This window comes from Perognathus longimembris, chromosome 4 (assembly GCF_023159225.1).
Source record: "Perognathus longimembris pacificus isolate PPM17 chromosome 4, ASM2315922v1, whole genome shotgun sequence".
In the NCBI taxonomy this organism is placed as follows: domain Eukaryota; kingdom Metazoa; phylum Chordata; class Mammalia; order Rodentia; family Heteromyidae; genus Perognathus; species Perognathus longimembris.
Window position 1 is genome coordinate 6163924 of NC_063164.1, and position 59677 is coordinate 6223600.

Here is a 59677-nt window from a genome sequence, read left to right on the forward strand (position 1 = left end):
GCCTCGGTCTCCTGAGTAAGCTAAGATTACAGGCATGACCCTACGTTCCTGGACCTTCCTGATTAAAAAAAAAAAAAAAAAAAAGCCTCAGAATTTCCCTTACCAACAGTCACACAGAACTCAGGAATTCGGGGTCGAACCCAAGCAGTCATTTCCAGAACGCTTGCCTTTAAACGATCATATCATAGTGAATTTTTTTTTCTTTTAATGATGGCTAGGGGGTGGCACAGAAAAGGAGGGAGGATGAACAAACACAATCATGCTGTGAAGTGTACATTCTGCGGAACATGATCTGTTTAAACTTGTGGGCAGGTGGAAGGGGAGGAAACTCAGGGAAAGCAAAGGAAGGGGCAACACTATCGGAAAAAATGTACTCATTGCCTGGGCTTATGAAATTGTAACCCCTCTGTACAGCACCTTAATAACAATAAAATTAACATTTTGGGGGTTTTATTGCAAAGGTGATGTACAGAGTGGTGATAGTTACTTAAGTCATGTATTGAGTATATTTCTTTTTGAACAGTGTTAGCCCTCCCCCCTCATTTTCTATGAAATTCTTTTTTTATTTTTTTTGGCCAGTCCTGGGGCTTGAGAGCCAAGGTTCTCTAACGAGTGTTCTGGATGTCTCTTCCCACTTCCTTCCAGACGCCTCTGTGCCCCCCAATTGCTCGTCCCTGGCCGAAGAAGGCCTGAGCCCGGCGTTGGGCAATGGGCAGCGCGGACCCCCGAGGACTTGAACCTGACGGATGAGGCGCTGAGGACCGAGCACCGGGGCCCCGCTGGTCCACCCGCGGGGCCTCCACCGCGGTGCAGCCCACCACCACGGCTCATCGGCCGGCGGCTCGGGGCGGGAGAGGCCTGCGGCTGTTTCCAGCAGGCGGCCGGAGGGCAGGGGAGGGGGCCGCAGCCCGGTGCCCGCAGCTCCCGGGGCCAGGATGCTGGGTGAGTGCGACGGTGAAAAGCAGGGGCTGAAGCCCGTCCTCCTAGCTACTCGGCAGGCTTACGTCGGAGGATCACGGTTCGAAGCCAGCCTGGGGAAGGGAAGCCTGTGAGGCTCTCATCTCCAACGAACCACCGGCAGACTGGAAGTAGAGCCATGGCTCGAGGTGGTGGAGGGCTAAGCCTTGAGCAGAAGAGCTCAGGGACGGTGCCCAGGCCCTGCTTTCAAAGTTAAGTCAGGCCCAGAGGCAGAGACTCCAGGAAGGACATGGTGGTTAAGACCAGGGAAAGGAGGGAGGGAGGGAGGGAAGGAGGGAGGGAGGGAGGGGAAGGGAGGAGGGAGGGAGGGAGGGAGGGAGGGAGGAAAGGAAGGAAGGAAGGAAGGAAGGAAGGAAGGAAGGAAGGAAGGAAGGAAGGAGATGGGCGGCCTGGACGGCTTGTGCTGCTCTTTGCTGGGGTAAGGACAGGCAGGGCTGGCAGAGTCTCTGGAGAAGATGGCAGTGTGCATGTGTGTGCATGTGTGTGCATGTGTGTGCATGGCGGGGGTGTCTGACCTCTGTGACCTTGCCATCCACGGTTTCCTGCGCACCTGCCCTGCCCTGTTACGCACCCCCGGGGCTAGCCCCTCAGGGGTCCCCCAAATGTCACGGGGGACCGTCTGATTGGCCAGCTGTGGCTCACGTGTCCACATCTGCTTCCTTGGCTACGGCCCAGGGCAGAGCACACGTGCCCAGTCAGATGGCGCGGAAGCCTCCTCCAAAGGCACCAGCCCACGCCCATTTCCAGAGCCTTCTAGATGGGCGCTGGGGGCTTGGGCGGCTTATGGGCCAGGCAGAGTCTGAAGGCCGGGAAAGGCAGTTGAGGGGCTCTGGCTGCCCCCGCCTCCCTTCTTGTCCCTGCAGTGGTGCCGGTGCTGGTGTTTGGCATCTGCTGGGCTCCGTTCCACGTTCCATGTGGAGCTATCGTGTCCCACTGGTCGGAGGGTCTGCTCCTGTCCTTCCAGTACATCCACATCTTTCTGGAATCTTCTTCTACTTCAGCGCCGCTGCCAACTCCGTGCTCTACAGCCCTCATGTCCAGCCGCTTGCGGGAGACCTCCTGGGAAGCCCTGAGCTTCGGAGCCCGGTGCCCAGCTAGCTTCCCTGAGACCCCCCCCCCCCAAGCCCCAGCCCATCGGCACCGCCCCAGGTGCCCTCCGTGAGCTCCTGGCCCATTCTGTGTCTGTACCTGGGGCCGCGGGTGGCCTTCCTGCACCCCTAGTTCGGCTGGGGTGTGTGCCAGGTAGAGCTGCCGGGTGGCCGAGGTGCCCGGGGGTCCGGGCGATCTGCTTCTGATCCCAGCCCCGCTGTCTGCAGAGGGCAATCAGGCAAATCGCCCTGCGTTCCTGGGCACTGGCTTGCCAGGTGAAAGCACCTTGGCTCTCTCTCGTGTCCACGGGGTCACACTGTCACTAGCTGTGGTTTTTCTCTGTGTGCGTGCCTGATGCCATCGCTCAGGAGGCCCGCTGACGCCTCTAGATAAACACGACCGAAATGACTCTCCTTATCACTCCCAACCTGCTTCCTCCCGACCTCCACTACCGCCCTCCTCCCCCCCCCGCCCGCCCCCCCCCCCCAAGCTCTGCCAGGCAAGTACTTTGCATGTCCTGGAGCACAAGGGTTCGGCACAGGAGGCAGGGGACACCATGTGGGCAGAATGGATCCCATTGGGCAAAGATCTCAGGAGGAAGAAATGTGGGCCAATCAAAGGCCTAGGAGTGACCCAGTGGGGACCGTTCTCCTGACCTCAATGAAATTGAGATTCTGCCCTATCCTGAAGCTCCAGGAACAACTCAATAATACCCAGACAGGACTCTCTTGCCCTGCTGCAAGTCTCCTAAGTTCCGTCCTCCTGAGAAAAGCCTAGCATGGCTGGGCAACATGGTTCACGCCTGTAATCCCAGCTATTTGGGAGGCTGAGATATGAGGATCATAGTTCGAAGCCAGCTCAGGTAGGAAAGTGTATGAGACTCATCTCCAATAAGTAGATCAGTAAAAAGCTGTAAGTGGAGCGGTAGCCTAAGTGGCAGAATGCAAGTTTTTACCCTAAAAGCTCAGGGACGGGGTCCAGGCCCTGAGTGCAAGCCTCAGGACCAGCACTAAAGCGAAAAGCCCAGCATCTATGCTCACACTAGCTAGGTAACCTAGAGTCTGTCTATCTGTGTTCTCCTGCAGACAGACAGCTAGTTTAGCCCTGGGTCCCTGCTGGCAAGTGACAGAGAGGATGTTGTATTAGTCAGGTCTTATCTGAGAAATGTTTGAGAAAACAGCTGCTTAAAGGAGAGCGTGGGGCTGGGCATATGGCCTAGTGGCAAGAGTGCTTGCGTCCTATACATGAAGCCCTGGGTTCGATCCCCAGCACCACATATACAGAAAATGGCCAGAAGTGGCGCTGTGGCTCAAGTGCAGAGTGCTAGCCTTGAGCAAAAAGAAGCCAGGACAGTGCTCAGGCCCTGAGTCCAAGGCCCAGGACTGACCAAAACAAAAACAAAGGTGGAGAGCATTTGGTTCACAGCTTCAGAGGTTCCAGTCTGGGTTGTCTGGGTGTGCTGGTTCTGGGCTGGTGGTGAGGCAGAGCTTCATGGCAGAAAGGCGTAGCAGAGGCTAGCTGCTCATCTCATTAGCCAGGAAGGAGAGAGAGGAGGGATGGGGAGGAAGAGGCTGGAGACTCTCCAGTGATGCACTCCTCTCACGAGGCCTTACTTACTTCCTCCTCCTCCCAAGAATGCCATCAGATTATGGAGCCGTCACTGGACCAATCCACTGGTGGCGCTAGAATCCTCACCCAGTCACGTCCCCAAAGCCTCACCTCTTGCTAGTAACAGTTACAGGAACGTGGACTCAATCACACAACTAATAGGTGCTTGCTGCCGAAAGCTTGCAAAGTACATCTTACCAAGCACAAAAACAATTTTTTTTAAATTATCTATTTGTGGGGGCAAAGAGGAGATGCAGAAATGGAGGGAGGGAGGGTGAACAAACGCAGTCATGTTTCTCAGTAGACACTGTGTGGAAAATGAACTATGCAACTTGTGGGCAGGGATGGGAGAAACTGGAGGAGGAAGGGAGGGGTGCCACTGTCCCCAAAAGATATATGTTCATTACTGAAATGGTAACCCCTCTATATGACTCTCCTTCCCTCAAATTTTTTAAAAACCTGAGGGCTGGGGCTGGGTAAAATTATATTTTAAAAAATTAACTGGATGCTGGTGGTTCACACCTGTAATCCTGGCTACTCAAGAGGCTGAGACCTGAGGATCAAGAGGTTCAAAGCCAGCCCAGAAAGGAAACAAGATACTATTATCTCCTAACCACCAAAAATCCAGAAATGGAGCTGTGGCTCAAGAGGTAGAGCACTGGGGGACTGGGAATATGGCCTAGTGGCAAGACACAGTGGACACCGGTGGTTCACATCTGTAATCCTAGTGGTTCAAGAAGGTTGAGATCTGGGATCATGACTGAAAGCCAGCCAGCCAGGACAGGAAAGTCTGAGACTCTTATTTCTAGTTAACTAGCAAAAAGATGGAAGTGGAGCGATGGCTCAAGTGGTTGAGCTCCAGCTCCCAGTGCTAAAGCTAAAGGACCTCACCTGGACTCTGAGTTCAGCCCTCAGGACTGATGTGCACGCACACAACCTCTGTGCCTTTTTTTATTTCTTTTTATTTATTTATGTATTTATTTATTTAGGCCAGTCCTGGGCCTTGCACTCAGGGCCTGAGCACTGTCCCTGGCTTCTTCCCGCTCAAGGCTAGCACTCTGCCACTTGAGCCACAGCGCCACTTCTGGCCGTTTTCTGTATATGTGGTGCTGGGGAATCGAACCCAGGGCCTCATGTATAAGAGGCAAGCACTCTTGCCACTAGGCCATATCCCCAGCCCCTTCTGTGCCTTTTTGAGAGAGATGACTTGAAGCTCTGGGCTCAGCTTCCTTCAAAACAGAAGGTGACATTGACTTTGAACTTTAGTCTACATCCTTGACACATTACAAAACTAAATTTGCGGGGCTAGGGATATGGCCTAGTGGCAAGAGTGCTTGCCTCGTATACATGAGGCCCTGGGTTCAATTCCCCAGCACCACATATACAGAAAACGGGCAGAAGTGGCGCTGTGGCTCAAGTAGCAGAGTGCTAGTCTTGAGCAAAAAAAAAAAGAAGCCAGGGACAGTGCTCAGGCCCTGAGTCCAAGCCCAGGACTGGCCAAAAAAAAAAAACCCTAAATTTATTGAGCATACTTCTGAATGAGAAATGCAACATAAAAGTCACATCAGAATAGCTATTACAAAAGACTTTGCAGAGAACTCATTTGTTCACTTGAGGAAAAACAAAATACCCAACAGATGTGGTTTGAGGCATTATGAAAAAGCAACGACAACAGCTATTTCTCTCAGAAATGGGTAAATCCAGCCAGGGTAGAATGAACTGTTAGTTTCACACCCATGGACAAAGGGAGCCAGTAAGGTTCTTTGTTGGAAATGACTGGCCAACTTAACTAGGAGAAGTTATTGAAAAGCTCCCTGTAGCTTATCAATGGAGCTGCCACCTAGGAGACTTGGCTGAGAAAAAGAGCAGAACCCCCGGGGGACCAGACCTGAGGCTGCGGTCTGCACCCTGCCTCCTTTAGCGGACTGAGCCCAAGATATGCGCCACAGAGCAGACACGGCAAGGGAGTGCCCAGAGGGCTTCCGCGTTTCAGGAGGAGTCCGAGCCTGGGCTCCCAGCATCATTCAGGGAGGGGTCCTGCAGTAGGAAGATCAAACGCTAGGGAGATCCCCTTAAAAAAAGGCAGTTTCTGGGGCTGGGAATGTGGCCTAGTGGCAAGAGTGCTTGCCTCCTACACATGAAGCCCTGGGTTCGATTCCTCAGCACCACAAATATAGATAAAGCCGGAAATGGCGCTGTGGCTCAGGTGGCAGAGTGCTAGCCTTGAGCAGAAAGAAGCCAGGGACAGTGCTCAGGCCCTGAGTTCAAGCCCCAGGACTGGCAAAAAAAAACCAAAAAAGCAGTTTCTCTTTGCCAAAATTATGGCCAGCTGGATGGTAGTGGCCTGCACCTGTAATCCTAGCTGGCTGACCTCTGAGAATCAAATTATTATTTAAAAAAAAATTTATAGTGTTATTCTAATTGCAATGCACAGAGGAGTTAGAGTTACATTTAATTTTTATTTAATCCTGGAGCTTGAACTCAGGTCTTGTGCTTGCTAAACAAGTGCTTTACTATGTGAGCCTCACCTCCAGCCCTCTGAGAAGATTCTCGACAGAAAGAAGCAGCTGTTCGTTGATGATTCTCATCTTCTTAGTTTTTAAAATTTTTTAAAAAACCTGAGGGCTGGGATGTAACTGCTTCACTTTTTTTTCTTTTTTGCCAGTCCTGGGGCTTGGACTCAGGGCCTGAGCACTGTCCCTGGCTTCTTTTTCTTTTTGCTCAAGGCTAGCACTCTACCACTTGAGCCACAGCGCCATTTCTGGGTTTTTCTGTGTAGGTGGTGCTGAGGAATCGAACCTAGGGCTTCATGTATAGGAGGCCACTAGGCCACATTGCCAGCCCTCGGGCTGGGATGTAGTTCAGTGACAAAGCGCTTGCTTAGCAAGTGCAATAGCCTGGGTTCAATCTCCAGTTCCAAAAAAGACAAAAAAGAAAAAGAAATGAGCTTTTTTCCCACCCCTTTCCTTTTTCTTTTTTGTTGGTTGTGGGGCTTGAACTTGGGATCTGGGCTCTGTCCCTGGAGGTGGTTTGTTGGATTTTTTTTTGGCTAGCACTCTTATCACTTGAGCCACAGCGCCACTTCTGGTTTCCTGGTGGTTCATTGGAGATAAAAGTCTCACGCACTTTCCTGCCCAGGCTGGCTTTGAACCACCATCCTCAGACCTCTGCCTCTGGAGTAGCTAGGAGTATAGGCGGGATCCACCAGTGTGCCTGGCTTAAACCTTCGTCTTCTTGAGAAGGAAGGGATTCTGCCAGAAGACAGGAATGCTGGCAAAGCAGTCAGAGGAAATCTGCCTGTGGGGGTGGGGGGGGGCAGTGTCTGTGTGTGTGTGTGTGTGTGTGTGTGTCAGGGCAGGCAGGCTGGCTCCAGCTCTCCCCAGCAGGGGGCGACCTTCCCAGGAAAGGAGTGCTGCTGTAGCCTCATCACATGTGGGCCAGGGGTCCCACTGGCTTCTGAGTTTTGCCCAATAGAGGCCAGGGCATGAACGATGACAGTTTTACTAAACCTGCATCAGCGAGGGGAGAGACCCCCCCGGGGCCCCCAAAGGGAAAGAAGACTCACAGGAGGCAAAGTGGGCATTGGCCAAAGGAAACAAAAGCCACTTCCATACCAGTGCTCCGGACGTCCTTGGCTGCCCTTCCTGGAACTTTCCCTCCTGCCTCCTCCCTGTCTACCTCAGCTCTGTCAGACATGCATGGAGTTCTGTGTTCATTGCAAAAAAAATAAAGAGAAGTACCAGAAAAAAATTACTTTTATTCCCAACACTCATATGAATCACTGTTGTTGGCAATTTAATTCCAGATTCTTTTTCCTTCTTCCTCCTTTAACAAATAATAGATGATTTCTGATCACTTCCTTAGCAAAACAACACTGCCTCCAGGAGAGAAGGGGTGGGTATGATGGAGGGGTGGGCTGACAGCATCCAAACGGATGAATTTCAGCACCATGAAGTGGGACACCCAGACAGCAAATAAATATCCCAAAGGGATGAAACGAAATATACAGCAGCCAGCCCCCAAACACTGCGAAACACTGAATCTAACCAGGCCTCCAAATGAAAACACTTGTTTACAGGAACACTGGGGATGAAGGACTAGATTAAAGACCATAAGGTGACAGCTATGCCCAATGGAATAAGGACAAATTACCTAGCTTCTTCAGCAAATAAATGGCTTTCTGTTGTTGTTATGCTGGTCCGGGAGCTTGAACTCAGGGCCCAGGCATTGTCCCTGAGCTTTTGGGCTCAAGGATAGTGCTCTACCACTTTTGCCACAGCTCCACTTCCAGCTTTTTTCAAACCTTGATCCTCAGATCTTAGCCTCCTGAGTAGCTAGGATGACAGGTGTGAGCCACAAGTGCTTGACTCCTTTAGCTTTTTTCATCCAAAGCTGGAATTGTGAGACAGTATCTTGTTATATAATTCAGGCTAGCCTCAAACTCACTAATCTCGACTTATTCACAACCTTCCTGCTTCAGACTTCCAAATTTGGGATTACAGGTACACACCACCATAGCTGTCATAAAATGCTAAGAATTTTTTAAATCTACCAGATTAACAAAATAACATCAAACATGAGTTTTGGTTTTGTGGGGAACCAGTGAAAATGCAAACTGTCTTAAATACCTGGAGATTAATAGTTTGTTACAAATATTTCTTCCCAGTTTGTTCCATACAGTTTGGGTGTTTTTTTGAGATAGTTGCATCTTGAAATTTTATAGTCAAATTTAACATCATTTACAGATGTTGCTCCTTGTGTTTTAATATTCGAATTGATATTCCTATCCTAGAGCACCTGCTTTGCAAGCATGAAGCCTGATGTTCCAGCCCCAGTACTGCTGAAAACACAAACAAAACAAAACAAAACAAAAAAGCTAATTTTTGTTACCAAATGATTAGGTTTCATTTTCAGAGATAAATTTTATCAACTTAAAACAGTTTCCTTCTCCAAAACAATCTAGTGTTTGTCTTCCTTTAGTCTGTTACAGTTTCATAATAAGCACTGAGAGTTGCTTTTGCTTAAAAGATAAGGGGAGGAGGCCGATTCCTAACTTGGGCCCACAAGTTAACGAAAGCAGGGTGAAAGCCTGATATCCCTGCCTTCATTTTTGCTCCCATCACCTTTATCTTAAAGCTTTGAATCAGGTACCTGCTTAACTCTGCACATAGACATGTTAATCACTCTGGGAGTATATAAAGCTAGTGATACCTAAACTGTCCCATTCCCTGGGTGCTGGTGGCTCACGCCTGTCATCCTAGCTACTCAGGAGGCTGAGATCTGAGGATCACAGGTTAAAGTTAGTCTGGGTAGAAATGTCTTTGTAAGACTATTATTTCCAATTATCTACAAAAAGTCAGAAGTGGTAAAGGTATAGCTCAAGTGGTAGAGCACCAGCCTTGAGTAGAAAAGGCCAAATGAGAGTGCAATGCCCTGAGTTCAAGTCCCCCCCCCCCCCCCCCCCCCCCCCCCCCGACTCCTCTCCTGTGCTAAAGGCATGGGAGAGTTTTTCCGACCTGTCAAGGTCTTCTGTTTCAGGATACCTATGCTGCCTCCTATCTGCAGGAAGTAATTCTTGGAAATGACCTTCAGCCTTTTAAACTCTCATGGAAATGGGATGATGGCTGGAAGATGGGCACTGGCCTATCTGCTTGCCTTTTGCTCCTCTCTGCCTCTTTAGGCTTTTCCTCCTGTGTGTCCGGCAACCACTCTGCATCCTGGGAAAGCTAGGAGTGGATAAACATGTTTATGATAAGGGACCTAAACCAAATTTCCAAGCAACAGCAAACCTTGCAGAATCTATCACACACATACCTTCCTTATATCAAGACAATTGTGTATGACGAGGAGGTTGTACCCAGGAGAGAAAGGGGTGGGGGGTTCAGATTGCTCCCCTCAAGCACGTACAGCTGACAGCAATAACAACTTCTCTGGACCACCTGGCAGAACAGAACTGGGATTCTGACCAAGCAGACCACGTTTTCACTAACATGGCTTAGTTATCCCCGCCCCGGGCCCCCTGACTCAATTCTTCCTTCAGTTAAACGGAAGCTCATGTCAGTACCCTGAAGATGGACCGAAAGGCTTCTACTTCCTAGGATAGCTTTGTTGATTAAATCCTTTCCTTGCACTCGGGGCCTCAGCACTGTCCCTGGCTTCTTTTTGCTCAAGGCTAGCACTCTGCCACTTGAGCCACAGCGCCACTTCTGGCTTTTTCTGTGTATGTGGTGCTGAGGAATCGAACCCAGTTCTCCATGCATGCTAGGCAAGCACTCTACCACTAGGCCACATTCCCAGCCCTCCCCCCTATATATTCTCTTATAGAGCCCGCCACTCGTGTCAAGATCTAGAGTGCACTGGGGTGCAGGTGTGTGTACGCGAGTGCCCCGTGGCTTTTTCCACTCTCCGCTAGAGCTACCATTTGGGTCACACCTCCACTTCCGGCTTTGTGGTGGTTAATTGGAGACAAAGAGTCTCACAGACTTTCCTACCCAGGCTGGATTCGAACCGCGGGCCTCACGACCGCAGCGTCCCCGAGCAACCAGGGTGACCGGCGTGAGCCACCGGCACCCGGCTAACGGACGCTTTCCCACGACTCCACCATCGGGAAAGCGGCGTGGGACGGCGCGCCAGGTCCCCCAACGTGGCCGGCGACCTTGGGCCCTTCTCCACCGCTACGATCGCGGGAAACCCGCCCAGGACGAGCTCCGAGGAGCGGGCGCCTGAACCACACGGCCCAAGCGTCGCCCGCCAGCGCGGGCGCAGGCGCAGGCGCGGCACGGGCGCGGCACCTGCGCAGCGCGCCCGGCGCGGCTCGTGTCCCCGCCCCCAGGCCCGCGCACGGCCCGCCTCCCGGCGGTCGCGGCTCGGGATTGGTCCAGGGACGGCGCGGGCTCTGGTTGGCTGAGGTGGCGTGCGGGGCGGGGCGCCCCCTTCGGGGTCCGCTTCCGCCTGGGGCTGGGGGTGATGGGAGCTCGCCGCTCCCGCCGTGCGCTCTCTCTCCCCGTGTGGCGTAGCCGTGTCCGTGGTCCCGCGTGCCGGCCGCGGAGCGCGCGACCTCCTGTGGCTTGCGACTCCTTACTGTTGCTCTACGGGGTCGTCAAGGCTCCTGCTCGGGGAGGGCTGAGATCCAAGAACCTGGGTTCGAGGCCACCCCGGGCAGGAAAGGGAATGGGAGGAGAGGAAGGGAAGGGCTCAGTACTCCTTGCCTGTCCTTAATGTAGAAAACCCCTCTCATTTGCAGGCAGTTTCTCCACTGCTGGGCTTCTTGCCTGTAATAATGCCCAGAGGAAAGATGAGATTATTTTCCCCCCCCCAAGTAGTTTTGGTACACTGGAAAGTTACTGATCAATTATGAGCAAACCAATGGCATTAACATCCCAGCCAGTCTCCGGCCTAATTTGCTAGCATTTTGTTTGGAATCTTGGCAACATTTCCGATAGATACAGGTGATTTCCTTTCATTGCAACGGTCGTGCAGGTTTTTCTACTTATTTGGGCTTGCGAAGCTAGTTGGGAAATGTTCACAATACCGCTTTTGAGATTATATAATGCAGTTGTAATTGTTTCGGTCTGTATTTTTGTTTTTTGTGTCATTATGAGGTTTGAACCGGAGGCCTTGGGAATCTGGTTTGCTCAAGGCTGGTACTCTACCGCGTGGAGCCATGCATTCACTGTCAGCTTTTTGTTGTTTAGTTGGAGAAGAATCTATGGTGACAGGCGTGCATGGTCTGGATTTTGTGTGTATTTGTGGGGCTTGGATCTAGGATGTGGGCACTGTCCCTTAGCTTTTGTGCTCAAGGCTGGCCACTTGAGCTATAGCTCTACTTCCAGCCTTTTGGTTGTTAACCAAAGATAAGTCTCATGGAACTTTCCCCAGAGGCTGGCTTCAAACCTCAATACTCCTGAATATGTAGGATTACAAGTATGAACCACCAGTGCCTAGGTGCATGTCTGGATATTGACTGCTGACCTCAATTTTCTGCTCAACACTGTATATATAGTTTTCTCACTTCTAGAGCCACTGTCCTCATCTTCTTTTTTTTTTTTTTTTTTTTTTTTGCCAGTCCTGGTCCTTGGACTCAGGGCCTGAGCACTGTCCTTGGCTTCTTTTTGCTCAAGGCTAGCACTCTGTCACTTGAGCCACAAGGCCACTTCTGCCTGTTTTCTGTATATGTGGTGCTGGGGAAATCGAACCCAGGGCTTCATGTATACGAGGCAAGCACTCTTGCCACTAGGCCATATTTCCAGCCCGTCCTTATCTTCTGACATATTATCTTCCCCATCTTCTATTTCCCTTGGGGAAAGATTCATTTTCTTCAATTTACCTGGGCTTTGTCCTGCTTACAATGGACAAGACTGTTAGGCAAATCACAGCACACCGCTACACTGGTGATCAGAGGGGGTGAGGAAGAGAATGGGGAAGAAGGCCAGAATGATCCCCTAGGGGTGGCTGCTACCTGTAAGGAAGGCCCCAAGCTGTTGGAGTTATTTATGGATTTAAGGAACTTTCATTTCCTTCCTTAAAAAAATACTAAGCCGGGAGCCAGTGGCTCACGCCTGTAATCCTAGCCTACTCAGGAGGGTGAGATCTGAGGATTGTGGTTCAAAGCCAGCCCAGGCAGGAAACGCCATGAGACTCTTATCTCCAATTAACCACTTGAAAACCAGAAGTGACGCTGTAGCTCAAGTGGTAGAGTGCAAGCCTTGAACTGAAGAGCTCAGGGACAGAGCTTAGGCTCACATTTCAAGCTTCACAACAACAAAAACAAAAAACTAGAGCTTGGTGCCAGTGGCTTGCACCTGTAATCCTAGCTACTCAGGAGGCTGAGATCTGAGGATCACGGTTCAAAGCCAGCCCAGGCAGGAAAGTCTGTGAGACTCTTACCTCCAATAAGCTACTCAGAAAAAGCTTCAAGTGGTTCTGTGGCTCAAGTGGTAGAGTGCCAGCCTTGAGCAAAAGAAGCTTGGGGAGAGTGCCAAGGCCCTGAGTTCAAGCCCCAGGACTGGCAAAAAAAAGGAAAAGAAAAATGTTTCATGGACTTTCCTGCTTGGGCTGGCTTTGGACCACAATCCTCAGAAATTAGCCTCCTGAGTAGCTAGGATTACAGGCATGAGCCACCAGTGTCTGGCTTGAGCTCAGCTTTCTGAGTAACTAGGGCGATAGGTGTGAGCCACTGGGCCCTCTGACTTAAGAAGTGCTTTGAAGAGTACTCTGGCCAGACCTATCTCAGGAGCCTTATGAAGCACTGGCATAGCATAGGTGTGATGGTTGTGCACGAGGCGGAACTTCACTCACTGGTGGTACAGACAGATCATGATAAATGCACTGCGCACTACCTTGGTGAGAGGTGTGGTTGAGGTGGCAGAGAGTCGGCCAATGGGTGTAAGCAAGCATCAGATAGCAGGTTTGAATCCCAGTCTCGGAAGAAAAGAGAAAGAAAATGTGCTGTGTCAAGCTGGGCACTGGTGACTCATACCTGTAAGTCTAGCTATAGAGGAGGATGAGATATGAGGATCATAGCTGACAGCAACCCCAGGTAGAGAAGTCTCTTACCCACAGCTAACCAGCCAAAATCCAGAAGTAAGCCCGGGACCACTGGCTCACACCTGTAATCCTAGCTACTCCTGAAGCTGAGATCTTAGGATAGAGGTTCAAAGTCAGCCTGGGCAGGAAACTCCACGAAATTCCTATGTATATTCATCATCAAAAAGCCAGAAGTGGAGCTATAGCTCAAGTGGTAGAGCGCTAGCCATGAACAAAGAAAGCTCGGGAGAGTGCCAAGGCCCTGAGTTCAGGACCAGGACAAAAAAAAAAAAAGAAGACCTGAGTGGGGTCTGGGCCCAGTGAGAAGCCCGGTTTCCTCTTCTGAGCCTAGACCTTGGGTCTCCTGTCATGTACAGGCTGTCAGCCTGCTGTCCCAGCACAGACAGGAATGCTTGCAGTCTGAGCAGGTTCTGTGGGTCGGGGCTATGCTAGCGCTCCCTCTACCTCTAATTCGGAGTCTGCCTCCTCCCCAAGTCTGATCCCTCTTTCCCTATGTGGGGACCCCCTTTCCCAAGGCATCCCCAGAGGGAGCTGCTGAAGAGGTGTGATGGGGGAACCCCAGGCAACAAAGGGCAGCGCAGGTCTCAGAAGTGACAGTGACATGGGACCTCCGGGTACAAGTCTCGTCTCCAGTAATAGTAACTTCAGGGCCCTGGTGTGACATGGAGGTGCGGGGCTCCCAGACATCTCAAGATGGCGACAACAGATCATGAAAACTAAGGCTAGGGCCTAGCCCCTGGTCTGTGGCAAGCCCTTCCCTTCACAAAGTGTGCGGTGCCTCACTTCTACCACCTACTGGCCACCTCTGGACACTGCACCTGCCTGCCTTCAAAGAGAAGGACTGAATAGTTGGGGAAGCGATGGCAGTTGACAGTTGGCCCTGCTCCTCCTTCCTCCGAAGGAAAAACAGTCCCCTGGGGGGCGTTCTGCCAGGGGGCCACGGTGGCCTCAGCAGCCCGGTGCTGACCACGGCCTGTGGGTGTTGCTACAGTGGCTGTGGGGTGGCCTCCCGTGACCTTTCCTTCCCTCCAAGTACCCCCCCCCCATGGGTTGGCTCAGCGTGCTTCCGTGTAGCTCCCCCTCCCCCCGCATTGCTGACCCTGGCTAGGGGGCGGGGCGGGTAGCCAAGAACACACTGGCTTCTCCGTGGGTGTGTGGGCCTCGCGGTCCATGGGCAATGGCAGGGATGGCTTTATGGCTTGTGGCTTCTGGGGTGGGTATCTTCCAGCCCCCCTGTGGACTCCTAAGATGTGAGACAGGAAGTTTGATGTCTGTTCCACGTTAGCAAGGTGGGGGGGGGTCGGGGGGGGGCATTTTTGCCTCTATGAGGAAAGCAGGCCTGAGGTAAAGTGAAGAAGTGGGAGAAGAAAGGCAAAGGTAAGAAAACGCTACAGGATGATGATATGTGTGAGTTGCTGGATCAAGCCAGGCCTGAAGGGCTGGACTTTTGCACTGCTTTGAGCTAATAAATCCCATTCATTACTTCCTTTGAGTAGCAGCCTAATCAAAGCCCCCAAATAGGCCTAGGACTAAAGATATCAAAAAGCTGGGCTTCGGGGCTGGGGATATGGCCTAGTGGTAGAGTGCTTGCCTCATATACATGAAGCCCTTGGTTCCATTCCTCAGCACCACATATACAGAAAAAGCTGGAAGTGGCGCTGTGGCTCAAGTGGATGAGTGCTAGCCTTGAGCAGAAAAGAAGCCAGGGACAGTGCTCAGGCCCTGAGTCCAAGCTCTAGGACTGGTAAAAAAAAAAAACACACCCAAAAAACCCCAAACAAACAAAAAAACCAACAAAAAACCAAAAGGCTGGGCTGGGGATATGGCCTAGTGGCAAGAGTGCCTGCCTCATATACATGAGGCCCTGGGTTCGATTCCCCCGCACCACATATACAGAAAATGGCCAGAAGTGGCGCTGTGTCTCAGGTGGCAGAGTGCTAGCCTTGAGCAAAAAGAAGCCAGGGACAGTGCTCAGGCCCTGAGTCCAAGCCCCAGGACTGGCAAAAAAAAAAAAAAAGGCTGGGCTTCTAGCTGGGTGCAGGTGGCACACATCTGTAATTCTACCTAATCAGTAGGCTGAGACCTAAGGATCGTGGTTCAGAGCCAGCCCAGGGAGAAAAGTGTGTGAGACTCTCATCTAAAATTAATTACCAAAACACTGGAGGTGGAGCTGTGGCTCAAATGGTAAAATACTAGCCTTGAGTAAAAAAGTTAAGGGGCAGCTGCAAGGTCCAGCTCTAGTACCAGCACGCGCGCGCGCGCGCACGCGCGCACACACACACACACACACACACACACACAGCAGCTGGGCATTGGTGGCTCACACCTGTAATCTTAGGTACCTAGTAGGCTGAGATCTGCAGATCATGGTTCAAAGCCAGTCCTGGCAGAAAAGTCCTTGGGATTCTTATCTCCAGTTAACCGCCAAAAATTAACCTCAGTTTAATGCATAAAATCTGCCATCATGGTGTGAGAAAGTCTTTTCTACCAAACTAACGTGCTTCTGCCCTGAGTATTGATATTTTTGGTACTTGTATTTCCTGAAATTAGTTGCTTTTTGACTGAAATTGTAACTATTATCTGTGCTGCTTGTGACTAGTAGCAATGTGACGAATGTAAATCTTGTGTCAAAGGAGTTAATTACTATAATGGAGTCCCCCCAAGGGAGGGGATTCCCTGTCAGAAATGTAATGGAGTCCAAGGGGGGGAATCCCCCGTCCCTCCAAGAGTCCACCACTCAGTGACAGTCTCAAGTAAAAAGATGGGCTTATTGGGGAAGTAAAAAGTAAACTGACTGGCCAGGGTCACAGCCCAGACTCGGGAGCTGGGACAGCGCGCTCTGGGCCACGGTCAGGGTTGGGTTATAAAGGCAAACACCACCTGGTCAAGCTTGCCACACGCAGGTGGCCGATGAGGTTACAACACTTACAGAGCACGCCAGGTCACACGCAGGTGACCAATGGAGTTACAATCTGCCTCATAGCAATTGTTTGAAGTAACCTATCATTTTAGTTAGGCTTGGCGCACGGATTTGGCGGGGCTCACGTGATGCAGGCGGATTTGCCTACTCATGGGAGGGCACAGGTTTAACCTTGAACGTTCCACTACTCAGGAGTTCAAGCAGTTTACACAATCTTATCACAGCGAAGGGGAACTTCCCTGGATAGGGCGGGGGAGATCTTAGTGAAGATGGAGTTGGCTTCTGCTCTCTTTAATCTGAGATGGAGTGAACCTGACACCCCTCAACAGCCAGTGATGGCGCTGGCCAGATCTGACCTCCACATTACAGTTACCAAATGTGTTGCTTGTTAGGAGAAATCCTTATTGATGGAAGTAGTGAGACCCAACCCTGCTCCTAGACAGCTATGATGGAAATAACTGTAATAGTCCCCTTTCTAACCTTGGTAATCAATTCTACTTAGAACTTGAGCCTACTTTCCTTTTTTTTGGGGGGGGGGGGGCAGTCCTGGGGCTTGGACTCAGGGCCTGAGCACTGTCCCTGGCTTCTTTTTGCTCAAGGCTAGCACTCTGCCACTTGCACTTCTGGCTGCTTTCTGTATATGTGGTGCTGGGGAATTGAACCCAGGGCCTCATGTATATGAGGCAAGCACTCTTGCCACTAGGCCATATCCCCAGCCGAGCCTACTTTCTTGACAGGGAGGAAGGACAGTTTGGGTTGGGATAAAAATCTGACCAACTGCTTGGCTTCCCAGGGGCACTGTGGATGGAGTAACAGGAAATTGCCTTGAGGCAGGCTTCCGGCGCCCCAGGCCAAAGAGGAAAAAATGGGCAGTTTTCAACTCAAACCCCAAAGAAGCTCATCAGATTTGGGTGCCAGCCTTGAGCAAAAAAAGCTAAGAGACAGCACCCAGGTTCTGAGGTGCCCTATACTGGCACAAACAAAAATACCTCATGAATTTTACAGTTACAAAGGCTGAATACTATGGCCTATGATTTACATAGCAATAAAAATTCCACACTAAGCTGGGCAGCGGTGGCTCATGTCTTGAAATCCTAGCTACTCAGGAGGCTGAGGTCTGAGAGCAGTAGAACACTAGCCTTGAACAAAAGAGATTTGACCATAGCGCCCAGGCACCCAGTTTAAGCCCCAAGACCAAAAAGCAAAACAACATGAAACAAACCAACCCCCAAAGCATTTTACTGCCTGGATATGATGATCCACATTTGTAGTTCCAGCTACTTGGGAGACTAAACCAGGAGGAGTGTATGAGCCTAGGTCATGCAAGGTCAGCCTGGGCTACAGAGCAAGATCTCTCTCTACATAAATAATTGCCCTGAAGTATTATTTATTTTAATGATTGCAAGCACCATGCCCGCCTCCCCTTTTTGTATGGAAAGGTTTTCCTGGCCTACATATCCTGCTGTGTGTGTGTTGGGGTTTCTTTTGTATGTGTGTATGTGTGTGCCAGTCCTGGGGCTTAAATTCAGGGCCTGGGCACTGTCTTTGAGCTTTTTTGCTCAAGGCTACAGCCTATCACTTGAGCCCCAGCTCTACTTCTGTCTTTTTGGTGGTTAATTGGAGATAAGAGTCTCACAGACTTTCCTGCCCAGGATGGCTTTGAACTGATCCTCGTATCTCAGCCTCCTGAGTAGCTAGGATTACCGGCGTGAACCACCAGTACCCAGCTTTATCCTGCCATTTATGAGAAGTCATTGCAGCTATCAACTACAAGAATTTGGCTGTGGTAAAGTAGATTAGACTAGTTACAGAATTGCCTCATGAACCCAGGCGGGAAAGGGTGACGGCTTGAAGTAAAAGCAGTAGAAAAGTAGAGGTTTGTCTCCAAAGGTTTTTGTGCCTCAGAAAAGCTGGCTGTGGGAATAGGAAAATAGTCCAGTTAATGAGGGCTGTGGACTGAATGTTAATGCCCCCCACAACTCCTGTGCTGAAACATGAGCCCTATCAATAGTGCTAAGGGACGAGGCCATTAGGAGATGAGGGCCCTTTGTAGGAGAGGCTTGAGGTGGGCTGTTGGCTTCTTCCATCAGGTGAAGATGTATCACAAAGGTACCAACTCTGAGAACCGGCCCTCACAGACACCTTGACCTTGGCATTTCTAGGCCCTGGAATTTCCAGAACTGTGCACAATAAATTTCTGTTGTACCCAGTTTAGGTGCTTTGTCATAACAGTCTGAATGGACGAAGACCATCTCCTGGCTTTCAGCCAGGAAAGCCGATAGCTGTGTCTGTTATTAGAGCCCAAAAGGCCCTGTTCAAGGGTGGAGGAAGGCTCAAGCTATGATAGTCTGAATGAGGAAGAGGCTTGGCAGGCCTCTGGGAAAGACAGGAAGAAAGGACCTATAGGAAGCTATGATTTGGGTGCCATCACATGGCAGAGAAGTCACTGCAAAGGAGTTGCAGCTGCCCCTAAGGGGAGGGGCAACGGGCGGGGTATACCTAGATGTTATATACAGGTAGAAAGGGGTTATCCAGGGAGAGAACATGGAGGGAGGAGAAAGGAAGAAGTCAGGCCATGAGGAGGGAGGGTGAGGGAGAGAGAGGCCACAGAAGGGGACAGTGATAAGATCTACAAAGTGTCCTTTGGGGGTAGCGAGAAGAACCAAGAAGCAGCGGATGTCGGAGCTGACCGTGATGGTGCATGCCAGAACTCCTATGGGTGGCGACACAGTGACACGGTGAGCTCAAAGCTTCCTGGGCTGCAATACTTAAGACCCTGCAAAGTGACCCCGTGAGAAGATGGCAAAGGAATCAATCTCAAAACTGTTGACCAGTAAGGGGGGGGCACAGGAGGGTGAGGAAAGAGAAAGCGATGGGGAGGAGGGTTGTTCTGATCAAACTACAATATCTGCATGTCTGAAATACCGTAGTGAACCCCCCTTGGTAAAATGAGTGTACACTAAAAACAAAAGACAGGAAAGGAAAACAGATTCTGGAGTGGGGGCGGGGGAAGGCAGGAAAAACAGGTGGAAGATTATAAATGTGGCGGAATGGAAGTGGCTAGCGCCTGGGTGAGGCCCCCATGGGGCCGGCTGAGGGCCCACGGCCATCTTTGCTCAGCTACACCTGTGAACTAACATTTCCCGTCTCCCCACTTGCAGGCCAGCGCAGGTTCTGGTTTTCTTTTTTCTTTGTCAGTTGTAGGGCTTGAACTCATGGCCTGTGAGCTGCCCCTGAGCATTTTTGCTCAAGGCTAGCGCTCTACCACTTGAAGCCACAGCGCCACTTCTGGTTTTCTGGTGGTTAATTGGAGATAAAGAGTTTCACGGACTTTCCTGCCCAGGCTGCCTTTGAACCCAGATCCTCAGATCTCAGCTTCCTGAGTAGCTAGGACTATCCTTACTGAAAACTCTTTCCTTTGCTACCTACCGTGTCAACACTTCAGAGTTTAAGACTGTCCCTTATCTCTCTTCTGCCTCTCTGTGCCTACCAACCCCTACCTAGCCCTCCTCCCCTTCCTCTTGGAAAGACAGCCTGTTCTTCTAACCAGAAAGGATCTTCCTTAATTCTCCCACTCACACCCCACTCACGGACCAGGCATAATACCTGTTATGTGCCAGGAAAAGCCAGACTGAGAGAAGCCCTGCGCCCAAGAGCCCGTACTTACTTACACCATTACTTACAAATTATCCACTTGTTCTTGAATTAGTCCAGCCCAGGAGGTGGTCTGTGGCTCAGGAATCCTTTCCTCACTGAAGCTTGCCCTCCACCCTTCTTTCTTGCCTGGTCTCTTCTCTCCATTGTGCTTTTTGGTGAGCTGTAAGAATAGTTACTTCAAGCCAGGCTCTGTAATCCTAGCTACTCAAGAGGCTGAGATATAAGGATAGTGGTTGAAGTCAGCTTCGGGCAGAAAAGTCTTTGAGACTAGTACCTCCAATTAAGCACCAAACCCCACCAGCCAACCAACCAAACATACACGCCCTCAAAAAAGAAAAAAAAACCCAACCAAACCCTGGGAAGTAGAGTTGTGGCTCAAGTGGTAGAGAGCTAGCCTTGAGCACAAAACTCAGGGACAGCACCCAGGCCCTGAGTTCACACCCAAGGAACAGCACACACACACACACACACACACACACACACACACCTCAAGCTGTATATTGATGGTGCACACTTGTCATCCTAGCTAACGGTTTTGATGCTTTTAGAATTTCACTCACACATTTTCTTTAGGAGGCTTGCAAAATGTGGGTCTTTAAAGTACAGCTGATAAGATTCATCTTAAATGTATTTTCACTTTACACAATCATGTGAATAGTATAAACACTCCAAAGGCAGTCCATACATGCTCATTTCTGGAGACTAAAGGGTGCTGTCCCTTAGTTTTTGCACTCGAGGCTGGTACTCTTGAGCCAGAGCTCCACTTCTAGCTTTTTTTCTTCCAGTCCTGGGGCTTGAACCCAGGGCCTGGGCACTGTCCCTTAGTTCTTTTGCTCAAGGCTAGAGCTCTACCACTTTGAGCCACTTCGGGTTGGCTGGTGTTTATTTGGAGATGAGTCTAATGGCCTTTTCTGCCTAGGCTGGCTTTGAACCGTGATCCTCAGATCTCAGCTCTTCTAGCTTTCTTAAGAGATAAACTGGAGGTATGAATGTCACAAACTCTCCTGCCTGGGCTGGCTTTGAAACATTAGGGTCTTTCTCCACCCATCCTTGCTCCTGCCATTCTTCTTCCTCCACCCTCACTCAACCTAGAAGTATCCTTCAGGCTCCTAGAGGCAGCTGTGCTTTTCCTGTTCTCAAACTCTGTTGGTTTTTTTTGGCCAGTCCTGAGGCTTGGACTCAGGGCCTGAGCACTGCCCCTGGCTTCTTTTTGCTCAAGGCTAGCATTCTGCCACTTGAGCCACAGCGCCACTTCTGGCCATTTTCTGTATATGTGGTGCTGGGGAATCGAACCCAGGGCTTCATGTATACAAGGCAAGCATTCTTGCCACTAGGCCATATCCCCAGCCCCCCTGTTCTCAAACTCTGGTGTGCTGGTAAAAATCAAAAGATGATTGGAGCCAATTGTTCATGACTGTAATCCTAGCAACTCAGAAGGCTGAGATCTGAGGACTGAGGCATCCCAGGCAGAAAAGTCCTTGAGGCTCATACCCAATTAAACAGAACAAGCCAGAAGTGGAGGTGTGGCTCAAGTTGTAGAGCACCAGCCTTGCACAAGAAAGCAGGGGAGGGGGGGGGGGTATATGGCTCAGTGGTAGAAGCCCTGGGTTTGATTCCTCAATACCACATACACACACACACACAAAAAGCCAGAAGTGGCGCTGTGGCTCAAGTGGCAGAGTGTTAGCCTTGAGCCAAAGAAGCTCAGGGACACTGCCCTGGGCCCTGAGTTGAAGCCCCAGGACTGGCAAAAAAAAAAAAAAAAAAAAAAAGCTAAGGATAATGCCTGGGCCCTGAGTTTCGGTCCTATTGCCAGGACACACACGCAAAAATAACTTGATTGTTCTCAGAAAACAGAAAATCCTGGGACCCAACGGAATTGGAATGAAAAATCTCCAAGGGTGTTTGGTAACCTAGTGTTGTCTCAGCTGAGGGCATCCTGATTTTGTAGAAAGATATCAGATGTCCGGGAAATAGCCTAGGAATGGAAGCACACACACTCTGGTTTGCTTTAATACGGTACCAATAAAGCCCCTCATCCCCACCACCCCAACCACAGGCCCAAACACAATTACAAAGGCAATCTGTGTCGTTTCCCCCCCCCCCTCCATAGAGAGGCCTTTTCTTTAGGTTTGCTGTGTGTGTGTGTGTGTGTGTGTGTGTGCCCACCAGTCCTGGGGGCTTGAACTCACAAGGGGGCCTTTTTTTTCTATCCAGGCTGGCTTTGAACCACGGTCCTTAGATCTCAGCCTCTGGAGTAGCTAGGGTTACGGGCGTGAACCACCAAGCCCCTGGCTTCCTTGGGCTCTCTGGACGGGAGGACTGCCTAGTCCCACGCTCCCAGGAGGGCGGTGAGTGGCCAGAAGGCCCAGTACTTGTCCCCACCACGCCATCACCCCGGCACCGCCAGAAAGTCCCCCTCCCCAAGCCTGCCACCTGGGGAAGAGCGCCGACGCCGCGAGGCCACCCACCCGAGGGCAGTGGGCCGGCCGCGCACGGCTCACGAGTGAGCGGCCGCCTTCCCCTCGTGGCTCCCGCCCCGCACGGCCGGGGTGGGGGGGGGGTGGGGGTTCCCGGCCCCCGACACACCCGCAGGGCCTCGGGAAGGGCCAACGTGCGCAATGCGGTCTCCACTTCCGGCACCCCCGGGGGCCCTCCGGGAGGCCGCCGCGGAGGGGGGGGGGGCCTCCGGAGAACTCCAAGGCCACCGCTGGGTCTACACCACCATGCGGCACGCGGGGCCTAGAGACGGATCGCGCCGCCCCGACGCCCCCGCGCTCTGCACTCCAGCCGGCGCCAAACTCGTAGGTCCCCACCGCGCAGGCGCCGGCAGCACACGCAGCGCAGGAAAGCTCGGAGACCGGCGTGCCCGGGAACCAGTCAGCGCCGACTTCGCACAAAGCTGGTCCCGCCCCCAGGGCGCCGCCACCAGGCCCCTCCCCCTCCCCGCCACCCGAGCCCGCCCCGCTCAGCCTCGGGTTAGAGGCTGGCGATTGGCTCAAGGCACAGACGCGAGCTCTGACTGGCCGAGAGGGAGTCACGAGGGCGCCGTCGTCGCCTTTCCAGAGGCGATTACTGGGCAGGCTCAGTCTTTCGCCTCAGACGCGAGCGGTAGCTGGCAGTCAGTCCCTCGCGCTCCGGCTTCTCCATTATCCGTGGCGGCCATCAACGTCTCTCAGATCCTTCTTGGCTCGTCTGCACCCCTCGTCCCCGCACCCTCCGCGGTCGTAACCCGCCATCATGGTGAAGCTTGCAAAGGTAGGAGGCCTTGGGCGCGAGCACGAATCGTCGAGGCCTACTCTCTAAGGAAGGCGCGCGCGCGGTGCCGCGGGGAGGAGGGCCTGCGCGCCGTCCCGGGCGCGTTCCGAGGGCGCCATGCTGCAGGAAGTCTCGCGCGAGTAGCGGGAGATCTCGCGGCGTTTGGTTTACTTGAAGCCGAGGTGAAGAGCGGAGGCTCGTACGGGGAATGTGGAAGCGGGGGGGGGGGTTGGTGGTGGTTAGTGGGTGAAGGCGGAAGGGAACGGTTTCCGAGCGGAGCGTGGGGAGGGGACGCCGGGCCTCGGGGCGCGCGGTGGGAGGGGGGGGCGGGAGGGAGACGAGGCCAAACTCCGGCGAGCGGGGCGCCGCCTCCCGGCGCACGTGGTCGCGCGCGCGGGCAGCCACGTGGGCCGCGCCGCGCGGGTCGCGAGTCTCCGAGGGGCCGGTTGTCTGGGGAAGGGCAACAGTGGGGTTGGCTGGCCTCGCGGGTACGGGGAGGTCGGGGGACTGGGCGGGAAGGACCGGCACGTGGTGGGGGCCCCGGGCCGTGGCGAGCTGCGGGCACATGGTGGCTTCCCTGGTAAAACCCCACGTGGGCCCCTCGGGGGTTTGGGGGAGGCGGGGCGGTTCACCTGCCGGAGGAAAGCTTTGGGACGATCCTAGTCCCATTAAAGGAGAATTTGTTTTATATATATATATATATATATATATATTTAAGTTTCCGTTAAGGTAGTCCGGGCAAAAGTACAGAACACACCGAAGCACCCCAACTAATTAAGCTTTAAAGAGAATGTCCTTAAACTAAGGTTAAAAAAAGAGAGGTGATTTCTTTTAGGTGTCATTGAAGCAAATCTCTAGGTGGGTTTGGTTTTTTTTTTTTGGCAAAATCTGGTAGGAATAATGTAGTGCGCTGGCCGCAGGAGTTGTATTTGGCAGCAGGAAGTGAATTTTAAGAAAAGAGGTGACTTGCATTTCACTGTGGAGAACGATAACCCCAAGTGGATGGTCCGAAATGTGATGGAGGTGTGATGTTGTACATGTCCGTTCCTAGGCCGGTAAAAATCAAGGTGAATCCAAGAAAATGGCCCCTCCCCCGAAGGAGGTAGAAGAAGACAGTGAAGATGAAGAAATGTCAGATGACGAAGAAGATGAAAGCAGTGGAGAGGAGGTAATTTTATTCCACATACAGCAAAATTGTAGGAATTTGACGAGTACAAAAAGGTAGTTTTATCTGAAAATGGTTGCCAAAGTTTTTTGTTCTGGTATTAGACCTGTTGAAATAGTTCAGGGACACTTGACACATTGATAACCGTTTGTGTGAAGGTATATGAGAGACATATAAGATATAGTAGTGGTTGTACTTTACATGTGTATTACAGTTGGTGTGATACTTTCTAGTGACTCATTACACCAGGCCAGTTTTCCCGTGTTCATTTAGTCCTACTCAAAAATGTGGAGATATGGGGCTGGCAAGTGTACTTGCCTTGTGTACATGAAGCCCTCTGTTCGATTCCTCAGTACCACATATAAAGCCAGAAGTGACACTGGCTCAAGTGGTAGAGTGCTAGCCAGAAGAAAATGAAGCCAGGGACAGTGCTCGGGTCCTGAGTTCAGGCCCCAGGACTGGCAAAAAAAATGTGGACATCTGTATTGAGATGTGAGAATAAGCGAAGCATGCCAGATTCCCATTCTCCAGGCAAGAGTAATCATCTTTCAGGTAGTGATGGAGGTTTAACCCAGGGCCTTGTGCATGTTAGGCAAGTGTTCTACTGAGCTACATACCCTCCTCCCCATATATAATCTTAGTGAAACTGGTCAATTAATATCTCATGGGTGGGCTAAAGGTAGCCTTATTTGGCCTTGTTTAATGATTTTGCAGTACTTGAGTTTGAACTCAGCTTCCTGCTTGGGAGGAGGACACAGGCTAAAATCAGCCCACTCGTTCATATTTAACCCTATTCTTAAGAATTTGTTCCTTCAGTAATACTGATGAGCCCAATGTTATTACTTTTAGGAAAGCACTCTACTTCCTGAGCCACATCTTTTTTGGAGCCTTTCTTGGGGTTGAACTCGAGGCTGGTGCTCTGTCACTTGAGCCACAGGTCCACATTGCCATTTTGCTGGTAATTGTGGATAAGATTCTCAAGATTCCTTCTCTAGGCTGGCTTTGAGCCATAATCCTTAGATCTCAGCAGCTTGAATAGCTAGGATTACAGGTGTGACCCATCAGTGCCTTTTTTGTGAGTTATTTTTAGGTAACCTTTCAACCAATCTCCCTTACCAGCCAACATACAACTGCCATCACCACTGTAGGAAACCCAAATGATGTCAAAGCATGACAATAATAGTTGATCCTAAGAGCATTTGAAAGATGTTGAATAATTTCTGAGGGTTTGTAGTCCTTGAAATAACATGTAAGGTTGGCATTGCCACATTACAAGTGGTGGTTTAAAAAAATATGAGGTAGAGGAACTCAGGATTCACAAGGTTTGGGATGTGCTTTCTTATGTTTGGGTAATTTGAAGTCGCTAACATGCGGACATCTCCAAGGACATGCCCAGGTCCTATGTGTCTTGACACATGGTCCTAAACCAAGGATCATGCTGACCTACCCTTTTTGAATATATCAAACATACTTAATATTTTATATTTATCCTCAAGGTTGTCATCCCGCAAAAGAAAGGCAAGAAGGCTACAACTCCAGCGAAGAAGGTTGTTACCCAAACAAAAAAGGTTGCAGTGGCCACACCTGCCAAGAAAGTAGCTGTTACTCCAGCCAAGAAGGCGGCAGCCACCCCAGCCAAGAAGGCCGCCACTCCAGCAAAAGCAGTTGCAGTGTCTGGCAAGAAGGGAGCCACCCAAGGGAAAGCAGTGGTAGCAACTCCTGGTAAAAAAGGTGCTGTCACTCCTGCTAAGGGAGCAAAGAATGGTAAGAATGCCAAGAAGGAAGACAGTGAGGAGGAGGAAGAGGATGAGGAGGAAGAGGAAGATGATGAGGATGAGGATGACAGTGATGAGGAAGAGGAGGACGAAGAGGATGAGGATGAGGTTGAGCCAGTAGTGATGAAAACAGCAGCTGCTGCTGCTGCCGCTGCCTCCGAAGATGAGGATGAGGAAGATGAGGAGGACGACGATGAGGAGGAGGAGGGTGAGTTCCCTGGGAAGGTCTTGGGCTTCTGCTTGCAGGATGCCTTGTACTAGTAGTGCTGACCCTTTTTCTCTGCTTCCTTCTTGCTGTCAGCTTTCACTCAGCTGGCATTCTATCTACCATATAGGGAAGGCATCAGCCACAAGCATCACCCTCTATATAGGACAATATTCTGACCCCCTCAGAAACCGAGCCCTGTGTCTCTGGGCTTTTTGGGGGAGAGGGACTCAAATCTAGCACTCTAGCATATGAGCCACAGCTCTACTTAGGGACATTTGGTAGATAATTGGAGATAAGTCTCATGGACTTTCCTCCCTGCTTAGTCTCCTGAGTAGCTAGGATTACAGCCTTGAGCCACCTTAGCCCAGTTCATACAGGATAGTATTAATGGAGATTTTGGTGTGAGAGTTGAGTGTGTCATGAATTACATGTTTAAGATAATTAGGGCTTTTTTTTTTTTTTTGGCCAGTCCTGGGCCTTGGACGCAGTGCCTGAGCACTGTTCCTGGCTTCCTATTTGCTCAAGGCTAGCACTCTGCCACTTGAGCCACAGCACCACTTCTGGCCGTTTTCTGTATATGTGGTGCTGGGGAATTGAATGAACCCAGGGCTTCATGTATAGGCGGCAAGCATTCTTGCCAGTAGGCCATATCATTTTTTTCTTTTCTGAACAAGGCAAAATATGCTTATGTACAGAAGGGAGCAGCAGTTGCAAGCAAAGCACCCTTTTACTTATTTGACAATAGTGGGATTTTCATATAGGGCCATCTGTTGGCCCTTTTATGAGCTGGTTATTTAGAGATAGGGTAAGAGAAATGGAATCTTAGACTTAGCTCCTCTTCATATAACTGGGAGGGCAAGGTACATACCACTGTCCAGCTGTGCTGCCAAGGACTAATTCTTTTTAAATTGTTACTATAAAGGTGGTATGAAGAAGTGTTGCAGTTACATAAGTCAGGTAGTGGGAACATTTCTTTGGGGACAGTGTTAACCCTTACTGGGTTTTTCCCTCTTGTCCCCCAATCAAGTTCATTTCAGCATAGTGTCTTGTGAGTCACTGTTACAGGTTTTTCTCTGTGGAGATGTGTTCCAATTTCAGCCTTCTGAGTCCTAAGGTTATTTTACCTATGTAATAGCATGTAGGGGGACCATGTTGCCTTTTCTTCATGTTTGTCTATAGAGCTTTTGACTGGGTGTTTTTTTCAGAGTCTGAAGAAGAAGCTATGGATACCATACCAGCAAAAGGAAAGAAAGCACCTGCAAAAGCTGCTCCTGTGAAAGCCAAGAGTGTGGCAAAGGAGGAAGATGAAGAAGATGAGGATGATGAAGAAGATGAGGATGAAGAGGAGGAGGATGAAGAGGAGGATGAGGAAGAAGATGAAGAGGAAGAAGAGGAGGAAGGTAGTATAAGTTCTAATATATTTTAACCTGTTAATTATTTTTGATGGGATGGGATTTGAACTCTGCTTGTACACTTAGTAGTCAAATATACCACTTGATACGATGCCTCTAGAAAGCCCTTTTGGCTTGTACTATTGTTTGAGTTAATGGTGTGGTCCTCCTATTTGTGGGATAAGACTGCTCTCCACGATTCCCAATTTTTTTTTTTTTTGCCAGTCCTGGGCCTTGGACTCAGGGCCTGAGCACTGTCCCTGGCTTCTTCCCGCTCAGGGCTAGCACTCTGCCACCTGAGCCATAGCGCCCCTTCTGGCCGTTTTCCATATATATGGTGCTGGGGAATCGAACAGAGAGCTTCATGTGTAGGAGGCAGGCACTCTTGCCACTAGGCCATATTCCCAGCCCCGATTCCCAATTTTTATTTATTTTCTCAGTCTTGGAGCTTGGATTTTTCTCTCTCCCCTCCCCCACTGGTCCTGGGGCTTGAGCTTGAGCTCAGGGGCCTGGCTTTTTGTTGCTCAAGGCTAGTACTCTGCCACTTAGGCCACAGCACCACTTCAGGTCTTTTTTATATATGTGGTGCTGAGGAATTGACCCAGGGCTTATGTATACGAGGCAAGCACTCTTGCCATTAGGCCATATTCCCAGCCCAAGAAGAATATTTTGTGTACCCTAGCTAACCTCAAACTAATCAGTCTCCCAGAGTAGCTAAGGCTACACATGAGTCATCTTGTCCCACTTTAGAGTTTAAGGGGGGATTTATGTGTCTAGCTAAGGGTGACATTGTTTTTAATTTTATACAGAGCCTGTTAAAGAAGCACCTGGCAAACGAAAGAAGGAAATGAGCAAACAAAAGGAAGTTCCTGAAGCCAAGAAACAGAAAGTGGAAGGTAACCAGCAGCACAGTTAGGTAGAAGAACTGAAGTAGAGCACAAATGATGAATAACACAGGGACTTAATACTGAAAACCTGATGTTACAGTGTATGGTGCTGATGTGCTAATGTGCTATTGCTGAGAATTTTGTGCTAAGTTTTATTGTGGTCTATAAGTATACTAACAACAGTTCATTTCTTTATACAGGCTCAGAACCAACCACACCTTTTAATCTCTTTATTGGAAACCTGAACCCAAACAAATCTGTCCAAGACTTAAAAACGGCCATCAGTGAACTTTTTGCTAAAAATGATCTTACTGTTGTGGATGTCAGAACTGGTACAAACAGGTAAGTTACACCGGAATCATCTGATGTTTTTTCCTATTCATCTGATAACCTTGAATATGCAAATAAGGTCAGCTATCAACAGATTACCAAATTATAAGTTCCAAATTTGTATGCAGAAACACAACTAGTATAATATAAAATACTAGTTTTCAGAATTTGGTGTTCATGGCCTTAAAATAATATATATGAGTAGTTTGTATCATAGATTCCCTCACAAGTTATTGCTATGCATTGTTAAACGTGTATGTTTATCATGAACTTTGTTCTGTAGCTGATTCTTGAGTCTACACTCTTGGTTAGTACTGTGGAGGATTTTTTTTGTCACTCAAGCCTTTTTGCCTGTTACATTAATATTGGCAAGTGTCTTTCACTTTTCCTACCTGTAATTTTGCTATTTTCACCTTAAAGGAAATTTGGTTATGTGGATTTTGAATCTGCTGAAGACCTAGAAAAAGCCTTGGAACTCACTGGCTTAAAAGTCTTCGGCAATGAAATTAAACTAGAAAAACCCAAAGGAAGAGACAGTAAGAAAGGTAAGAGTCTTGGGGTTCTGATGTGTCTGTCAGACCATGGAACTAGGCTTTCTGGGAAAATGCCTTTACTCTTCTCTCTGGTCTTCTTCCTCATAATGTCAAAGAAATACCCAACTTAGGCAGGGGTTGAGTACTTGCACAGGATTACACGATGAAGCAATATTTCAGATTTTGGATTGGTTTGTTTCATGTACTTGATTTTTGGGATGGGGTCCTGTTTGACAGTTTCATGTGCACCTTATACGAGCCTTAGATAATTGTAGATGGTGTCTTGGTAAGGTGACACATAACTGCAGTTTGCAATGAGGCCAGGTATTGGCGTTATTCTCAGTTTGTTTTTCATTAAGGATGGTCAAACATGTATTTGAGATGTATTAGAATACTAGGCTTTTCCTCACTTAAACTTACTAGAGTGTTAAGCTTTATGTCCTTTTTCATGTGTTCATGGGTATTACAGTGCAAAGATTGTGCACTGCTACACTAGACATACTTGCAGTAGGTCGCAGTATTCTTCAGATATCAGCACTGGCGACTGCTTATATTTCACTGTTTTATACATGGCTTTGTCATGGGATCTCAGTTCAGTGGAACTATGTCTTTAATGTGTTTTTTTTCTTTTGTAGTTCGTGCAGCAAGAACACTCCTGGCCAAAAATCTCTCATTCAATGTTACTCAGGATGATTTAAAAGAAGTATTTGAAAATGCTATGGAAATCAGAGTAGTCAGCCATGATGGGAAAAGTAAAGGGTATGTTTTTGTCACTTTTTTTTAATCACTTGAGACTCTTAACTGTTTGTTCAGACTGGCCTTGAATTCAGTCCTCCTGCCTCAGCCTCCAGAGTGCTGGAATTAAGGATGTATGCCACCATGCAGTTCTTTAACAAAATAAAGTTACTCTATAAATAACACTCATTTCCTGTCTACAAGTAGACATACTTCATGGAACGCTTTCAAAGACAAGCTCTAAAACCAAAACATAAGAAACTTCATGGAATGCTTTCAAAGACAAGCTCTAAAACCAAAACATAAGAAACTATAAATGCTGTGTAACTTAGCCAGGCACCAGTGGCTTATACCTGTTTTCCTAGCAACTCATGAAGCTGAGACTAGAGGATTATGGTTCAATAAACAAGTGCTCTGTAACTTGCTGATAATTGTATATGGTTTCAATGATGTATGAGCGTTACTGATGTCTGCACAGGGTTCTTGTATGCTTGGGTATAACGGCGCATTTCCTCGAATCTAATCGTGTTAATAAGCCGTGAACATGCTCAGATGAAGGAAAGGTCTGTTTATTCCAAGTTGGAGGGTTCTTAACATGCTGTTCTCATTGCAGGATTGCCTATATTGAATTTAAGACAGAAGCTGATGCAGAGAAAGCCTTTGAAGAAAAGCAGGGGGCAGAAGTTGATGGGCGAAACATTGCCCTGCATTACACTGGAGAGAAAGGACAAAGACAAGAATTCAAAGGTAAGAATAGCACTCTGCTTTATAAATTACCAGTACTGAGTTGAGCATCCCAGTGGCTCACACATTAAAACTATAGCTAGTAGAAGTTAGTCTAGGCAGAAATATGTACTCTCCAGTTTGCCAGGAAAGTATCAGACTGGAGGAATGATTGGAAGCCCTGATAAAGGCAAAAAAAAATTGCAAGTGTTTTATAATTGGGAATCATGATAGGTGCTGAGTAAGCGCTGTTGTGTTAGAATCACTAGTGTCCCAATGCAGAGTTTGGAACTCCAGGCCCGCGGTAGATACTTTTATTCTCCAGTCTAGTGCTCTACAAGTTTGAGCCACAGCTCCAGTTTGTTTTTAGGTGGGTGGTGTGGTTAACTGGAGAGATGTCTCCTGGACTGCCTGTGCTTTGAACCACGATCCATATATCTTAGCCTGTTGAGTAGCTTAGGATTAGTCATGAGCCACCTACCCACCTGAGTTTGTTTTTCAGCCATAAGTTATACTCTTCAGCCCTCCACTCCAGTTTATTGTTGCTTTTTGCCAGGCCTGAGCACTGTCCCTGGCTAGCACTCTACCACTTGAGCCTCAGTGCCACTTCTGGCTCTTTCTGTTTATTCATGTATGCGTGCAAGACAAGCAGTCTGCCACTAAGCCACATTCCCAGCCCCTCTACACCAGTTTTTATGGTAGTTTGTTGGAGACAAATCTCCCTTAGCCTTTGCTGCTGGGCTGGCTTTGTTATGACAATCTTTAGATCTCAGGCCTCTTTAGTAACTAGGATTAATACAATGTGTGAGCCACCAATGCCGACACATGCTGAGTTCTTACATGAATTAGTATAGCTGTGCTTGAGCAAGGTGTTAAATGTAATCGTTACAAATTTTTCAGGTGAATCAAAGACGCTGGTTTTAAGCAATCTCTCCTACAGTGCAACAGAAGAAACTCTTCAGGAAGTATTTGAGAAGGCAACTTTTATCAAAGTGCCTCAGAACCCCAACGGCAAGCCTAAAGGGTAAGGTTTTTTTCTAATGTTAACCTAGTATGGGTTATAAAAAAAATGAGAGGATCTTTAAAGAGTCTTTTAATCTTGGTGGTTTTTAGCTGCGTGTCAATCAGTGTAAAACAGCATCCTGTTAATCTGAGGGGTGCAAACGCTGGCATTGGAGTCCTCTTAATGAAGTGGTGACTGTTTATCCTTAGGTATGCGTTCATAGAATTTGCTTCGTTTGAAGATGCTAAAGAAGCTCTGAACTCGTGTAATAAGAGGGAAATTGAGGGCAGAGCCATCAGGCTGGAGCTGCAAGGACCCAGGGGGTCACCAAATGCCAGAGGCCGTAAGTTCAGTTGGCAAGAACTCACCACAATTACTCTTCCTGCAAATCTGCGAGTGCCTTTTCTTTCTGTTGCTGTTGAGTAAATGACAACTGGATATGATGACTGATTTCTCTGAGCAAGAATGATGAAATTTCTAGAAAATTTTCCTCTAGATAGTCAAGTTCTGATCCAGTATGTCAACTCGGTGTCACAAAGTTGTACTTGAGTTCCTTGTCTGCTGAGCTGTAGTTGCAGGACTGTGATTGTGGGGGTTTACGTATATGTACTCTCACTACTGAGATCCTTGTGCTGCTTCTGCTTCTGTTTGGCTGGTGGTTGCAAAGCTGCCTTTTCTGCTCAAAGAATACTAGACCGCAAAATGTCTTATGAGTTTTGCCTTCAAATACAAATGTATTTTGATTTCACAGATGCATCCAAAACATTGTTTGTCAAGGGTCTGTCTGAGGAAACCACTGAAGAGACCTTAAAGGAATCATTTGAGGGCTCTATTCGTGCGAGAATAGTCACTGACCGGGAAACGGGGTCCTCCAAAGGGTAAGGCATGGCGGGGGTGTTCTTGGGGGGCTGTGCGTGTGGGGGAGCGTGCGTGCCTCTCACATGTCTTCTCATTGAGCTCCTTTCTGTCTGCTGGTGACAGTTTATGGATTCGCACGAGAAGAAGAGTGTATTCACAGAACAAGCATTATGTTACCTTCTGGTTTTACATGGGGTGTTCTGTGAGACATTTGCGAATGAAGTTCTTGAGTCTGCTCATCTGGATAAGACTCTGTGCTGATGGGTGCTGTTTGCTTTGCTGCTGTAGGTTTGGTTTTGTAGACTTCTACAGTGAAGAGGCCGCCAAGGAGGTCATGGACGCCATGGAGGATTGTGAAATTGATGGAAACAAAGTTATTTTGGACTGGGCCAAGCCTAAGGGTGAAAGTGGCTTCGGGGGTCGAGGTGGAGGCCGAGGTGGCTTTGGAGGTCGAGGCAGAGGAGGCCGAGGCGGCTTTGGCAGAGGAGGCCGGGGTGGCTTTGGAGGTAAATTTTGAAGCCCCCGGGGCCATGTCGAGTGGGTGGTAGTAGTGTGGAGCAGGTTGCACCGACCGCTTCCTCTTTCTTGTTTTGCGTCTGCAGGTCGAGGAGGTTTCCGGGGAGGCAGAGGAGGAGGAGGTGGTGGTGGAGACTTCAAGCCACAAGGAAAGAAGACGAAGTTTGAGTAGTTGCTTCCGTTCCTGTCTTTCCCTCTTCCATTTGAAAGAAAGGACTCTGAGGTTTTTACTCTGTTACCTGTTTAATGACAGAGCCTTCTGAGGACATTCCAAGACGGTGTGCAGCCTGTGGTCTACTTGGAATCCATAGAGCTTACATTTCAAGAGAGATACCCTGTTGGTTTTGACTGGATATTCATATAAACTTTTTAAAGAGATGAGTGATAGAGCTAACCCTTATCTGTAAGTTTTGAATTTATATTGTTTCATCCCATGTACAAAACCATTTTTTTCCTACAAATAGTTTTTTTTGTGTTGGGGTTGTAAAAGAAAGAATGTTTTATCATGATTTTTTGCTTCAGTGACTTTAGGACAAATTAAAAAGTCCTAAACTCTGGTGCCAGACGTACACTTCTTGAGGAATGTGGCAAAGCCTGATCTGCTGCTCTGACCACCTCAGATACTGCCCCCCAGTGTGCTGGCTCAATGGAAGACTGCTGCACTTAGCGTCCACGTGTCCATGAGAGTTCTGCTATTATGCTGGTGTGGGGCCTGACAACCAGGCACTGCATAATGGGCCTGCAGTGGTGCTTCTTTCACTAAGTACTGCCTGCTGGTGGTGCACACAGTCCTGGTTTGGAGGCTGAGATTGGGAGCCACGTGAGTCTGTCCTGGTTATCCACACGAGATCCCTTTTCACCCATTATCCAAGTACAGTGGCACCTGCTGCCCTTGTCTGTCATTCTAGCTACTGGGATCAAGGTTCCAAGTCAGCCCAGACAAGACTATGGTCTCAATAGCAGCATGGCTCTATGGTCCGTTCCAGTGAACATTGTCATCAGGCTCAAGAGCCTCCACCTAGCCCAAGAAGAAAGAAAACAAGACTCAAGCCACTGCAAAAGTAATTTCAGTGGATTTTTGGCACGTTGTAGGTTTGGTGACAGGCTGCCTTGTACTTGTAACACAGCAGCCTGAAAGTAATGTAGCAGATGAATAAACATACCAAATTTATAAAGTAGGATAGTTAAAAATGTGAAACACAACCTTAGCATAGGTGGCTAATTTGGTTTTAATCTGGTGGTTTTGCAGAGTTGAGAAAGTACTGCCTGTCCACTTCCATGGCTCTTAACGACCATCCTAGCAGGACAGTGAGCCGAGGGGAGGGAGGGCTTAGCCTAAGGGCAGGCAGTCATTGGTGGCCTCTACTAGTGAAAGCCTATCAAGGATCTCATGGCTGTGCCATGAGTCATGTGAACACTTTGCCAGTACTCTTACCACTACTACTGCTATGCTACTATACAGCCATGTATCTGCCCCAAAGTGACCATAAAGTGTGCACCACAGTAAGTCTGATTGACCTCCCCTCCACCCAATGAGCCAAAGAGCATCACTTAAGCCAAAGGTTTGTAGCACTGCCATTACTGCCATTCAATGTAGTTGATGCTGCTAATTTGCTCAGGCCTCAACCTAAGGAGGCTGTTAAAATTGTCCCCTGCTGTTGTGTGGGTGCTGAGATTTCAGCTTGTCCTTGGCTTCTGTTGCCTCTTGCTCAAGGCACTTGTGCTTGAGCTCAGTGCCTGGGTTCTGCTGAAGGCTAGGGCTCTACCACTTCAAGCCACTACCACATTGGTTAATTGCAGAAACAAGCCCACACACAACTTTTTCACTCACTGCTGAACATATTTCCCAGTTCTGGTTTTATTGGGGTGGGGAGGGTTGCTGAGCAAATAAACCTCAGGTCTTGGCCTCTTGAGTAGCTGCCACGGGTGTCTGGCAAAGCTTGCTTGGCCGCCTGCCTCAGCCCCCCGTGTTGGTGTCCAGCATGTGCCAGGTCCAACCCATTGCTCCAGGAGGACATCTGCTGGACTTGCAGTGACAGGTTGGAATCCTACTTGTCCTGGCCTCTGGTGTCCAGCCATTTTAGAAGTACTTCCTTTAAGGAAATGGTTGTCACCCCTTCTCTTGTTCTTCCAGCAGGTGGCAGCAAGAGTCCATACTGTGTGGGGACTGACCAAGAGGTAAACTGGGCTAAGGGCCAGTGTGCCTCCAAGCTCCCTTCAGTTGAAGGGGTGAGGCTGGGAATCTGCAGGAAGCTGAATGGAATATTGATGGAGTACTGGTCCTTGGGCTTGAACTCATGCCTAAGAGCCATCTCTGAACATAGTGTTCTGCCAGTTGAGCCACAGTCCCACTTGTGTGCAGTCCTGCTCTACCTGGCTTCAGACTATTATCCTCATGTCTCAGCAATTATCCAGTTTCTGTATTTCAAATCTTTAAGCAAAGCTTTTCCCCCAAAGACTGTCCCAGAACCTGTACCGCTCTCCAAGTTAATTTTCTTGGCGCTCCCCCCCCCCCGCCCCGCTCATAAAGGGTGTTGGAGTCTAGAGATGGCCAGGAAGTGTGTTGCTGGTGGTTCACATATCACCCTAGCTACACTGAGGTGTCAGGATCGTGGTTTGAAGACAGCCCTGGGAGAAAAGCCCATGAAGCTCAAATAATGGGCCCTGTATGTCAAGGTTTACATAAAGGGCAACTGACTCCTACTTGGCCCTGTTGTGGGGTTCTCTGGAATAGCTCCCATGATAGGTGAGGAATTGTGCAGGCCCTAAGACCAGCATGCAAAATCAACTCGTGTAGGCTTTGAGGTATGGTCTGTGAGACTTCTGCCCAGATTGCAAATTCCAATCTGAATACATCAGATTGCTGGTGACAGTTCTTGACATTGTTTAAAATAACTGCCATTTTGTGACTATAAGGATTCCTCTGGGTGTCTGGAACTGAATCTTAGGAATGTTTCCAAGGGTGTTTTTTTTTTTTAACACCATGTGGTTTGCTTGAGACGTTTATGGCCTTGAGTTGGGTGTGGCCCTGCCCAGCTTTGAGTCCAACCCCTGTTCTCACTCAGTGGGCAATCACTGACATGTGTTTCTAGTCCTCAAAGTAATTTTTGTAGCCCAGGAAACCAAATTTTATTTTGCAAGGTTCTGGGGATGGTGGTGGCTCATCTGTAATCCTAGGTGCTCCAGGCTGACATCTGAGGATCACAGTTTGAAACTAGCCAAGGCCTGGGTACAGTTCACGTTTAGAACAGCCAGAAGTAGTGCAGTGGCTCAAATGATAAGAGTGCTAGCTTTGAAGGGGAAGACTGCTCAGCAAAAGTGCAGACCCCAAGTTCCACCCCGAATCACAGCACAAAAAGGTTCTTGGGTTGGACTGTAGTTCAGTGAGTGCACAGCAGATTGTACATGAGATCTCAATCAGAAGGGCTGGGAATATGGCCTAGTGGCAAGAGTGCTTGCCTCATATACATGAAGCCCTAGGTTTGATTCCCCAGCACCACATATATGGAAAACGGCCAGAAGGGGCGCTGTGGCTCAAGTGGCAGCGTGCTAGCCTTGAGCAAAGAGAACCCAGGGACAGTGCTCAGGCCCTGAGTCCAAGGCCCAGGACTGGCAAAAAAAAAAAAAAATGCCACAGAAGCTCTTCAAATATTTTATCGAGACTTGCAGAATTAAAACATCTGACAGGATTACAAATGTGGCTCAGGCCTGTGACCCTGCCTACTCCAGATGATGAGATTCGAGTATCAAGCTAGCCTGAGCAGGAGAGTTTGACCTCTCTTGATGTAACCACTAAGAAGATCAAGTGGAGCTGTGGGTCAAAGTTGTACAGTACTGGCCTTGGGCCAGAGAACTCAGGGATAGCACCCAGGCCCTGAGTTCAAGACCAAGACAAATGTGCTCCTGAGTGTATTAGTTTGATATAGTTGAAGTAACAAAATGGCCTTGTGGTATTTTATGGGCATACATGGGTATCTGATGGTGTGTTCTGCCAGTTGACCTAAAAAGCTTTTTTCTTGCCAGTCCTGGGGTTGAGCACTGTCTTCTTTTTGCTCAAGGCTAGTACTCGGCCACTTGAAGCCACGGTGCCACTTCTGACTTCTATATATGTGGTGCTGAGGAATCGAACCCCGGGCTTCATTTATGGGAGGCGAACACTCTACCATGAGGCCATAGTCAGCCCTTATGAACCTTTCCTACTACCAGGCATGAGCCCTGGCTTGTGGAGAGACAATGACTTGTAGAGAGTGGTCTCCAGGTGCAGCTGGAGCGGTAGCTGTCTGGGTGTGCAAATTTGGCCTTTCCTTCGACTTCGTGGGGGGTAGAAAGGTATTAAGGAGTCTAAGTACAGTTTGAATGTTTTGGGAAGTCAGGAACATGGAGAGACAGAAGGAAGCAAGAAACCAGGAAAAAGTTGCCTTTTGCTTTGTAGTCATTTCTAAGTTGCACCCATGTGTGGCAAGATTCCGGGAAGCCACTGCTAGCTAAGGGTCTCAGCTGCCTGAGCTTAAGAGTTCTGCCCAGTGGTGGGCACTTGATAAACTCACTGAAGGATTGCAAGAGTTACACACTGGGACTAAAGGTGAGCTGTCACGTCAAAACAGGATAAACTCGCAAGCTCCAAGTGCCTATAACAAACACCAGTGAGGGACGGAAGTCTGGCTGTTCGTTTGGAAATTTATACCCAAGAACTTGAATCTTAAGATGCCAATAGCTCATACCTGTGGCTCAAGTGTCATCCTTGAGTCAAAAGTCCCAATACAGGTATGCATGCTCACACATGCACCATTATCATCAGCGGGGATATATTAAGCAATTTGTATAACACTGAGATATTGAATGGAGAATTGGGAGAGTTATAGAGAGATGGAAACTCTCCAAATGGAAATGCTAGAACTGAGGGATAAATTACTTGAAATGTTATGAGGACCACTTAGAAGAATCAACTAGAGAAGGAGCAGCAGGAAGTATCAGCTTTAGCAGGGCTGAACGCCAATATTCACACCTGTAATCCTAGCTTCTCAGGAGGCTGAGATCTGAGTAAAGCAGCCTGGCAGGAGAGCCCAAGACGCCAGAAGTTGAGATGCAGCCCAAAGGGTAGAGCACTAGCCTTGAATGAAAGACGCTTAATCCTGGGGTCTTGAGTTCAAGCCCTATCATCCATCCCCCCCAAACAAAAACCAGCTTGGAGGAACAGTCAGTGAAGCTGTCTAATGTACGTAACAGTTCAAGAAGGGAATGAATGGGGTCAAAGATCACTCTGAAAAGGTGGGGAACACCTAAATTTGATGACAGCCAAGCAAAAGGACCTGCTTTGTGTAAAAGCACATCTATAGATGTGGTGGCTAAATTTTCACTGAGGGAAACAATTGTGCTAAAAAAAATCAGCATAGAGCTCAATGTAAACTATGCAAAAAACATTAAGTTAGCTGGGCGCCTGTGGGTCATGCCGGAAATCCTCGCTGCTGCCTTGGACTTTTTTAGGCAGGCATTCAAACATGCTCTCAGCCCATTTGCTAGGATTCCAGGTAAGAGCCACTGAGTCTAATTTTAGTATTGGTAAGCTGTTTCGTAAGTCAGGCAGTGAGTGTATTTCTTTTTGGAGCAGTGTCACTGCTTCGATTTCCCAGTTCCTCCCCCTCCCCCCTTGTCCTGGCTCACAAGCTATATAGCTAGTTCATTTTCCACATTGTGTCTACTGAGTTCCATGCCGTATTTGTTCATCCTTCCTCCATTTCTGCACCCTCCACTACTCCCACCAAAAGACAAAAAAGAACAAAACAAAAGCAAAACATAGGGCTGGGGATATAGCCTAGTGGCAAGAGTGCCTGCCTCGGATACACGAGGCCCTAGGTTCGATTCCCCAGCACCACATATACAGAAAACGGCCAGAAGCGGCGCTGTGGCTCAAGTGGCGGAGTGCTAGCCTTGAGCGGGAAGAAGCCAGGGACAGTGCTCAGGCCCGGAGTCCAAGGCCCAGGACTGGCCAAAAAAAAAAGCAAAACAAACAGCAATGATGAAAAATCCCCCTTCCTTTTTTTTGCCAGTGCTGGGGCTTGAACTCAAGGCCTGGGTGCTGTCCCTGAGCCTCTTTGTGCTCAAAGATAAGCACTCTACCACTTTGGCCACAGCGCTACTTGACTTTCTGGTTTTCGGTAGCTTATACAAGAGTCTCATGGACTTTCTTGCCTGGGCTGGCTTTGAACTGTGGATTGTCAGATCTAAGCCTCCTGAGTAGCTAGGGGGAAAAAATCATGTTACTTTTATTTCCTGGAATTCATTTGGATAAATAGTATTCTAAATGTTCAGGGGCCTTATGTCACTGGGTTCCTCAAGAGTATCCATCCTCCTTTACTGGCGCTGCTTGTGTGTAAATGCCTAGAGTCCTGTATAATTTATCACACCTCTGGTGTGTTTTAGATCTAGCTTTTGTCTGTGAAAACAGTGCCTTTTGTCTCTCTGAGCTTGGCTTGCCCCACCCTGATTTGTTCTAGGTCCATCTATCTCTCTCTAAATGACAGAAATCTCATTCTAATGGACAAGTAAAATTCCATCATAAGTACCACTTTTTTTTTTTCAGTCGTGGGGTTTGAACTCGGGGCCTGAGTGCTATCCCTGATCTTTGGGCTCAAGGCTAGCACTGTACCGCTTTGAGCCACCACACCACTTCCTGGTTTTGAGGGGCGTCTCGCTGGGACTGTTCTGCCTGGATTGGCTTCGCGTTGCAATCCTCAGATCTCAGCGTCGGGAGTAGCTGGGATTACCGGCGTGAGCCGCGGGGGCCTGGCTAGTACCCCGTTGTTTTTGATCCACTCACCTGTTGTGGGGCCGCCTCCTGAACTTGGCCGTTGTGATGAGTGCAGCAGGGGACCAGTGACTTGGTGGCATTGTGGCTTGTGGTGTTCTCTAGGTAGCTGCGGCTGGGTCGTAGGGAAGACCTGGTTGGTTTTGCGAGGAGTATTTACTGCTGTCCGGCGACCTTCCCGCCAGCCGTGCGGCCGGCTCCTTTCCCCACATCCCCTCCAGCCTTTGCTGTTCAGCTCCTCCTCCATCTTGGCCTGGTGAGCTGGAATCTCAGGGTTGTTTTGGTTGCCATTTCCTTTGTGGCCAGGCATATTGAGCCATTTCCTCGTGTGTTTCTTTGCTCTTCCTACCTCTTTCCCTGAGAAGTCTCTCCTTGGCCCCTTTGCCTATTTAGTGATTGGTTTGCTAGCTTTGGAAGGGGTTTGTTTCTTGAGCTCCTTGTATTGTTTGTTTTTGGGTTTTTTTTTTGGCCAGTCCTGGGCCTTGGACTCAGGGCCTGAGCACTGTCCCTGGCTTCTTCCTGCTCAAGGCTAGCACTCTGCCACTTGAGCCACAGCGCCACTTCTGGCCGTTTCCTGTATATGTGGTGCTGGGGAATCGAACCCAGGGCCTCATGTATACGAGGCAAGCTCTCTTGCCACTAGGCCATATCCCCAGCCCTCCTTGTATGTTTTGAATATTAGGTCTTGGATGCATTTCTGGTAAGAATCTTGTCTCCGTCTGCTGGCTGTCTTTCCAGTTTAGTAACTGTTCTGTTTTGATGTAATCCCATATGTCAAGTCTCTCTCCTCTCTGCTGTTGCCCTGGAACTCTTCAGGAAGTTCCTGCCTATGAGTTCTAGTGTTTCTGCTGCTGCAGTTTCATCTTTGATCCACTTTGAGTTGATATTAGTGACCAACGGGGATCCACTTTTAGGGTTCTACACATAAGTGCTCAGTTTTCCCAACACCGATTATTGAAGAGGCTATCTTTTTCCCCACAGTGTATCTTTGGCTCCCTTGTCAAATATAAGATCATTGTAAGTATATGGCTTTATTTCTGGGTCTTCTAGTCTCTTGCACTGATTTTCAGGCCTGTTTTTGTGCCAGTACCAAGCGTTTTTGTTATGACAGCGCTGTACTACATCTTGTGGTCTGGGGGTCTGGGATCTTGATATCCTCAGCGTTGCTTTTTTTTTTTTCTAACCTAAAATTGGCCTGCCTATTTGAGGTCTTTGTTTCATAGGAGGCTTTGGATTGTTTTCTCCATCTCAGTGGAGAATGTTGTTGGGATTTTGATGGGGATTCATTAAATTTGTAGATTGCCTTTGGCAATATGGCCATTTTCACAATATTCTACCTCTCCATGAACGTAGGAGGCCGCGTGTGTGTGCGGGCGTGTGCGTGCACAAGTGCGCAAGTGTGTGCACGCACGCACGTGCCTGCACTGTGGTTCTGGGGCTTGAACTCAAGGCCTAGGCGTTGTTCTTGAGCTTCTTTTGCACAAGGCTAGCAGTCAACCACTTGAGCCACAGCGCCTCTTCCAGCTTTTTCTGAGTAGTTTATTGGAGATATGAGTTTCCTGGACTTAACTGCCTAGGTTGGCTTTGAACTCTGAGCCTCAGATCTCAGCCTCCTGGGTAGCTAAGATTACAAGTGTAAGCACCAGACCAGAAACCACACAGACACATAGTCTCCTAGAAGAAAGCAAGCGAAGCTGACAGGCCAGCTCTCCCAGGGTAGAGGGTAGGCTACCCTCTCAGGCAGGGGAGTTCATTTGTGGTATCAGGGAGGCTGAAGGCAGAAAGGGCTGGGAACAGGAAATCTTCAGTGGTCACAGCTGGGCCCTGAAGAGAGCAGACAGCCAGGGCAAAACATCCCACAGGTGATTTATAGCCAGGGAAAAGGGAGAAACATCCTATACCCGGCACTCAGCCGAGACCATCCCTTCTCTGTTGGACACTAGTGATAACCGCGGGACCGGGAATGGGCATCCTGACCGGAACAGCCATCAGCAGCTGACACATCGGAGAAACTGAAGATAGTACTACCAACGCCAGCTAAAACTAGTCCCGCCAAGGGACTGCCGAATTCATCCATGAAGAAAGCCCACAACCGGGACTGGGAACGTGGCTTAGTGGTAGAGTGCTTACCTAGCAGGTACAAGGCCCTGGGTTTGATTCCTCAGCACCACATACACAGGAAATGGCCAGAGGTGGCGCTGTGGCTCAAGTGGTAGAGTGCTAGCCTTGAGCAAAAAGAAGCCAGGGACAGTGCTCAGGCCCTGAGTTCCAGCCCCAGGACCAGTGGGGGAGGGAAGAGAGAACAATCCAAAATTTTATTTTGTTGTATGTATGTACGCCTTCCTTGCAGTTTTGGTTTGGGTGAGTAGATTGTTCTAGGCCTTTGCATTGTATGCCCGGGGGGGGGGGAGGTGTCAGATCTGCTGCCTTCTCATGAGGTACCTGTAGGTGGCGCTGTTGTGTTACAGATAAAAGATGATAGGCCTATAGGAGCATTTAATTTGCACCTCAAACCTCCTGTAGGGCAATGGCTGCCCCGACGTGTGAAGGTCTTGTCTCCATTTCTCCCTTGTTTCTCTCGTGTTTGGGGGAAGGCTCCTCTTTGTCCCTGAGCTGTTTTGTCAAGGCTAGAGCTCTACCACTCCAAGCTGCCCTGCCTCCCTCCCGGGACCTGTTCCTTGGTCCTAAGCTCACCCAGAGGACCACCAAGGTCACTTTCTCCTGACCCAGCAATCTACTCCATCCACCACCACAAGGGCTGATTTGAACCTCCAACCCGGGTGAGTGACCGGTGCAGTTAGCCGGGCCCTCGGATCTGATTTTCCAAAAGGCCACCGGCTTCACAGAGAGAAATCTTGGTGCCAAGGTCCGAGCCCCACTCCCGGGGGACAGCCAGGGACAGTGCTCAGGCCCTGCAGTTCAAGCCCCAGGACTGGCAAAACACAAAACAAACTTGTCAGTTCAAAGGTTTTCTGAGAGTTAATTCAGGTCACAGAAAATAGCCCCAGGAACTCTAAAGTGTTCATCAGTTGCTGTTTGAAAACTCTTATCACGTCTACTGAATTTTGTCATTGCAGAACTCTGGCAAGTATTTGTTGGTCAATTCTTAACAAGTTGCAGGTAAGCTCTACTCCTATTGGTCTCCTTGTTGCTTATTTGGAAATAAAAAGGGCTTTTGTGGCAAAGACTCCTTGTATTGCAGCTCAGAGTCAATCCGGGCAGAAAAATCCCTCTAAAACTTTTATCTCCCAACTAACCACCAAAGAACCAGGCTGGAAGCATGGCTCCAGAGACTCTAACCAGCCAAATAAATGCTGGAAGTGGTGCTGCGACTCAAAGTGGTAGAGTGCTAGCCTCGAGCAGAAATGCTCAGGGACAGTGCCCGGGGCCTTGAGTTCAAACCCCGTGAGTGCCAACTGGGAGGAACTATCCCAGCAACGAGGGCCTAGACCCTCAGGACCAGGTCAGTCCCGACAATGAGGAGCCAGGGAGAGGAGCAAGAGGAGATCTTTCGAAAGCAGACAGCTTGGACAGAGAAGGCTGGATCCGCCCTTCACGGGCTCTGGATGGACAGGACCTGTTGACCTGCAGAAACCAAGTTCTAGTGAGCTGGGAGATCCATGGATGGAAGAAGATTCTGGCAACTTACACCTAGCGCAGGTTTGGGAATGCCACGTGGTCCCTGGAAACACTGCAGACGCGATTCTTTGCTAACTCCAGTCCTCCCTCGCGTAGGGGCTGTATGCACTGTCCTTTCATAGTATTGGGGTTTGAACTCTGGGCCTTCGCTTGCCAGATAGATACACCTAGCCCTTTCTGCTGGGACAACCCGGATCTGGATTCTCCTGCTTGTGCTGGGAAGATGGCGTGCTCGCCCCAGCACCAACTTCTTTTCTTTCTTCTTTTGGTCACTCATGGGACTTCAACTCTGGACCTGGGCGCTGTTCCTGAGCTCTTCAGCTCCTGGCTAGCGCTCTGCCACTGGAGGGAGATACAGCGCCACTTCCTATTTCTTTTTCTTTACTTAAAATTTTGTTTCCATTTAAACCATGACTCCATAAGACTTAGAAATCTTTTCCATATTTATGTTAGGTTTTTATAATTTTGAATTTTAAAATGCATTCATTACATCACTCCCAGCTTTTTGGTGATTAAGTGGATTCATAAGAGTCTCACAGACTTTCCTACCTGGGCTGGCTTTGAACTGCACTCCTCAGATCTCAGCCTCCTGAGTAGTTAGGATTGCAGACATAAGCCCCCAGCACCTGGCTTTTCCCCTCTTCGGTGAAATCTGGCCTAGGTCTAGCTAGCTATCACAAAACGCCTTTCAAGTTTGGGCACCAATGGCTCATGCCTGTTCCTATTTAGGAGGCTGATGGTCGAGGTAGGTTTGAATCCAGCCTGGACAGACAGATCTAAGAGACCCATCTCCAGTTAAATCATGAGAACATCAGAAGTACAGCTGTGTCTCGCGTGGTAGAGCCCCAGACTTGACCAATACAATCAAGCAAAAGTGCAGGGCCCTGAGTTCAAGTTCCAGTACTTACTCTCTCCCACGCACAATTAACTTCATTAAATTCAGACCAAAAATCAAAAACAAAACAACCCAAAAAAGAAATGCACTAAATTTGACCTCTGTCTTTATTATTTCCTTTTCCTGTCCTAATTTTTTTTGGCCAGTTCTGGGCCTTGGACTCAGGGCCTGAGCACTGTCCCTGGCTTCCTTTTGCTCAAGGCTAGCACTCGGCCACTTGAGCCACAGCGCCACTTCTGGCCGTTTTCTGTATATGTGGTGCTGGGGAATCGAACCCAGGGCCTCGTGTATACGAGGCAAGCTCTCTTGCCACTAGGCCATATCCCCAGCCCTAAACATTTTTTTTTTTTTTTTTGCCAGTCCTGGGTCTTGGATTCAGGGCCTGAGCACTGTCCCTGGCTTCTTTTTGCTCAAGGCTAGCACTCTGCCACTTGAGCCACAGCGCCACTTCTGGCTGTTTTCTGCATATGTGGTGCTGGGGAATTGAACCCAGGGCCTCATGTTTACGAGGCAAGCACTCTTTGCCAGTAGGCCATATCCCCAGCCTGTCCTAATTTTTTTTTCTTTTCTTGAAATGTTAGGTTGAAAATTAGTTCACTTTTTTGTATTTTTTTTCTTGCAACAATAGGTGTATTTAAAGTTATGACATTCCCTATGTTCAGTAGCCATAGCAGCAGGGTCACGACCTAACCTAACACCTGCTGGAAGTCCTGATGATGTGGTATTGTCCCCTTCTGTGTAATTATGTGGTACACCTGACTTCAAAATAGTCAAACATGGTTTTTATTTGCTCTTTGACTCAACAGTTATTTAAGAAAAAGGCTCAGGTTGCTGTTACTTCATTGTTTGATGTACTTTTGCACATAATTCCTGGTTTATTGTATCATGAACCCAGAGTATGGCCTGTCCAATTTCTGCCTTTGGGAATAATTGATGTTTTCTTTCTTTCAAAAGATTATATGTGGGCTAGCTAGCAATGTGGCTTATGCATGAAGCCCTGGGTTCGACTCCTCAGCACCACATAAGCAGAAAAAGGCGGAAGTGGCGCTGTGGCTCAGGTGGCAGCGTGCTAGCCTTGAGCAAAGAGAAGCCAGGGACAGTGCTCAGGCCCTGAGTCCAAGGCCCAGGACTGGCAAAAAAAAAAAAAAAAAAAAAAAAAAAAAGTCTCCTATAGATTTTCCCGCCAGCCCAGGCTGGCTTTGAACCCTGATCCTTACATCTTAGTCTCTGAGTCACTAGGATGATAGGTGTGAGTCTCAGTCTTGGTCCAAGCTCCCCGGGGGGGGGGCATCTATGCCCTGGTTTGCTCACCTTGAAGGGCATGAAACACCCTTGGGGTGAGTGTAAAGTTTACCCTGAGATTGTGTGTGCGTGCAACCTGTGCTGGGGCTTGAACTCGGGGCCTGGGCTTTCTGTTGAGGCCGCTGTCTCTTGAGCTGGGCCTCCACTTCAGCTTCTTGCGGGTTAATCGGAGACCAGAGTCTCACCAACTTTTCAGCTTGGAGGGCTTTGAACCTCAGTCCTCAGATCTCAGCCTCCGAGTAGCCGGGATTATGGGTGCGAGCCGCTGACCCCCAGCTTGTGTAGATTTTAATACGTGTTAAATTGGGTTCTCCGGAGGAGATGCCTGTGTTAAGAGATTTATGTTAATCAGACCCCGGGGCTCCTCCATTCCCAAACCCCACTAACCGCGGCTGAAGGAGCCCCACAAAACACTTGCACTGAGGACGGAATTGAATTGCAAACGGAAGGCAAACTGGTTTTTCCACCGTAGGGGGGAAGCCAGTGCAAAGCCCTCTGTCAGCCGTTCCCCAGGCTTTCAAACAAGCAGCAAACTCCAGGACGGCGGACGGACGGGGCCGGGGGCTGACCGCTTCCGACGGAGCTTCGTGCCCAGCGGAACACCAGCTTTTCTTCACCCGGTGCTTAAAGTACGCTTCTGCACCGACGTCTCCGTGTGTGTGAGCACGCCCGCCGCACGTGCGGAGCTTTGGTGCTCAGAGCTCTACCCCTTGGGCCACAGCTCCACCCCCAGCTTTTTGGTGGGTGGCTGGGGTAGTTAAGAGTCTCGGGATCTTCCTGCTGGGCTGGCTTCGAACCGTGATCTTCAGATCTCAGCCTCCTGCGTAGCTAAGATGACCCGGGTGGCCACTGCAGTCACCGGGCCCTAGATTTTGCCCCACAAGAAAGCTTGGCACCCCCCCCCCCCCCGCCCCGCGCCATGTCTTTGCCCTACATCGCTCTCTGTAGTCACTTTCCAATCCCCCGGGCTCCCGGCAGGACAGAACTCATCAGTAACATCCTCCACAGAAAGCACCAGAACATGGGAAGGCCGAGCCCGGCAGGGCAGCACCTCCGGAGGCGCACGGAATGATTTCCTGGGAGCTGGCCCACCCCCCTTCAAGGAAAGGTAACCCTGAATTCCTCCCAGAACCAGAACCAACCGGGCTGCTCCAGAAACGGGGGCTGTTCCACGCTGCACGCCTCCCCCTCCCCTCCGGCCCTGATTCTTCTATTTAAACCTCAAGCTCCCGGAGAAGTGGGGGGCTGCCCCTGACCCCTAACCCTTCTTGGCCTTTCACCCCACCACCCCACCTCTTTATTCGGCACAGGTGGTTGTGTTTGTGGGAGCTCAGGACTTGGGGCTGGGGGTATTTAAAGCCCTGGTCTCCAGGTGGCCAGCCGCCCCCCCCCCCCCCCAGCAGATTCCCCGTCCTTCCTGGAGTATCTTGTCTGCTTCCCAGGGTTTTTAGATGAAAACAACAAACACCGACAGCGAGGACAATGCGGGGACGGACCCCCCCCCCCAGGGAGGGGTTTGCCTTGTCACCCCGTAGCTATGTGACCCTTCCCTGCGGCCTTGACACCCCCCCCCCCCGTCCCCCCCCCCTTGAACACGGTGTTGATCGGAATTCCAGAAGCTTCCCCGCCCCTTAACTTAATAAGTCACCTAGGAACAGGCTTCCTTTGTTGAGGATTCCCTGAGTGGTCTTTAGTTATGCAAATGTGGCCAAGCCGACGTCCCGGCCCCGGGAAAGCTGGGTGAGGGACTGGGGGACAAAGGCTGCCCTTTCCCAGGCCCCTCGGAATTCAGGGGACCCTTGGGCGTGGTGGCAGGCGAGGGAGCCCCGGGCCTTTGGTAAACCCGAAGCCCATCGGGCCCCGCTGGCCAGTGCTCAGCGGCGCCCCTGTGTGGGGCCAGGGAGAATAGCAGCCAACCCTCCCCCACCTCCACCCCATTCCCACCCCCCCCCAACCCCAGCTCGTCTTGGGGAATTTGGGAATAGGTTCCAAGATGAAAACAAAGGTGAAGGAAATGGAATAATCAACCAGAAGATTTATTGATTATTGTGACATGGTTTCACCACATACATGGACCTGAATTATGTTAGCCCAAGCTGGTCTCGAACTCTCCACATCTTCTTGCCGCCTCCTCCTCCCTTGGTGCTGGGATTACAGGTGTGGACCATCACGCCCAGCTGAGATGAATATAACTACGTATTTGTACCCTGAGCTCGAATCATATCGATGAGACATGTTAATGCTTACCGCCGTGCCGAGTAAACAGAATGGCTTCCTAATGGCTTTACTGGTATCAAGGGCCAGGAAATGATACCCCCCGAGGCTGGCCTTGTGGGGCGCTGCGTGATGGGAAAGCCCTCAGAGGCAGGCTCTCCGGCCCACCTTTCTACCCTGAAGTGAGCCTCACACACCCGATTCCTCACGTCACAGAACCAGTCCCTTAGCCCAGGCACGCTTCAAACACAGAACGTTCCCTCTTGGATGTCATCCTCTTGCCAAAACGGCCTTTTTTTGGGTTGCTGTGGGCAGCATAGGCGACCCTTCTGCTGCGTCCTACCCTACACAGGCAGCAAGCAAGAATGTAGATAGAACTATCACCCAGGCCCTGGCTCAACGCCTGTGAGCCTACTCAGAAGGCTGAGGCCTGAGGACTGCGGTTCAAAGCCAGCTCAGGCAGGCAAGTTGGCAATTTTTTTTTTCTTTTTTGGTACTGGGGAATGGAACCCAGGACGTTCATTGCACTTGCTAGACATGTGCTTTGCCACTGAGCTACATCCCAGCCCTTGTAAGACTCTTACCTCCAGGGGCTGGGGATATGGCCTAGTGGCAAGAGAGCTTGCCTCGTATACATGAGGCCCTGGGTTCGATTCCCCAGCACCACATATACAGAAAACGGCCAGAAGTGGAGCTGTGGCTCAAGTGGCAGAGTGCTAGCCTTGAGCAAAAGGAAGCCAGGGTCAGTGCTCAGGCCCTGAGTTCAAGGCCCAGGACTGGCAAAAAAAAAAATAAAAGCTGGCGGGGGGCGCGGGCCGAGCCGGGCGGCGTAAGAGGCAACTGTCCGGCTTGGGCCCCTGCCTGACTTCTGTCAGCGAGCTGCGGGGACCGGACACTGGGAGCACGCTGCCAACCCCTCATTTGCACGGGCAATCTGGGGGACAAGCGGAGGCAAGATCGTTAAACACTCTTCTTGTCTCGTGCTGTGCTGGTACGCGGAGGGCTTGAACTCTGAGCCCCTTGCTCTCTCGCTTGGCTTTTTACCGCATGGGCCACACCTCTATTTCTGCCATTTCGTTGGTTCATCAGCCACTGGCTTCAAACCGCGATCCTCGGGTCTCAGCCTCCTAGGTAACTCGGATTCCAGGGGTGAGTGGCCAGTGGCTGGCCACGGGTGCGATTTGTATGTGTCCAGCTAGGACTGTCCCTCTCGCCGCTACGGGCACCTGTCCACGCCTCCTTCACGACACAGTGCACAGCAGGCCCAGGGCCGCTGTGGGGACCCACCATGCGAAGGGGTTCCTTTGGCCGGGGCCCAGGAGACAGGGCACAGGCCCTCCTGGCTCCCAGTGCACAGGGCCCCGCGGGCTTGGGGAAGGGGTGCAGGGTACGGAGCTGCTTCTCTCTGGCCTCCTGCAGTGCCACACTCCTGCTTCCGCGATGGGGGACCCTGAGTGGGGCGAGCACGCGGAGAGCTTCTGCCTTCGACGCTCGGGCCCTGAGCAGCCGAGGCCCAGGGCCTGGCCGGGGCGTCGCTCCTACTCCCAGCCGGGACCCCACTGGTCCAGTTTGCCAGGTTGCTAGGCAACCTGGGCATCAGCGCGCACACCCAGTCCCGCCCAGTGAAACTGACCGGCCCGGCCCGGCCTTGCCCTCAGCTGTCCAGTGCCTGCCTGGTTGTACCCCCCTCTCCCACCGGAGTCCCCCTACTCTCTTTCTAAGCCGTCCTGGTGAACCCGGCAGGCAAGACCAGCAAGGAACCCGCTGCCTCAGAAATTTCCAGCAACTAGTCTTGTTTAATGGAGACAGTAGAGACAAATCCCTCCATCTTTGCCAGGAGGCCCGGCCCTGCCTGCTAACTCAGCCCCTGGGCACTCTTGGAGAGGCAGGGATGGGGGGGGGGGGGGCGTGTGGAGTTCACTACAAAGGGCGAGGGGTGCTTGGTGTGGGGGTGAGGACGCCCGAGTGCAGGGCAGGGGGGTCGCCCTCCCCCACCTCTCTCCACACTGGTCATAAATAAAACTTCACAGTAATAAAGGAGCGCCCGCTGCCTGGGTAGGCCGAGCAGGCCGGGTTCTGACCGGGGGTCCGGCCTGGGGGAGGGGGAGACGGTGGGGTTGGGGGGGGTGTCCCTGGGCTTGGGCTGTGGTAAGGCAGCACCAGGACTTGTGGGGGTCGGGTGGGGGGGTGGGGCTCTGGCCTGGGTCAGGCGGGGGAGGGGGGGGTGGGGGGGGTTTGCAGCCCGCGCTGAGGTAGATGGAGAGGGTGGCCAGGCACGCTTGCGGGACCTGAGAGGGCGCAGCTGGGAGCGGCTGGCTCCCTAGGGACCCCTCTCCCGGGAGACCCCCTCCCCCGGGGGGTGGGGGGCTGGGGCGCGGGGCGGGGGGTGGCCCTGTGAGCCTGCACGGGGGGGTCCTGAGCTCCTGCTGCAAGAGCGGCCTGGCCCTGGTGTGTGTGTGTGGGGGGGGGGGGGAAACTGAGTCACGTCACAGGAAGAGACCTCCTTGTGGATGACAGAGGTGGCCCACTGGTGGGGGGGGGGGAGCCCAACCGGCCCAGGTACCTGAGCGACAGTTCCTGGAGAGGGGGTAGGCCTCAGTGAGCCCAGCTCCCTGCCTTGCCCTCCCCCCCACCCCCCCCTCCACCCCCCCCCGGGGGGGGGCACGCGGGGCGGGCCGGGTCAGAGCACCTGCAGGCGGCGCGCGCAGGTGAGGTTGCCGTGCACCAGGCCCCACATGGCCAGCAGCTCGGCGGGCAGCAGCTTGTGCACCACCAGCATGGCGCGGTAGAAGCAGGGCTCCCGGTTCATGCGGCTGCCGCGGTCGCGGGAGATGCCGAAGGTCTTGAAGCCCTCGTGGGCCGTGGGCTGCACGCCCAGCACCTCCAGGCACATGCCCAGGAACACGTCGTCGATGGGGTAGAGCTCCAGCGTGTCGCAGGCGCGGCGCAGGCGGCGGGCCAGGCCCCCGGCCATGAGGAAGCCGCCGCCGCCCGCGTAGGGCGGGTAGCTGGCCTTGCCGTACAGCACGGGCGGGATGTAGTACTTGTTGTCCTTGCGGCGGATGGGCCGCGCGTGGCGCAGCACGTCGCCCACGAACAGGTCCTCGTCGGGGCGCCGGTCGGCCAGGAACTCCAGCAGGTTGGCCGGGTGCACGAAGACGTCGTCGTCGCCCTTGAAGACGAAGGGGACGCGGGGGCAGTAGATGTCCAGCCACTTGAGGAAGTGCACCTCCTTGAGGGTCAGGTTGAAGAAGCTGTCGAGGAAGTCCCACTGCAGGATGTCGCCGTACACGCGGTCCTCGTAGGCCAGCAGCTGCTGGTAGTGGCCGCGCTCCTCCCGCTTGGAGGCGGTGCCCAGCAGGAACAGGGTGCGCACGGCGCCCCGGCCCGCGCCCGCCGACGCGCGCTCGCGGCCCCACGTCTGCCGGATGGCCTCCCGGCGGTCGTGCTGCGTGATCACCGACTTGACCACCACCAGCAGGTACACGTCGCCGCCCGCGCACTTCTCCGGGTGGTTCAGCAGCATGGGGAAGTAGCGGCAGTGGCGGTAGGTCAGGAACTGGCGGAAGTGCGGCTCCAGGCCCTGGAACCAGGCCTGGCGCGTCAGGTTGGTGTTGGCCGTGCAGTTCGCGGCCGTCACGTCCCACGCCCGGGGCCGCCCTCCTCCTCCGGGGGGGGCCTCTTCGTCCGTGGGGGCCGCCACCGCCGCTGCGCCCGTCTCCTTGGGGTCCTTCCAGAAGCCGTCGGGGCTCAGCCGCCGTCCGCTGGGCTTCGGAGGGGACCGGGGGGCGTCGGGCCCCGGGGGCGACGATGGCTGCTGCAGCAGCTGCCCGGGGGCCAGGCCGCGCTGGAACACGGTCACCGCCACCAGCAGGGCCAGCGCCAGGCACGCGCTCCGGGACAGGGTCCTCTTCCTAGGGGGGGAGGGAAGGGTGAGCCCGCGCGCCCTGCCGTCCATCCCGGAGGGTTCCACAGCCCCACGGGGGTCGGAGCGCTCCAGTCTCGGAGGGCTGAGACCCTGAAGGCAGAGTGTTCGAAGCCATGCCCCGACAGCCAAGTCCGGGAGACCGGCCAAAAACAAAGCCAGAGATGGCACCGTGCCGCTCACCGGAGCCGGGGAGGGCGGGGAAGGTGGCTCGGCGGGTAGAGCGCTCGCCTGGCACGCAGGAAGCCCTGGGTTCGAATCCTCAGCACCCCAGACACAGGAAAAAGGCCGGAAGCGGCGCTGTGGCTCAAGTGGCAGAGTGCTAGCCTTGAGCGGGAAGAAGCCAGGGACAGCGCTCAGGCCCTGAGTCCGGGGCTGACCATGAGGAACAGCGCAGCGAGGGCGCCCAGGCCCTGGTTTCGGGTCCCAGGACAGGCACGCGCCCAAAAGAAGTTCCTGCTTTCTCTCCTCCCAAGCGCACCCACCCCACCCCAAGAAGCACGACGAGCCCCCCCCCCCCCCCCATGTCTCAATCACACACAGTCAGGGCCACCTCACCAAGCCACATCTTCCCGGAATGGGGCAGACGCGGCGAGGGCCCTGGGCACACAGACAGACCCTGCCCGCCCCCCCCCCTCCCCACCATGGCTTCACCCCCAGCTCAACCAGGGCCACTAGGAGGAGGCAGAGCTGGCACTCGGGGTGTCACGGAATGGAGTGGACCCCAGCCTGGTGGGGGGGGGATGTCTCCACAGGAAATGGCAAGCCTGATGCCTGCCAGCCTCCAGCCTGACCCAAGGCACCCCCCGGAGGAGAAGTGGGGTCCCCAGCCTTCCACCCTGGATGGGGGGGGGCACCTGCTGCGGGGCCAACCCCACTGCACCCCGTGCGGAAACCTGAGCTCTTCCCAGGAGTGGCCCCTCGCTAGGGCCTGCCCCCCTCTAACCGCGGGCCGGCGGAGGGGCGCGGCAGGGCCGGCCGGGGGGACCCGGGTCATCAGGCGCCGGGCTCTGGGGGGCTCTGGGGGGCTCTGGGGTGGACGCTCGGGGCTGACGCCCGGCACGGGGTGGGGGGGCACCGCCTCCGCCCCGCGGCCCCCGCGCCCCGGTCGGGTCGGGTCGGGGTCGGGGAGGGGCGCAGGGTGCGCGCCCCCGGGGCCGCCGCGCCCGCCCGCCCCACCTGCCGGAGGACCAGCCGGGATGGGGGGGGGGCGGAGCGGGGGTCCCGCGGGCCGGGGAGGGGAGGGGAGGCCGGAGGGAGCGCCCCGACGCGGCGGCACCCCCCCTCCACCACCACCACCACCGGGATCTGCGAGCCCGGCCGGCCGTCCAGGGGCGGCGCACCGGCTCGCGAGCCCCCGCCGCCCACCAGCGGCTCCGGCGCCGCGCGCGGGGACCCCGGAGCCCCCCGAGACGGCGGGCATCTCCCGCGCACCCGCACCCCGCCCGGGGGCCCCCCACTCACTCACTCACCACAGAGACATGGCGGCCCGGGCCGGGGCGGCGGAGCGGGGCGCGCGGCGGGCGGCGGAGCGGGGCGCGCGGCGGGGAGGCGGCGGGGCGGCGCGGGCGGCGGGAGCCGGGCGGCGGCGGGAGGGAGCCAGGCCGCGCCCCCCCACCCCGCCCGGCTTTCGCGGTCCGGCCCGGGGGCGGGGCCCGGGGCGGCGGCCCAGGTGCGTTAACCCCTTCGGCGCCGCGGGCCTGCGCCGCGCTCCTCCCCACCCCTCGGGGGGGCCGCCCGCCCGGGGTCGCCGCCGCCGGGCTCGCTCACCTCCGCGGGAAGCGAGGGGCTTCCCGGGCCCCGACGCCGCCCACCTCCACGCCCACGGGGCCGCCCCTTCCCTCCTGCCCCGGTCGTCGGGCTCATCCGGGCGGGCGGACGGCGGGACGGAACCTCATCCGCGCCCGCCCGGGGCGCACCGTCCCCCGAGCCGGCTCCCGGGAGCGCCGGGGCGGCCGGGGGGGGGGGCAGGACCGGCCCAGGCCGGGCCCCGGAGGGCCTCCCGGGTCCTCCCCCCCACCCACCCAAGCCCCCCAGCAACTCTGTCTGTCTGTCTGTCTGTCCTCTCTCTCTCTCTCTCTCTCTCTCTCTCTCTCTCTCTCTCTCTCTCTCACACACACACACACACACACACACACACACTGCAAAGGCCTGTTTGCCTCCTCTCGAGATCTGCTTAGGGGACTTGAACTCGGGGCTGGGGTGCTGGCCCTCTCCCAGTTGAGCCACAGCTCCACTTCCAGAGTCCGGGGTGGTTAATTGGAGATAAGAGTCTCACAGACTTTCCTGCTTTGGCTGGCTTGGAACCGGGATCCTCAGCCTCCCGAGCAGCCAAGGGTTCCGGGCGTGTGAGCCACCGGCGCCTGGCACCTGTGGGTATTTTTGAAATAGTAGGACTGGATAGGTAGATATTTTGTTGTTGATGTTTTTGGTGTCGGTCCTGGGGTTTGGACTTAGAGCCCTGGGCTCTGTCCCGGAGCAGTTTTTTTTTTTTTGCTCAAGGCTAACACTAACACTTGAGCCACCCAGCTCCAACTTGTGGCTTTCTGGGTGGTTAATTGGAGATGAGTGTCGGTAACGTTCCTGCCTGGCTTCCTGACTTCAAACTGCAATCCTCAGGCCTCAGCCTCGCAGGTGTGAGTCACCCGTGCCCGGCCGTATCTCCACACTGACTAGCTCACTTTCATCCAGAGGCTACTCCAGCCCAGCGGCTTGGAGCCCTGAGCTCCGGTGACTCACTTGCCTCTTAGAGGCTTGAAGTGTGATTGCTCCTGTAGGAAGGAGTACCTGTCATCCCAGAAGAGAGGTTCCACAGTTCATAGGGTAACCCGGGGAGGCGGGCCTGGCTGGCTGTGGAGAGTTTCTGATCCTTGCCTCAAGCCCTTCTCCTGGGTGCCACTTTCCAGGGTACACAGGGAGTCCCAGAGGCCCTGCGGGGTCCCCAGGGTCTGCGGCAGTGTGTGCAGAGCCCCTTCAACCTTTCCCTTAGGGTTCAAGACCTCCTTGGAAAGGAAGGAAAAACAAAACAAAAAAAAAAAGTGCAGTGGAATTTTCTGCCATGTTGCAAGTTCCTATCAGGGACCTAGGAAGGATTCTGGGTAGAATTCCAGAGGGAAGCCCTGGAGTTCCGGAGGGAGGATGAAGCCCCAGCCTACAGCCCACAGACCCGGAGCATTTCCTCCCTCCTTAATCCCGGCTCAGGCCTGCTCACCTGGTCCCCTTTATGAGGGTGTGTGTGTGTGTGTGTGTGTGTGTGTGTGTGTGTGTGTGTGTGTGTCTGTCTGTCTATGTAGCCCAGGCTGTTCTCAAACCCTCTGCCCCCTGCCCCAGCCTCCTCAGGGCTGGGATTACAGGCATGTATCACCACTCCTGGCACCACCCAGGCTTTGGGGTTCTCTCCTCCTTTGCCCTTCCGCTGTGACCTTGAGGAAGGGCCAAGGCCTGTCCCGGCACTGTGCGGAGCTTTGCCCACTGGCCTCATCCCTGACCTCTCTCCCCCTCCCCGGCGGGGGGGTCTCTGTGGTTCCAGCTGAGGGTGGACCTAGCCGTGGGTAGGAAAGGCTTGTGAGCTCTGGCGGGGTTGGGGGGGGAGATCTGTACTTCCTGGCTGTCACAAGGGGCAGGTGGCTTGTCCCCTCGAGACCTCAGTTTCCTGCCCGCGTCGTGGTGTGAGATGACGCATAGGAAACACGAGCATCCCCTGCACGGTGGGCATCAGAACCCGGAGGGAGTGTGTGTGTGGGGGTGGGTGTGTAAGAGCACGCGCACGCACGCACACACGCACCCAAGGCCACCTGGGGTTTTGCCAATGGAATCTGGTCAGTTGAGAGCAAGTTTGCCAGTGTGGAATTATGACAACACAAGGAAACGGATGATAATACAGGTGTCCCCAAGTGTGTGTGTGTGGGGGGGGGGTTGAAGAGGGAGAGAGATGGGGGGGCTGGTTAGGCTTTCACTGTCATTGTGTTCTCTGGTGGGCGTTTTGGGGTGACCCCCCGGCACCTGGGCTCCCCGGGAGGCTGAGCTTGAGGATTGCCATTTGAGGCCGGGAACTCCGGCAGGGAAGTTCCCGTGACGCTAATCTCCAGTTAACCGCCAGCAAGTCGGAAGGCCGCCGTGGCTCCCGCGGTAGCGGCCGTGGGTCAGCGTCCGTGGCCGGCCCACGCCTTCGCCCGGCTCTGAGGAGCTGCGATCCGCCCGGCACGGTGGAGGCCGAGCGCGGGCCTGGCAGGTGGCATCGGCCGCCGATTCTCTCTCCCCGCTTCGGTCGCCGCCCCCAGGCTTTAGGAGGTCACAGGAGGTGGGGTGGGTGGGTGGGTGGGTGGGTGGGCAGGGGCAGGAGGACCCAGCCCCGGGGTCACTGTGCTCCCCTCTGCTTGCTGGCCCCCTCCCCGCCCCCGCCCCCCACTTTGGAAACTGCAGACTGCTGGTGACCCCAACCCCAGCAAGCGTGCAGGAGATGCTGGACATCTGGAGGGTGGGGGGGAGGGGGCTCTATGGGAGGCACCTGGGCAGCAGCTGGCGGGGGGGGGGGCGGGGGAGGGCTGTGCGGGAGGGGGGAGGGGAGGGGGCAGCGGCCCGGGGCGGGTGCGGTGCTCGTGCGTGTGAACTCACTGCAGTGGGTGTTTGAAGGAGCGGAAGTCGGTCCTCACGGACCCGCCTGCCCAGGCCGGCGTGGAATCACACGCGCGCCTCGGATCTCGGCCTCGGTAGGCGCGAGCCACAGGCGCCCAGCCCAAGTTGTCCTTTAGTGTCCGAAGCTGTGTGCCTGGCAAGGAACAGTGCGAGGCCCCTCCACCCATGCCAAACCAGCTCAGTCATTCCACGGAGCAGTGCCCTGGGCCTAGAACTTTCTCTCAGTGGGTCCCCCTCCTACTGGCACGCATACGTGCCCGTTCTGGGCTTAAACCTAGGGACTGGGCTGTCCTGAGCTTTTGTGTTCAAGGCTGAGCTCTGCCACTTGACCATTAACCACAGCTTCACTTTGGGTTAATTGAAGAGAGTCTCATGGGCTTTCCTGCCTGGGCTGGCCTTGAACCCTGATCCTCAGATCTGTCTCCCGAGCGAGGATTACAGGCGTGAGCCACCAGCCTCCAGCTGGAGTGGAAGGTGTTTTACAAGCGTGGACACCTGATTTCCTGATGAGGAAGCGTGGGGAAGAGCTCTGGCGCCCGCAGGACAGAGCGGCGTTGGGGGGACCAGGGCGGGACCAGGGCACTCACGGGGGGGGGGGGGCGTGGACCCAAGGCGGGGGGGGCGGGGAGGGTTGAGGGGACCCCTTTCCCTGGGGGCAGGTTCTCCTTTTAAGCTGGAGGCTCAGAAGGAAAAGAGTGGAGAGAGATTGGAGAAGGGGGAGACAGCATTTTCAGTGCGTGAGATGGCTTCCATTGTGTCTAGTTTGAAAATAGAGAAGTTTTATGATTTAAGGGGACCCTGGGGTTCCCCCCACCCCACCCAAAGCCTATATCACAGGGCTGGGATCAGGGGCTCCTGCCTGTCACCCCAGCTGTGCGGGAGACATAAAGAGGAGGACTGACAAGGCCCACCCCAGCAAAACAAACAAATCCAAAGCTCTATAACCAGAGGTCCCTATTTGAAAACTAAAAAGCAAAAAGAGGTCATCGCTCCAATCAATGCTAGAACGTCTGCCAGTACGCACAAAACCCTGAGTTCAAACCCCAGTACCACTATTATCAAGAAACAAACAAAATGCCAGCCCAAATAGCTAGTTGGGAGAGCGTGTTAAACTGAAAAAAACAAATCAAATAAGAAACTGGGATCCGGAGGGGTCGAGCCACAAGTGGGCAGAAGTTGGAAGGACTTCCTGTCGGGTCCGTATTCAAACACCCTTCCAGCAGCAGCCTGCCCCAGGCAACTTCGGGGCCAGGCTACCCCTCCATGCCCAGTCGCGACAAAGACCAGGCCCCAACAATTCCACCAGGCTAAACCAGGAGGCTTCTTACAACAGGGCCTGGTCTTGAACCAGGCAGGAGGCGGGAGGGGGGGAGGGGGGAGGGGAAGGGAGGATGGAGGTCCTTCCAAGACAGCATGGAGAAACGTCTCCGGGGGCCAGGGTGCCCAGAAGGAGAGAGCTGAGGAAGGACGACTTGACAGACGAAACAGATGGCAGCCAAAGGAGACGCGGGGTGAGGGGTGGAGAAGAGCCGGGGAGGCCCTGCCGCGACCTCTGACCGCCCCGGAGGGCGTCACCAGCCACGGCTGCCTCCGGGACCCTGGAGACCCAGCTTCAGGCTCCGGGCGGGGGTCCCCCAGCGCCCCTCTAGCTCCGAGACGGCTGCTCAACTCTAAGTGGCTCCAGCAAACGGAGTCCGAGCTCACGCCTGTCATCCGGGCCACTCGGGAGGCTGGGATCTGAGGGTGGCCATTCAAAGCCAGCCCGGCGGGGGAGTCGGTGAGACTCCTATTCCCAACGAACTGGGGGGGGGGCGGGGGGGGGAGAGTGACAAGTGGATCTGGGGTTCAAGTTGGTAGGGTGCCAACCTGGAGCTAAGGCCCTGAGTCCAAACCCTAGTGTTAGTGCACCAACACACGCACACACACGCACACACACACACTCACAGAGGAATTCGGAGGTTCATTGAACAAGCAAGCCGTCCTCTCCACAACCACCCCTTCTTCCATGAGGGGGGGGGCAGAGCACCATGGAGAGAGCCTCTGTAGCCATCACCCCAGGCTGCTGCTACCACCAGCAGACCGCCGAGGGGAGCACCAGGGAAGCAGCAGGCTTCTGCGGTGGGGGGAGGGGGGGCGGGGGGAGGGGAGACTGAGTCTGAGGCTGGTCCTTCAAAGGAAGCCGACATGCTCAGGAACCCCGGTTCCGAGGGTCACCCCGAGCCCGGGTGTGCCAGGAGCGCACCTCTGCTGTGCCAAGTGGGGCTGTCCTGCCGTCCGCTGAGACCCAAGAAGGAAGGAGTGGCGTGGGGGGGGGGGGGGAGGCCTGGGAAGGGGGACGCCAAGTCTGGGGCTGCCAGCCCCCCCTTCCCGTGCCAGCCCGGGGATCTAGGGGTGGAGAGAACACCCCCGGCGGTGTGGGCACCGGAGCCGGGCGGCGGGGCCCGCCAGAGGCCGGAGGTCAAGGGGTCGCGAGTTTGAAGCAGGGCGGCCTGGCAGGGCGTGCAGGGCTGGCCCGGGCCCCCCAAGGGTCACCCCGTGTCCTGCGTCCGCACCCAGGCACGCATGGGCACCGTGCTGTCTCTTTCCCAGACGTGCACACCGATGCCCCCCGACACACACCACCGCCACGTGCGTGTGACCCACACACAGGAACACACGCACGCAGACGCGCGTGCGCATGCGCGTCCACACCCCCCCCCACGTGCTCATGGAGACACGCGCACTCGGACACACCCCCCCGTAACGCTCGTGTGCGTGCACACCCCCGCGGCTCCTGAGGTACACGCAGGTGCCGCGTGCCCGCGAAAGCCCTTCTTGCCCCACCCGGCAGGTCCCTGGGACCCGGCTCCCCCCCCCCCCCCCACCTGCCCGGGTCCTCAGGCCTTGACCTCTCTGGGGCCCCCTTTAGACTGGAGCAACTGCCTCGCAAATCCCCCCTCAGGGGGCCGGGGGGGGGGCGGGCAGTCCTTCCTACGAGCTGCCCACAGTCACAGGGGGACGGATGTCCCTGCCCCCCGCCCCCCAAAGCCCAGGGCAGCTGACTGATTTGCAAGACCCCCCCCCTCCATCAATGGAGCTCACG

The 59677-nt window shown here is 52.7% G+C and overlaps 2 protein-coding genes and 3 non-coding genes across 5 annotated transcripts; 4 read left to right on the plus strand and 1 right to left on the minus strand.

Annotated features, from left to right (window-relative positions):
- Positions 1–22874: 22874 nt before the first annotated feature.
- On the plus strand, positions 22875–33737 carry Ncl (nucleolin). The gene is made up of 14 exons (XM_048344539.1): positions 22875–23056; positions 24108–24224; positions 25718–26204; positions 27410–27604; positions 28405–28491; positions 28683–28824; positions 29233–29357; positions 29981–30104; positions 30694–30827; positions 31704–31827; positions 32016–32149; positions 32558–32684; positions 32953–33170; positions 33267–33737. Exons 1-14 carry the CDS (start codon positions 23039–23041, stop codon positions 33350–33352), a joined length of 2118 nt encoding a protein of 705 aa, XP_048200496.1. The 5' UTR covers positions 22875–23038; the 3' UTR covers positions 33353–33737.
- LOC125350929 lies at positions 28530–28600 on the plus strand. Its single transcript, XR_007210838.1, has one exon. It is a non-coding gene; the product is annotated as a small nucleolar RNA SNORD82 (small nucleolar RNA).
- On the plus strand, positions 32241–32322 carry LOC125350931. The gene has a single exon (XR_007210840.1). It is a non-coding gene; the product is annotated as a small nucleolar RNA SNORD20 (small nucleolar RNA).
- Positions 32750–32877, plus strand: LOC125350924. Its single transcript, XR_007210834.1, has one exon. It is a non-coding gene; the product is annotated as a small nucleolar RNA SNORA75 (small nucleolar RNA).
- A 16978-nt stretch (positions 33738–50715) lies between the features above and the next one.
- LOC125350821 (UDP-GlcNAc:betaGal beta-1,3-N-acetylglucosaminyltransferase 7-like) lies at positions 50716–51993 on the minus strand. Its single transcript, XM_048345720.1, has one exon. The coding sequence runs from the start codon at positions 51991–51993 to the stop codon at positions 50716–50718; it is 1278 nt and encodes a 425-aa protein (XP_048201677.1).
- Between the last annotated feature and the right edge of the window lie 7684 nt (positions 51994–59677).

Coding starts and splice junctions, on each gene's coding strand:
- Ncl (XM_048344539.1), top strand. Junction 30,105..30,693: donor CATGATGGGAAAAGTAAAGG/GTATGTTTTTGT, acceptor TTCTCATTGCAG/GATTGCCTATATTGAATTTA. Junction 33,171..33,266: donor AGGCCGGGGTGGCTTTGGAG/GTAAATTTTGAA, acceptor TTGCGTCTGCAG/GTCGAGGAGGTTTCCGGGGA.
- LOC125350821 (XM_048345720.1), bottom strand. CDS start 51,993: ATGGACGGCAGGGCGCGCGGGCTCACCCTTCCCTCCCCCCCTAGGAAG.